This window comes from Malania oleifera, chromosome 3, assembly GCF_029873635.1.
Source record: "Malania oleifera isolate guangnan ecotype guangnan chromosome 3, ASM2987363v1, whole genome shotgun sequence".
NCBI lineage: Eukaryota > Viridiplantae > Streptophyta > Magnoliopsida > Santalales > Ximeniaceae > Malania > Malania oleifera.
The window spans coordinates 37435820-37497008 of NC_080419.1; the positions used below are offsets into that span (position 1 = coordinate 37435820).

At 33.4% G+C, this 61189-nt stretch overlaps 1 protein-coding gene across 10 annotated transcripts; it reads left to right on the top strand.

Moving 5' to 3' along the window:
• The first annotated feature begins 34387 nt into the window (after positions 1–34387).
• LOC131152022 (uncharacterized) lies at positions 34388–59677 on the top strand. 10 transcript variants are annotated; one of them, XR_009135815.1, is made up of 4 exons: positions 34388–34766; positions 44212–45363; positions 48234–50082; positions 54177–54527. XR_009135815.1 is itself a non-coding variant. In XM_058103586.1 (4 exons), exons 2-3 carry the CDS (start codon positions 44330–44332, stop codon positions 48275–48277), a joined length of 1047 nt encoding a protein of 348 aa, XP_057959569.1. In that variant the 5' UTR covers positions 34409–34766; positions 44212–44329; the 3' UTR covers positions 48278–48306; positions 54177–54527. The 10 variants fall into 10 exon arrangements, 7 of the variants coding, with proteins under 7 accessions (XP_057959570.1, XP_057959569.1, XP_057959573.1 ...); XR_009135814.1 differs by lacking the exon at positions 54177–54527 and adding an exon at positions 59458–59677 and having other exon boundaries at positions 34409–34766; positions 44212–45332; positions 49990–50082; XR_009135813.1 differs by having other exon boundaries at positions 34409–34766; positions 44212–45332.
• The last annotated feature ends 1512 nt before the right edge of the window (positions 59678–61189 follow it).

A 61189-nucleotide genomic window follows, 5' to 3' on the forward strand; every position in this document is an offset into this window, starting at 1 on the left:
TACCATTTTGATTCAAAGAACTCACTGACTCACAAATATACATATAGATGCACATATTATTGTGAGCTAATATATAACTTGACCAATCTCACTTTGAGCATAAATACTTATCATCTGTGAGTGCATTGGTTGTGTTGTGCATATTGGTACATATTTGCTTATTGGAGAAGCACATATATTGTACACAAAATTTGTATTGATTATTATATTCCAAGCATGGCCTAAAGAGGGTGTACTCTGCCCTGTGAAGGAGTGGATTGTAAAGGTTAGGGTCAGCCTTGCTAATTTGACTTGGGGTTTCTCTCGCCCAGTAAGGAGAGGGGGGTTATAATCACTGTCACTCCACCCAAAAGTGAGCTTTAGTGGAATCCTCGGGCGTTCGAGCTAGAGGCGGGGACATAGGCAGTATTGACCAAACCCCGATAACATATCATGTGTCGCTTTTTATTTCCCTTATCTCTTTACTTTCGGTATATGTATGTTTGCATTTAAATTCTTGCGAATATTTTATTTGGTTTGAATTTATGAATACATATCTTCTTGGGAAATACTGAGTTTGCTATAATTGTTATAACTTCTGCTTAGTGTTAAATTGTTGGGTGATTGGTATTTGTGTAGACAGTCCCTAGGTTGTGAAATACTGTTTGTGATTAGGATTTAACCTAAGACGAATTTTAAATTTCGAATTCACCATATAGAGAGCCGAAAAATTTAAATAATAAGAAAAACAAAGAAAAGATGGAAGATGGTTTGGTGTAGACCAAACCATCGATGATTCGGTGGGAAGCAAAAACCGTCGACGATTTTGAGTTACCGCAACCAAGTAAGGGTAAAACGGTGAAAATAGGTTTGGTTAAAGACCAAACCGTCGATGGTTTCAGGCAAACCATCGACCCTGAAACCATCGACGGTTTTGCTGTGGGTCAAAGGGCTATATAAGGCATCTAAGTTATTTTTTTTGGAAGAAAAATCAGAACCTCATTTTGTCTCTCTAGGGCTACGACCCTCCCTCCTTTTCTCTTCGATTTCTCTCCCGAATCAAGATTGAATCAGTTGAAAAACGTAATTTCGGGATCTCGGCATAGTTTCTCTACGGTTTAATTGGAGCGAATTCGTGTTTTGGGATTCATGGGCACCACTCCAAAGTTGAGGTAAAGGAAATAAATTTTGTTAATTGTTTAGAATTTTACTAATTAATTGGAGTGTGTGGGCCTAGGGATGTTTAAATAGATATAATTTTGTAATTGAGCTAATTAAGCTGGGATATATGATTACAGGGTTTTGAGCTCCAATCGCCGCAGACATTGTTTTAGAATCCTTGTGGGTTTTTTCTCAGTAAGCAGGAAAGGAGAATAGATTATGTCAGGCACTTTTATAAAGTCAACTAAATAAATTATAGCATGTGATTTCAGAAATAATGTATGAGTTTGCCTGTGTATACAGACATATGAAATGGAAACTTAAATTAATATATATATATATATATATATATATATATATATATATATTGAGAAAGTTGGAATATTGGGTTAAGCAAAACCCTAGAGATAGTTATACTATTTTTTCAGCAGAATATTATAGTTTAAAGTATCACTCAATCTGCGTGGCATGAGTTTAAAAGTAAAGTATAATTAGTTTTATCGGTTTTATGGAATAGAATGTCATATCTTTATATATATAAAGATATGATTTCATATAGTATTATAGTAAGATAGTGCTTTACTTAAAACTATAGTATGACGAATTTATACAGATATTTTATTGTATTACAGCGTTCCCTAAGTGGAACTACAGTTTAGAGATTATACAGTATTACAGCGTTTCCTAAGTGGAACTACAGTACAGTGATTATACAGTATTACAACGTTCCTTGAGTGGAACTATAGTACAAATTTTATAGAATTATAGTGTTTCCTAAGTGGAACTACAATATAGTATTTTTATATAGAGTTACAATGATTTTATACATACATATATATAGTATGACAGTTTTTAACAAAAATGTGCTTATGATATCATGTTATATATTGTTTTGGAAATCACATTATATAATTTAAGAACCCTGATGAACCATAGTTAGGCACGATATCGTAGCCCCATAGTTGCTAGTGTAGCCGCACTTCTTTGATAGGGCATTGGTGGCATAGTCGATTCTGCCTTTGAAGTGTAGAGTTACCTCACTCGAAAAATGAGCAGCTCGAAAGCTATCCCAAGTATAGGAGTTACGTCGTGTAATATTAAGCCCAAGTGCTAGATTGTCTTCTCAGGGAATGCGTTTAATCTCAGATTTTACGTTCTCCCAATCGAAATTAAAAAGGTACTGAACTCAGTTCAGATTCGGGTTTTTCAAGAGTTGTTCAATTTTACGTTTGCCGAATTAAATGACACGTAATTTAAAAACCCTAAAACTAACATGCACTAAATAAAAGAAAACAAGAATAGAAACCCTACGTCTACTTAAGGAAACATTGGGACACACACTAATTAAAAATATAAACTACAAATAAGGAATTAAAACACGTTAGAATATAAACTCTAATCTACCTAAGGAAACATTAAAGCACGTGTCAATTAAAGAAGGGAACTTTGAATATGAAATTAAAAACACACAATAGAAACTAAACCAAACACACACACACGCAATAAAAACCGAACCTTTAATCACGAATTAAAAACTCGAACTAAAATAAACTATTAATGATTTAACCGATAATAGAATACAATAAATAAAAACATAAACTCTAATAAAAACTGAACCTAAATTAAACCGAACTTCAATCAAAAATCAAATTTTACGAAAGAAAGGCACTAAATTACTTTCTAAAATAAAGACAAATTTTTTTCTTTTTGTATTTTATTCAAGAAATCAAACTTAACATACTCAAACAAAAAAAAACAAAACCAACAAAAAATAACTTTAATGGAAACATAATACTCAATAAAACAAAGAATTTAAATTCCCTAAACAATAACAATTTAACTTAAACTTTACTTGGAATAAAAAAAAACAACTAGACATTGTTGGAGAATGGAAGAAATAGGAACAACTAAACAAATAATAAACTAAATAATTTAACTAAATAATTTAAAAACAAAGCATTTTCAATTGCAATAAAAGGAGAAAGAGAGAGAGAGTAAAACAGAGCAGCTTGAAGGAACTCCTCCTCGGGTCTGTCGAGCAAGATGGCTGGTTGCAGTGGTGGAACTCCTCCTCGGGTCTGCTGTGGAGTTGCTGGCCGAAAGTACTGCTCACAGGTTGCTGGAGTGGCCGTGGAGAAGGAACTCTGCTGGTGTTGGCCGAGAGAGGAGGAGCCTCTGCTGGTGTGCTGGCAGCAGCAAGGATTGCAGCAGCTGGTGTGCTCGGGTGGACTAGCAGGGGACAGCAGGGAGGGCTCTCGGGTTTGGCTAGAGCAGAGGGAGTTTTAGGAGGAAAACAGAGGAGGAAGAAGATGGGAAAGGAGAAGAAGAAAAAGGAAAAAGAAGAAGAGAAATAATGGAAGATAGAAAGGCTAAAAGAAATACCAAAAGAGAAGACAGGACCAACAAAGAAAAGTAAGGAGAAGAGAAGAAGAAGAAGAAGAAGGAGAAGAAGAAGAAGAAGAAGAAGAAGAAGAAGAAGAAGAAGAACAGAGGCAGCGTGAAGGGCCCCCACGGGCTGCCTTCCCAAAAGAAGAAGGAGGAAGAGAAGATTTAAAGGGGATGGGGAAAAGCCCTATGACCCGGATTACCCAACCCGACCCGTTTGCAACGGGTTGACCCGGCAACTTGATTTTTTCATTTTTTTTAATTCTCTGTTCGTTACAAATTCTGCTCTTCTGGAGCCTGTTTCTCACAAAACTCAAAACACGAAAGTTGTAGATGATCCTTTCCTATTTCTCCAAAAATTTGAATCTTCTCAATCGGAGCTCGGACGAAAAAGTTATGCATGAAATACGAACAGGTGTCGGTTTTGATTCCCGGGAATTTTCCTACGACAAAAAATTACCAAAACTTCATAAATAGTACAATAAAGTTCAAGAATGATGATTTTGGCACTTTATTAAAATATTGGACAATTTTGGACATTTAATTAAAAATATAAACGGTAAAGCCCGGGTTAAACGTCCAATTACACAGTTTTGACCCGTAATCATTACCCCTGGAGTCCGGACTAGTTGGGTAGGTGAATCGTACTCATAGTTACAGATACAGACATAGTTGATCTAGTTTGGTTAGGCCAACAATGGCTAGGTCTAGCCTTCGGGTCGCACAACCCGGATCATGCGGGGTCAATTCATGACGTTACATTATTATCCATCCAGGGCAGTTCTTCTATACATATATGCGCATTTACTTATGCAGAGATTCTTATTCTATACAAAGTATGAATTGAGATTCTTATTGTATACAGAGTATGAATTGAGATACTAGTTTATATAGAGTATGATTTGAGATACTTATTTTACTCATAGCAAGATTTGAACAAAGGGTATGTAATATGAAAAGTATTTTTATGGGCATATGTACCGTTCTTTATGAGTTCACAGAGTAAGAAAAAGATAGACTATGAAAGTGTATTTGAAACATTAAAACTCATGTTGCCATACACTGATAACAATCTATTATGTCTTACTAAGAGGTGTCTCACTTTTATAATTTCATCATTTCAAGAAACCCAAGTAGACATGCTTAGAGTTCTACAAAGCAGAGATTAAGAATACCATTCAGGGTAAGTAACGGTAAGACACCGTGTTGTATAGGACAATAGTGTGTATTTCTGAAATGGTTATGGATGGACAGACTTTAAGAAGTTATGTATAGTTATGGTGATGAATAGAACTCTGGTATTGCTGCTGGATGTGCATGTATATAGATGCTTCAGCTGAGTTTTATGACTATTTAAGGACTGTTATACCTGGTGCCACTTTAGACAACCCTGGTTATTATAGTGCATTTTCTATAGGAACTATGTATAGTGTTTTGCACAGGTTTTACAGTATGGCATCAAAGTTGTCATGATGACAACATTATTATTATTATTATTATTATTATTATTATTATTATTATTATTATTATTATTATTATTATTATTATTATTATTATTATTATTATTATTATATCAGAGTAGGTTTATTTTTTATAGAAAAAAATGGTAGAAAATGCAGACGTGACACACCCCCCCTCTTTGGTCTACACCAATTCCAAAATTGTAGATTAAGTCACCATATTCACTTACGGTGAAGTTGAACACTTTGTTTTTGAATACTTATTTAAGTTTGTTCATTCTACTCCTTATTATGGCCAAACTAATGGTCAAGTAGAGTCAACAACAAAATTGACATTAGCTTAGAAGAAGATCATTTGTGAGAAGACAAGGCTCGAACTATTATCCAAAGTCTTATGGGCATACCCAACCAAATGAAGAACAATCATTGGACTAACACCATTTAACCTAACATTCAAGAACAATTACATAATACCATTAGAACTCACGATACAATGCCTAAGGTGAATGAAGCGATTATATATAGATAGAGACTTATATAATCTAGCTATATTGGCTGAATTAGAATATCTTGATGAGGACAAACTCAGAGCTCTTAACCGAGTTATTGCCCAAAAGAAGGCAACAAAGCAAGTTCATAATAGAAAAGTCGAAAACATATGAACTTTTAAGGAACAAGATATGGTTTGGAAGGTTATATTGCCAATTGGCCATCAATAGCCTTGCTTAGTAAAGTGATCACCTAACTAAGAGGGCCCCTTCTTCATCAACAAAGTCCTAAAGAAGGTGCATACAAACTAAGTTGCCTAAATGGGGAACCACATGCTAGGGTGATAAAAAGGAGGTTCTTATAAAATATATTTTCCTGCATGTGGGACTAGGGCGCAAGGTTGGCCAAGCCTAGGCTATAAGAAACATTTAGGAGTAGTAGAACCTCTATCCTATGAAATTGCCCAGGCAATTGATGACATTTGCGATACTAAAGTAGGGTTTTGGAGTACAATCATATAAGGGGGAGGTATAGCGCCCTTCCAACATTCGTTCCACAAATAGTTACAGACTAGCCAATGATTACTCATTTTCAACTTAATTAATCAATACTAATGACTCCCCCATGTTCATTCAATTACGAACCCTTAAATATTGAATAGACTCATCATTATGGGGACTACTCTCATATTGAGAGTCTTGAAAGGATGCCATTGCCCCATGTATTAGATTAATTAACAATTACTAATTTAAAATATGAAAACATGAATAATCATGCAAAACACAAAGAAAATAACATTGTAGATGTAAGTAGAAAAGAAATTGTATGAATCATGCAAATGAGCCACAATTTGTCTAATGCAATCATTGAGATGACTCAAAGTGATTAAACTAGACAATGTGCCCTCAAAGTTAATAGGTGGGCCCTAAAAAAAATCATTTTATTTTTATTTTCTCTATAATAATGACAACAACAACATTAAAAGTGATAAGAACCGTGAAATTAAATACACCCATATATATTAACATTCACACGTGTATACTAACACATCCATACTCAATTGGATTGTAACCAAAGTTGATGTGGTCTTGGAGGAAAGAATACTTCTATTTGAAGAATGTCCAAATTAATTTAGATCCCATCAATCCAATTAGTGAAGTTATGTGTTTACATGTGTGCAATTTTATATAATCCTTATGTTTAATATTTGTTCCCTTTTTTACACTTTGATTAAATTATGTGCATAAATGCTTTCCTTTGATAATAAAGCAATTAGAAAAAAAAATCGACTAGAATGAATTTGCATTAACCTTGATATGTGTCGATCCCACTAATTCTATCATCTACTCCATAATTGTCCTTCTCATTTCTAATTAATTTCCAATTCATTGATTTATAATAAATTTGCATTGGTTTTTATGTGTGCCAACCCTATGAATTCTATCATTTACACATAATTTCGAATGTGTTAACTTCCATCCTCATTAACAATTCTTTCAACCTTTTAACATTTTTTTTTTTTTTTTACTTTCATCCTCTTGTACATATACTTCCATACTTCTCTTTTTATTTCATTTTTTCACCTTTTAAGGTGTCATATGTTATTTCATTTTATTTACCTATACTTCATCCACCATATTTTTTTTAATAAAAAAAAGCTTACACATGCAAGATTTTTTTTTTTTTTTTTTAAAAGGTCAAAATATTGTCTATACATGGGACCACCACTACTCCCCCACAATCCTTATAATATCCAAAAAGTTCTAAATACCTATCCCTCGACCTTTCTTTGCAACTCATTAAAATTTCATGCATAAGAGCCGGTGATAAACATAAATGAATGAAGGAACTCTAATCAAAATGAATTATAGCACCAACTCTTCAACAATGATATTGAAGATGAAGGTGATACTCTCTGATCTTGGTATATAATGAATTTGAGCTGTTCGACCCCTAAGTGGAAGTTGCTGAAGAGACTAATCAAGAATAGCATGACCAACGAGTGCATCCAATGTTACCCAATGTTGATAATGATTTGTCAATTATGGTGTTCGTAAGGGATGGTTTTGACAATTTTACACCATCAGTGTCAAAGTCAAAGCCATTGAAAAGACAAATCAAGAAGAGTATGGTTCATTAACCACGACGATCATGAGGGATGGGTTGGACAATCTCTCATTGATAGTGCCACAGTCTTGGTTTTCTATATATGTTAAATTTCCAAGTATTTAGAGGAATAATCAAATATCTTATAAGATTAAGCCAACAAAAAAGAGAAAAGAAGAAGAAAGAAGGGTACCTCTTTTGTTTAGCTAAAAAATGGCTTGATTAAATGATCGATTGATTCTCCTCATTCACATCGCCCTTTGTCCAATCGTATCTAGACATTATAGATACATGATAAGAAGACCCTTTATACAGGAGATTGAAAACTTAGGTAGAAGTCTTAAACCTTAGGTAAATATAAGGCTTTTGTCTAGAAGACCTAAAAGGAAATAAGGTTCTCTTCTAATTATCTCGTGCTCATTAAGTTATTCACAAGCAAAAAAAAAAATACTTGCATGAAAATTCATTAATGGTTCACCAAATATCTCTTAATTGTCAATATGGGCATTAAAGAAATTCTTGAAGCCTTTGCCTTTACTACACAATAAGCTTGCACATAGAATTTTTTTTTAATTGCAAATTTTCTTTAAAATAGTCTAATTAGTTAAATTAAAATACATAAACATTTGACAAATTATATTTTATAGTGGCCGTTATGAATGGTAGGGGCCATAAGCTTGACCAATTAACATATGGTCTACTAGCCCATTTCCCCAAGCTCCATACTTAGGAAATATGGCAAGACATAGGAGCTTTTTGGTTTAAACCAACCCTACTATTGGCCTATAAAAACCTTAGTTGCCTTTTCAAAAAATGATCCCTAAGACAAAAAAAAAAAAAAAAAGAGGAGGGGACCGAGCTTGGAGAAATTAAGAGGCAAACACAAAATCAAGGATCAAACTTTCATTCTTCAACAACCTCAATAACCGAAGAATACTTAAATTTCAAGCAATATTACCCATTGATTCTTCCTCCAAGCATCAACTGCTCATGATCAAGCCTACACTCACAGAAATTGATTACAGGTTCATCTTTTGATGAATCAACAATTTCATCATCTGAGAGATCCATCTTTGCCTTGATCGAGAATACAGTCTTTGAGTCCTCAAATGACAAATCTCATCAAATAAATCAAAGATTAAACAAATCCACCTTTCATTGGTTATCAAATTGATCCTTTAGTATATCCACCGACATGCCCTTGATAAACAAATTTGTTAAAGATCAGAAATCAAATAAATTCACCTTCCATTGGTCGTCAAATTGATTGTTCAAAAGATATACCATCAACCTGTTTGGGAATAATCTTGAGTTCTTAAATCTGCAAGTCTTATATAATATATCAAGATCATAAAAATCCACTCTATTTTCCAAATATTATAAAATTAATTGTTTGGAGGATCTTTCATCACTTCATTTGAGAACACACTCCTCGAACCCTCGAATCAACAGATTTACTTTCAAAGAGATTGAATTAGAAGACATTTTTATTGTAAAAATATATAGAAATTGTACACATTCTTATATAAAATTAGTATTTGTTTCTTTTTTTGTCTTATTTTTCTAGGCATTAATTTTGTCATTACACTCACCACTTTGCTTTAAGGAATCCTCCACAGTTCAATACCTTTACAGTTTACTTAAAAGCAACTCTCACTTAAAGTCTCTGGTTCTGGTGGTTTATAAATGTGTCGATTTCTTTAGACGGCTAGAACTGGTGGTGGCAATTGTAACCTATACCCATTAACCCACCCATACCCAACATAATAAAAAGGATTAGGGTATACTCATGTAATTATATGGATCATAAATGGGTGACCGCTTAGATCCATTTATTAAATGGGTTAGGTGGGTCTACCCCGCTTAACTTATCAACCTCTTTAAATTTTCAACCTTATTAATTATAGTAGTAACTAATTTATCTACTTTGTCGCACTTAAAATATACTACAAGTTACTAATATTATAATTTGAATCTCTATGTGCATAATATAATTATTTGTTGCTCGGTTTGAATATCTATATAATTACATAAATTTGATTTAGTTTTCAAACTAATTAATAGGCATGTATGTTCTTGATTGCATAATTGGTTTGATTTATATATGTCCGTAATCATGTAGGTATGTGATTATAGTATTGCCCATGTTTGTCATTTGTAATTAGATTATATAACTATATAATTAATATTATAGTTCTAAAGTCTACAAACCATAATTTTATAACTATGGATGTGACATTTTTTTTTTCAATTAAATAGCTCTGATACCATAATAAATATAAGGTCAACCAAGTCAACCTAGACCCAGGGTGGGGTACCAGGGGTACACCTGTCCACATTCATATACTGTCTACACAGTGGAAAACATAATGCATCCAAGTTCTATGTACAATACTAGAGTACTACATTCTCCCAAAAATATACAGGCCAACTCCTGAAAGTCATCAGACCCCCAAAGTCTATACAAACATATATCCAGTCCCAAAATAAAAACATACCCTCACTAATGGAAATCTACTCCTCCTCTATCATGGAGCTCGGTTTGCCTGACGCTTTGTATTTCCTAAAATGTTTAAGATCTATGAAGTAAGACACCTCTCCGTAAGTGGAAATAAATTATTATCAGTGTGTGGTAATGAGTTTCAAGGTATCATATCATGTTTATAAAAATATTAATTTAACTGAGGTATCATAGGAATCTGTACTCATATTCACAAACATATATGTATATTTGTAACCATATACTTTCCTCGAAAATATAATTATGCTCAATAAATATTTCTGTATACAAAGTATCATATTTGTCAAAATACAATCATATGAGTGTATCTCGTCTATAATGAGGAGACTCATTCATATCATCGTCATGTAATAACCCCACATGACTGAGTTGTGCAGTTCGAAGACGGGACTTAATCCTAGTTGGCCTACGATGTTAAGTCAAAATACCTCATTTGTAGTACGATTGGCCCACCGCAGCCTGGTCCAAACCCAGTGGCAGTCAACATCTCTCCGAAGGCCCAACCGACTTCCAATACCTACACGCTCCCCAAGCTGCGTGGTTATACTAATTCAATCTCTAGTAATGGTATCGTACTCTCATATCATTAATCAATCAGGTTCTCATTTCCATCACTCATTTGACATAAAAATCTATTTTTCTAAAAACTTTCATTTCTCATAAACATGCCCAAGCACATGAGTATCCATGTGTAACACATCTCGTCTGTAACTTATGGTGCTCAAGCTCGTGAGTATCTATGTGCATGCAACACATCTGTAACTTATGATTGTTCATCATATCTATCAGTATAAAACTATCTTGACTGTGTATATCACATATTATCATATCATGTCTGATAAAAACATGTTTGTATAAATCTTATTTCAACATATTTGTTTCAAACATATCAGTATATTACTCATATCATCATATTTGTTTATATTTCCACATAAACCCCATTCCCTCATATAAAATATTCACAGATTTATTTTCAGTAATCAAAATTATTTTTCATGCCATACAGATTTCCAATAATATTTAACCATATCATTATTATCCAGTAAAACATTGGATAATTCCAAAACTACCATTTAACATATATATATATATATATATATATATAATACACACACACACACACACTCGATAAGTTAGAAAATTCACATATATTATTTTCATATCATACTTTAGTTTAATCCTTTAATTTCTAGAAACTTCTGACATAATTTAATTCCTCTTACCTGGTTACTGAGAGACCTATTAAAATCCCTAATTCCACACCCGCGGTATTCGGTGCTCAAACCTCTGAAATTATTTTTCCTCAGTTCTATCAACTCAACCTCAGAATAATAATTATTTTAATATTTCCTAGGCTCACACACTCCTAATAGCTAATTAAACTGTACAAATAATTAAAGAATATAATTTCATTATCCTCAGCCAAGCCTTGGAGTGGTGCTTAGGAAACCCAAATTAAAAATCTGCTTCGATTAAAATGACAAGAATCGAAACTAGGACCCTGTTATGATGTCCGATCGTTGATTTGACTTAAAATTTTAGAGAAATTGAGGAGAGAGAGAGAGAGAGAGTTTACCTTATCCCAGGAGTGGTGCCTACAATGCTCCCACGACAAATCCACTCTGGTTAAAATGTTGGTGCGGAGAATGGAACTTAGGGTTATTTTCCGTTCTTTGATCGGCGCACATTTGGCCAAGGAAATTGAGGAGAGAGAGAGAGAGAGAGAGAAGAGCTACGCCTAATGGACATCTTAGTTACAATATCTACGTAATTACACAATTATGAATATGCACATTATTGGCTTTACATTGTTTTTTCAAATCAATTAATATGCATGCATATATGTTTTTACATAATGGATTCAATTTTAGATATGTCCGCAATTTTATAGAATGTAATTCTATATAGCTAATTTTCCAATTGTAGACAACTCAATTCGAAAATGTACATAATTATAAAATTATACATGTACATAATTAATTTGGGTTGGTTGTTCAAACCACCTAATACGCATAATTAAATAATTTGTTTAATTTAGGTATGTCCATAATTCTGTAAATTATTGTAATTATAATATTTAACTACATATACCGTTCGAAATTAAACTATGTGCATAATTACATGACTAATACTATTATTTGGAAATTATATACATAATTTTGTAATTATGGACAATTCAATTTGAATATGTACGTAATTAACTATGCAATTATGTATATACGTAATTGGGTTGATTTAGTTTTCCAATCTAATTAATATACATACATGTTCATAATTACATAATTGATTTGATTTAAATATGTCCATAATTATGTAAGTATATGTAATATAGTATTAGCTCCACCTACCTCTTGAAATTAAACAACAAAATTATATAGTCAATACTATAATTTGGAAATGTATAGACATAATTTTATAATCATGGACAATTTCATTCAAGTGCATATGTAATGACTAATGATACAATTATGTATGTATGTAGTTGATTTGGTTTGATTTGCAAATCAATTAATATGCATGCATATACATAATTACATAATTGGTTTGGTTTATATATGCTCGTTATTATGAACATATATAATTATAATATTAGTTTCACATAATATTTGAAATTAAAATTCGTAATTGCAAAATGAGTTGTACAATTCAAATATCCATGAACATAAAATTTTAATATATTGATAGTTTGGTTCGAATATGCAAGTAATTATGTAATTATATGCACACAATTGATTTATTTTACTTAGGAGTGTATGTAATTGGTTGGATTCATTTATGCAAATCAATTAATATGCATACATGTATGTACACAATTATGTAACTAGTTGATTAAGATAAGCCTGTAACCATACAAATACATTCGTATTTATAGTATTGCCACAACTACCTTTTGAAGTTAAATTACATAATTAATTACGAAATACATAATGTAATTAAAAAATGTATATAAATAATTTGTAATTATGTATACACACAAAATTATGCTATTATAAATGTAAACCAATTAATATACATGTTTATTTAGCTGGTTGATTAAGATATGTTTGTAATTATATAGATACATAATTATAGTATCTGTTACAACTACCATTTGAAATTAAATTATATAATTACTACTATAATTTGTGTGTGTGTGTGTGTATATATATATATAATTTTGTAAACATGGATACCTTGATTCAAATATGTACATAATTGTGCAATTATGAGTGTGTAGAATTTGTTGGGTTCAATTATACAAATCGATTAATATACATGCATGCATGCATATACGAAATTACATAATTGAATGGTTCAGATATGTTCGCAAGTATATAAATATATATATAGTATTGACTAGCCACAACTATTGTTTGAAATTCAAATTATACATTAATTTAATCATGTAATCAATACTATAATTTGGAAATTTATCCGTAGTTTTGTAATTATGGACACCTCAATTGAAATATATACGTAACTATGCAACTATGAGTGTGCACAATTGGTTCGATTCATTTATGCAAACCAATCAACATGCATGCATATACATAATTATATTATTACACACACACACACACATATATATTCAATTGAGTAATAAATCAAAAAGCTTTCAAAGATAGCATGAAGATGTGTGACTATGATAATGTTTGAAGATAGTTCTAAGTTTCACCCGTTATTTAACAATTGATTGCACACATTTTAAAATTAAATGAGTAAATAGGTTAACCCATGTCTAAATGAGTTTTGAGTCATAAATGAGACAAATAATTATATAAATGTGTCACAAATAGGTAAATAGGTCATGAATGATCCAACCCATTTTGATGCTACCCATCTTGATTCATACCCACTTATTTAACATGTCTAACTAGAATAGGTTTGTAAACTGATGTTGACCTGACCTACTCAGTTTGAATTGGGGTTGACCCGCTTTTGCTCTTTAAAAAAAATGTTAGTAAGTGTTAATAGTATGAATGAGGGCATGCAAACAAGCTGAGTTAAGCCAAGCTTTGTCATGTTTAAACTTGTTTATTAAATTTTTAATTGAATTTAGACCAAACTTTATTATACTTGTTTAAGTTTGTTTATTATGCAATTAAAAAAGTTCATGAGCTTTTATTGAGCCAAACTACCAAAATGCTCACAAACAATTTGGTTCTTTTGACCCAAATTCAATTTTATTAAACTAACCCACAAATGAGCCTAATCCAAGTCCATTGGATGAGCCCAAGCTGACATTTAATCGAGTTGCTCATGAGTGAAAATAAGTTCAGTCAATTCACGTTTAAATTTGGCTCATTTATTAAATGTGGCCGCAAATTGGGTTTAGGAATTGCTCATTTATATAATAAATGAGCCCAAACAAGCTCTTACCAAGTTGAGTTCTCAAGCCTCTCGTGAGCGACTTGCTTCTTTTGTAGCGTTTTTGGGAATTGAACCTAAGACTTGCCAGGGGGGCCCTCAAGCATTCTATCACTACACTAACTAGGCCTAGTATGCTATAGTTTTGAAGTTAGGTTGTCACCATTTATGCCTTACTTATAATGACCTACACAACTTTTATCCTTTTCTACTTGGTACAACTCATATGATTGTGAACAACCATAATACTTGAATCTATCCTTGGCATTGAACATTCTCTTATAGCATTGACATAGGATATACTAGGCTAAAGTCTCTGGAACACACTTGTACTCTCACTATTGTCCTCTAATATGATTTTTTAAAGATCTGTGGTGGAAATACCTCCAGTTGACACTTTTAGTAGGAACCATGTGGTTTGCAAGAATTTCAATAGAGCATCAAGGAGGGTCCTCCACCTATTTTTCAGATCACCCTCTGGAGTGCGAATAGAGGACAAGAAATTGTTGTAATATATCTACCCCTACCATTTTCAAGAAGTTTTGGACCCACACTAGTCCCTATCGTGCTGAATCTTGTTCCTTGTCGACACTTTGCAAACCTTACTTTAGCCTCACATATCACTCCTAACATCGTAAGGACTAAATGAGTTCCTCTTTCTTTAACATAATGAAAGATATGAGTTTCCCATTGTATTTCGTAAATTGATGTCTTAGAGCCCTATCAAACTACAAAGAAACTTTCCTCTTAATTTGAGAGAAGTGAGTTCTCCCATCCCTAATTCAAGCATCTATGAGGGCCTTGGGCAAACCAACAAATTCAAAAGGGATAAAGTAAAGAGGAATATAGGCACTATGGCTCGGGGAGCGGAGATTGAGATTGTAGGCTAACAAGAAGAAGGATTTATAAGGCTAGGGTTTTTCTCGTGACCTATTTGATGATTGGGACTGAGAATTCGATCGTCATGAGGGGTCAGGGATGTGATTTTGAATGTCATGGAGTGAGTGCAATTGTTGCAAGGGGTCGTGAAGGGAGTTTTGGTCGTGACAAATGGTTGGGAATGTGTTTTTGATCATTAAGGAATGTAAAATGATTGTGGTGAGGGCCTATGTAGTTACTTCAACTAGTTGATGATGGCAATTGGTTGTTAAAAGAAACTGGTTGTTAATGGTAACTAGACTCAAAGCTAAGGTTCATGAACAAAATGGAGGATCAACTATAAGAGAGGTTGAAAGGTCTTACAGTAAATAAGAAGAAGGTGAGAAGGTGACTAGGAGAAGAAACGAGTGAGGGGGTTCGCCATACTCGAGTGCATGGAGGGTAGGGATAGTTGCACCAAAAGGGACACATTGTCTCATGAATTATTATTATTTTAATTGTGCCATACCTACTTCATTTACTATATTTTGTGAGCTTGAACTTTTTTTGATAGTCATTTTTTGACCAAACAACTTTTAACTCAAATGAAGACATCAAAATTCATGGAAAAAAAAAATATTTACCAGGCAATGAACTTACCACTTAGGGTGGTTGACTAGCCTTCCCTCTAGTTCTAGTCATTGGCACCACTTGTAGGCGGTCAACTTGTCTCTATAGGCGGTCAATTGGTCCCACAAATATTTGAATTTTTTATTTGCTCTCCTTTGATTGGTTGAGCATTTTAGTGTTGCCATGTGCCATTTTGATGTCACTTGTCAACTTCCATCAATGGCAGTTGATAATTGGTAGTTTTTTTGTAGTTATTTTAGAATTTGAATTTTGAAAATTCATATTCAAAATGGATTTTCCCTTCAAGGAGGTCTATAAAAGGATCTCTTGTGAGAGATTTTAGGGTACGTCCAAATGGGGGCAAGGTGAGGATTTCAAAGCATATCATGGGGTCAAAAGTGGGCTTCTATTAAAGAAAAGAAACAAGAGAGAAACCACATTTCTCTTTTTTTGAAAGGGGTTTTAGGGTGTGATTTGGAGTGAAAGGGTCTTCCACTTGATCTACAGAGGTTCATTTTTCAAAGAGATTAGTGCATTTCATTCATTTTTACTCTTTTCATGAATCTTGGCATGTTGAAACATGTTGCCGTCTTTTTGAATATTATGGTTAATGTTTCATGATTTCTCCATTAATTTATGTTGAAAATGCATGTTAGGAGTAGTAGAACATGTTTCTATCGTGATTGCACTAGAAGAAACATGTTTGAATGCTAAAATTTCATGTTTATATGGAAATGCATGTTCAAACAATTGATCGCCCATGTAGACGGTTGGCCAATTCTTTTCCCATTTGAAAATGAAACCGTTGGCTATAGGTGGTCAACTGTCCCCTGCAAGTAATTGACTACCAATTCTTAAGAGTGTTATTTTTTGCACTCTCTCTTAATTTATTTTAGGATTTGAAGTATTTTGAAGTCCCTACACTTGGTAGAGCATTTTTGGTTAAGTTTAATTAAACTTTCTAAGACTTTTTCTAGGTTTCACTGTAAAAAAAAAAAATCAACTTTTTCATTAAAAACAAATGAATTTGCATGAGTTTTCATAAAAATTTCATGTTTTCACAAAATTTCCAAAACATAGTAGAATCATACATCCATGAAGTTGTGTTTGGATGTTCTCTACTTTTTTTCAACTGCGTCAAGGTGGGTTTGTAGTTCTCACTCCAAAAATCCACATTTTATTAAATAGATTTTATTATTTTTTTCAATTAAGTAAAAAAAATGTATTTTTAGAAAATTTAACGTTTTTAATGCAGTATTCAATGATGTGGCCATTGAGTGGATTAAAAATCTTTTTTCTAAAAGATAAAATATGAGATTTCAAGTTGAGTTTTGTTGTTTTCCTTTCAAATAAACCAAAATCATATAACTTCAAAAGGTTTCACAAAAATAACCCAAAAATGTGTTTAACTTTGAAATTAAAAAGGCCTTTTTGGAAACTATAGATGACTTGATTCCTCTTTTAAGGATATGTAGGCGATTTACTTTGTAGATTCAACCATACCAAACAAAAAAAATAAGTTTTTTCTTCTTTTCTTCTTCATTTTATGTATTTTTCATGTTCGTATGTTCGTTTGAATAGGCATTCAAGTAGTAGGATTTTTATGTGGTTAAAGTCCTTTGCATAAATTCTACTAGCTAGCCTTCTCAAAAGGGTTAAGAGCATAAAGTTTTATAAAATGAATGAACAAAGAAAATGAAAATTGCAAAGGTTTGCAAAGGGTGGTCGACTAGCCCCTGCAAGCAATTGATAGCATGGTTTTCAAAAATAATTTTAAATATTTTTTCAAAATTTAGATATTTCTTTAGAAACTTATTTTAAAAATAGGAATACTTATACACACAATGTAAACACAATAACCATTCATGAAATGAGTGTTTTAGGGTGTTAATTCTTTAAATTTAAAAAAAGATTTAAAATTTTATCTTCCCTATTATTTCCAAACCTAATCTCTTTGTTGGCCTTATAAGGCTTAATATCCTATTTTGATGCTAACAAACAAGTAGAACTTAATATTCTTTGTTTAAGTGATGTATTTTCAGGACTCAATGATGAATGCAAGGTTAAAAAATTCATAAAAGCTTATATTTCAAAGAAGGATGATCAATATGAAGCTTAAAGCACAAATTCAAAAATGGATTCAAAGATAAAGCGTGAAGATCATGAGAGCATGAGGATTAAAGAGAACTTGATGAAAGCTCAAAGAAAGATGAAACAAGTATAAAAGCCTAAAGGAATTCAAGAATTGAAAATTCGAATGAGTCTAGAAAATTTCATGTAAGTATTTCAAAGAATTTCAATATGGATGCATGAAGCTCTTAGGTTAATTTATTGGACCTAAATACCTTTAACATACTTGGAAAATATTTTTATAAGGTCAAAAATTATTTCAAAAAGGTTAGAATCATTTTTAGAATGAAAAACACCAAAAAGAGGATTTTTCAATTGTTGTCAATTTTTCTACATCCACATTGATGTACATTTTTATCCATCAAACAATATTTATTTTAAAATGTGTTCAACATGAAAATTTTAGGATTTTCTCTTAGATTTCATTTGACACCAAGAAAGTCAAATTTGAAGTTATACAAAAAAAGTTATAATAAAAATACTAAAGGGTACTCGAAGTTGACAACATGACAGACGACAAGTACTTGACAGACAACTGTCTGTGCATTTTGAGACGTCTATTCGTGTTCAGACAAGCGACTGCCACCTTGCTGTCCCTTTAATTTAACTAGACAGCTGACTGCCAAAAATAGACAATCAACTGTCACGCGGCTGTTTTGAAATTTTCATAACGGTTAAATTTTTTAATTGAGGTTGCTTGGAGGTCAAACTTTGTGAAAACTTGGGGAATACTCTAAGTCACTTGGGGAACAAGTTAAATACTTGTATACATCTATAAACAAGCCTCAAATTCATTGAATTAATTAACTAAGAACCAAGAATCAAATTCAACACTCAGTACTCACTCAATTGTTCTCATCATTCAAAGGCTCTCAAGCTCACATATTGTGCACAAATTCAACTGATTTTTCACTGATCTTCTTCCACTGGAATTGTACTACAAATTCTAAATCTTTCAATCATTGAAAGAATTAATCGGTGATATACTTCATTGAGCTCCAAGTAAAATATCATATTGTTATTTACTTTGAAGTATATAGTTCTAAATTGTTGTACTAATCAGCTCTTGTAGGAGCAAATTCTTTATACACAAATATTTGATTTGTATCTTGTAAATTGATGATTCCAAGGGTTGTTTGGATTGTTGGCTAAGCAAGGGGATTTTGCTTAGAGAGGCGGGCTCTAGCCTAATTAAGGAGTAACCGAACGAGGGAACGTCGTTTAGAGAGGTGGGCTCTAGCCTATTGAAGGAGTATGTAAAGATATTGTTCCGCCCGGTAAAGGAACAGGTTTAGTGAATCCTTTGGTGGTTTGCCAAAGGCAAGGACGTAGGCTGGGTATAAGCCGAACCTCGTAAAAATCTTGTCTCACTCTCTCTTTCCCTTACTCTCTTTATTTTCAGTACATATACAATTGCATGGATGTTTTAAATATTTGAATTATACACACTACATGAATTATATATTAAATAAACTTAAAGCTTAATTTGCTTTTGGGATTGCGGAAACCGAAAGGGAGTACGTTAGTTGATCAATCTTTTGCGGAAACTGTATAGTAGTACGTTGATTGATTCAACATCTCAAGACTCTTTAACTTAAAGTTTATTTAAGGTCTAAGTATTTGAAAAGAGTGATTGGATGTTGTATAGAATATCAAATTGAGAGACAAATTTCATATATATATAGGCCTTGATTTTAATTGATATACCCAGGGCTGACAACAAAAGCTATATTGTGATTGAATGGTTTAAAAGTTAGATATTGAGTGGATTGTGTTTATATTCCAAAGAGTGCTGAATCTTGCAAATCTAAATAGTGCTGAAGTTAACTTGTACTTGGAAAATTAATTAGTTGTTTGGTTTGAACATTATGCTTGATTGGTTGGTTTAATTGATTAGTTAATTACTTGTTTGGTTAAGAAATAGTGTCGTGGATTAAAAGAACTAAGTTCTTGTGTGATTGGTAAATCAAACAAACAAGTCAAGAATTGGTTAAACAAAATAAAAGAAATAAAAAGAAGTCTTCAAAGGAATTAAAAGAAAATTTTAAAATCCAATTCACCCCCCCTCTTGGGACTACACCTTACTTTTCACTCTTTTCAAAAAGTTTTTCTTTGTTTTGCCTTTTCAAAAATTAAATAAAATGACATTTCCGTTTTCTAAAATAAAAGAATAAGTTATAAGGCCAATGATTTGGTTGTCTATACTTGTTTGATTTGTGAATGGTCATTAAAATGGTGGCTACCCAAATGCGCTTTCAAAACCTGATGTCGACAACTCTGAATCTGGGATAGGCTGGTCGTGGCATTCCAACTTTTATTTTTATTATATTTGTGTAATAGCATAATTCAAAGGCTACTTGTTGGCATCTAGATGATTAATGGACCATAGGACAAAATGTTTTCTTCCTTTTTTTTTTGCTTGTCCCACTCCCTGGGTGCTAGTGTGTTTAAATTAACTAGTTGCCAAAACAAATATTCATGACATTGCTACTTTATGCAATACTAAAGTGATTGGTCTCTAACAAGCAAAACATGTCTATTTTACTTTCTCACAAGAAAGCAATTTATTTCATGGTTAAGTATTTTCTTATTACAAAGATTTGTACAAGATATTTGTGAAAGATTATGGCATATGAGAGAAGAGGCACAAGTTCTTTATAATATGGAGGAGGAAGTTAACAAAGAAGTTGTCAGAAAAGGAGATTAAGTGTGACAACATTTGTAACTCCCCGAACCCAAAAACCTGGTCCGGTGCTTTATTCCTGAAAATCCTAAAAATCCATAAATAAATAAATACATACGGAGTGGAAAACATAACTATAATTCTCAATCATACAAATATTAACTAGAGTTTACTATATCTATCTATATTCTATTTAAAACCATTCATCCATCGGCATCCACATATATACATATCCCCAAAACATAACCTACACTTCCAGTATTCACAACCATCCATTTCCCAGAAGACTTAAAACATAAAACATAAAACATAAAACATAACTTATATTCATCCCAAAATATCATCAAAATGTTTATACCATTTTCTTTATCTATAACCCAAAAATGTTATATCCAACTCGAGCTCTCTAAGCTCGATCCTGAGGAGGTCTTGAAAAAAAAAAAGTTCATGTTCGAGTGAGACACATCTCAGTAAGGGAAAAAACAATATATATTAAAACAACGTGTGGTCAATAGGAGATTATAATCAACATTTTAATTTCATTTGCAAACCATTAACATAATTCTGAAATCATTTTTTAAATCATATTCAAACACATACAAAATATTCACCCACGAGACTACCCAAGGATAGGGGTAATTATCTGCTCATACAAGTAGCACCCCTTTGCCCTGATCCATTAGGTAACTCAAAGGTCACAACTGAAGCATATCAGGGCACTCACCTTACTCAGTAAGCCCTCAAGTGATTGATTAATCTCATACTCACACAGTTCCAACAAATGTTTACCAGTGAAGGCTCCCGAGAATAGGGAAATCTACCCGCTTATACAAATAGTTTTCCTCTGCCCTAGTGTGTTATGTAGTCTACTGCTACATCTGATACTACTAATGCACTTGCCTTTCTCAGCAAACTCTCAGGCGAGGAGTTTGCCCCGCCTTAAAGCAACATGTTCTACTAACATAAATACTTGATAATACCATAATACATTATTCTGTCTGTCATTATTCAACCATCCATATATGTTCATGTTCATAATTTTAACATTTCATAGCATTTCACTTTACGTAACCTTTCACATTTTACATCATTCACATTTCACATTTCATATCCATTTCATTCACATTTCCTTTTCATTTCATTCATTCGTACTACAACTCTTTTTAGCTGTACATTAGTTAGTTCTCATAGATATGCGCTAAAATCTGCTAACACGACTCCTTTTAGTTGTCATTAATTAGTCTACAGCTCCTTTTAACTATCATTGTATACATGGTTGGATTATCAAACATAAACAACATAGTCCTTATAACATTTCATTATCAATGCATTTCTTACATAGCCTGCATCTCATACATATAACATATGTTTGCACTGCATTACAATCTACACATGCCACACAATTTTGTAGTAAAAATTCATACATTGCATGTAAAATAAGACAACCAACATTTAACGTTTATAACTGAAAATATTCCTTCATTTCTTACATAATTATCCTGAAAATATTTTCAACTTTCCTTTGTTCATTTTCACATATACGTAACTAAATTAGCAGCCCTAAGCTCAGGAAACATAATTTACATGGTTGACATTTTATACTCACGTGAAAACATATATATAACCTATTCTATTTCCATTTAATACATGAAAACATGATTTAATATATAAATTTCCTCTTACCTGAATCCTTGAATTACACCAACAGGTACCCCAAACTGATGTCTGTGATGCTCACCTGGACCCTGGTTCAAAAACCATAGTTTAATTAAATAATCCCAAGTAAGCTATTATTTCTACATTTTCTAAACTTATAAACCTTAAATAAACTTATAAAAACCCAAAATACCAATCTTAATCTTTACCTCAATTTAGGAGCGTTTCTCGAAAAGCCCAGTTTCAAAAACTGATCTACTAGATGTGTAGAGAATCTTCCCTAGAACACCGTAGCGACTTCCGATCATCGATTCGGGCTGAATACGAGCCGAATTCTTAGAGAGAAGGTAGAAGAACCATCTAGAGAGAAAAATATGAAGGAAAAATTAATTTCCTTCGCAAGAAAGAAACCTTAGATCTTTATATACTCGTCTTTGCCATGTGGACTCATCGACGAGAAGATAAGACTCGTCAGCGAACCATTGAAGAACACTCGTCGACAAGGCTATGATCTCATCGACGAGTTTCAGAACTTCTCAAACCCTCTTGGTTAATCCTCATCGACAAGACATGTATACTCGATGACGAGGCACACAAGATCTTTCGTTGACGAGAAAATCCTGCTCGTCGATGAGTACCTGCTTGTTACCCTTTTAATATTTCTTTTTCCCTTTCTTTTATTTCCTCTTTTTCTTTTTATTATCTTTCTTATTATTTTAAATAATTAAAAATTCTCTGGATCGTTACATTCTCCCCTCCTTAAAGAAATTTTGTCCTCAAAATTTTACCTACTATTCATCCTTTCACATCATTAGAATTCATTAACTCATACAGTTCAACGTATATATGTCACCATTTTTGCATCATCAATAATATAATCATCATGTAGAACTTTACATCATCTATTACTAAATAAAATTATCATTATCTTAGATATAATCTCATACTTGCTTCTTTGATGGCATCCTCCATAGCCTGAAGTGTATACACTCGAGCTGGAGTACCTGTCCCAAGTGGCACCTGCTATTTTCCTCAGTCCTAGTTTGGTATAGATATCATAGGCAATGGTTCCCGATAATTTTTCTTGATATGCCTCGGCTTACCGCACTTGAAAAAAATTAGGAGTGCCAAACCATCATTCGCCTCGATGTCTTTTATTACACTTTTGGCATACAAAGTCCACTGCATCCTTTCCTTTCTTCCCTAATCCCTGACTGACCTCGTCCTGAAAACTAGATGGTGCATGCCTCTTCTTCTGCTCTGAAGGCTTTGTGCTACTTTGGATACTCTTCTCCAGCTCCGAAGCCTTATCAACCAGATCTGATAAAGTCTAAACCTGAAACCCCACCACTAGCTCGTATAATTTGCGTCTCAGGCCTTTTTCTAATTTCCTGGCCTTCCTTGCCTCATTCAGGATAAAAAATGATGTAAAACGAGAAAGCTCCACAAATTTCGCTGCATATTGCGCAACAGTCATATCCCCTTGGGTCAGATTAGTGAACTCTTCAATCTTTTCCTCTTTGACAGACAAAGAAAAATACTTGTCAAAGAACAACTCCTTGAATCTCTCCTAGGTAAAACCTATCTTTACCATCCTCTGTTCCTCTAGTAGCTTTGCAGAAGTCCATCAGCGTTTCGCCTCTCTAGTCATCTTGAGTGCAGCATAACGGACCTTCTACTCGTCCGTGCAGTCGAGTACAACCATGATCTCTTCTATTTCCTGTACCCAATTCTCTGCAGTCATTAGATTAGGTCCTCCTACAATGGTCAGAGGGTTCATCGTTATAAACTCCTTAATGCTACAGCCCTAACCTGCAGGTGGACAGTTTTATTCTCTAGGATCCTTCTTCATCTCTACCTTAACCTGACGGGCAGCACCTTGGAGGTATCAATGTCTTTTTCACTAGAAGTATCTGAACCTTCCCTTCCTTCAGCCTCTCGTCCTCATCTCTAGGATCCATCCTAAAAATAGGATAAAAAAGAGATAAGAATTCCATATCATAATTCCAACACACAAATATATAATTTAAATCCAATATACATCTAAGTTCTCCATATAAGGACTAGTCTTACAATTCAAAAACGAAATTATCTAAGGTTTACCGTGGCTATTCTGAGGTCGTCGACTGCTTCAGAAAAATCACAGGAAATCGTTGACGTACTTCCGCCTCTAAACTACAAAACAAAATTTTATATTTCCCTACACCATACCTACTTCTCACCACCTAACCTAACCTATCCATCTAATATCCTTATCCTAACTATTTCCTATACTCTGGTATAAATCATCTATAAGTTTGCAGAACCCAAAATCTATTGCTCTGATACTGAATTGTAATGCCCCGAACCCAAAAACCTAGTCCGGTGTGTTATTCCTGAAAATCATGATTATCTATAAATAAATAAATACATACGCAGCGTAAAACATAACTATAATCCTCAATCATACAAATATATACCAGAGTTTACTATATTTATCTATATTTCATTTAAAACCATTCATCCATCGGCATCCACATATAAACATATCCCCAAAACATAACCTACACTTCCAGTATTCACAACCATCCATTTCCCAGAAGACTTAAAACATAAAACATAAAACATAACTTATATACATCCCAAAATATCATCAAAATGTTTATACCATTTTCTCTATCTATGACCCAAAAATGCTATATCCAACTCGAGCTCTCTAAGTTCGATCTCAAAAAGGTCCTGAAAAAAAATAAGTTCATATTCGGGTGAGACACATCTCAGTAAGGGAAGAAACAATATATATTAAAACAGCGTGTGGTTAATAGGAGATTATAATCAACATTTTAATATCATTTGCAAACCATAACATAATTCTGAAATCATTTTCTAAATTCTATTCAAACACATGCAAAATATTCACCCACGAGACTACCCAAGGATAGGGATGATTACACGCTCATACAACTAGCACCCCTCTTACAAAAAAACAAAGATATTTAATTGTTTGCAGTTAGAGGGAAAATTTTCTTTATGATACTCAATGGCGGAGAGGATTGGGGATTGACCCCTCTTAAAGGTGACAATTAGAGAGTGATAAATTACTAATTTTTGGACTATGGTTATTGTTGGTAAGTCTAGTTGACGTGTTTTACTGATAATATGTCTTTTAGATGTTGAACTTAGATTAATTTATGGATTAATGGTTTTGTATAACACCCTTGATGTTGACATGTAACTTTTTTAGGTTAGTTTGTTGTAAACATTATATTTTTTTGTTTTTTAAAATTATAAAATGTGAGATTTTTTTAAATCTTTAATATTTATAGTATGAAAGTAGAGAATAAAATATTTGTTTATTTATTTATTTTTTAAAAGTACATTGCACTTTGTTTTCTATTTTTTAAGAATTATCTAAGAAAATAAAAATTTAGAAAATAATAAATATATCTTATTTATTTTTTTATGCAAAATTTAAACTAAGGTGAAATTTTGTGACTTCAAAAAATAAAAAAAATAAAAATATTCTTTATGATTGAATAATGACAAGTTTTTATTTTTTAGTTTTCTTAATACATACATGGAAAAAAAATTAGAAACATGTTAAATTTTTTGTAATTCATGAAAACCTAAAACTAAAAATAAAAATGATATTTTGCATTTAAATAGACCTTTAGCTTTTATTTTTTTGACTCAATCATTTGTAATGTGTGTGTATGTTTTTTTTATTGGAAGTCTAGTTAAATAATTTGGTTAAACAAACTTATCAAGACACATTTAAATTAACACAAGAAAAGACAACTAAAAGCTTACCAAGTCAAGATTCAAATAAAATTTGGAAAATGACAAAACACGAAAGTCAGATTATCAAACATAAAGGATCAATTGAAAAAGATGAAGAATATTTTATAAAAATTATTAACAAATCAATTTCATTAACAACTTGTGATGCAAGACAACAAAAAAGACTTTTTAGTCTTGAAGATTTAGAATCACTTAGATCAAAATATGATAGACTTCACATAGGAATGGTTCAAGTAGGATTATTCCCCTTAACAAGAGCAAGACTTAACAAACCAGTTTGTGTTGTTCTTCGTGATGCTAGGCATCATGAATTTAATGACTCTCTTTTAGGAATGTTGGAATCCAATATTGCTGAAGGTCTAATTTATTTTGAATGTTATCCAAATATTAGAGCAAACCTTAATGATGAATCATTATACAAACTATTAACATTAGACATTCAAACTAAAGGTTACGATATGGATTCAAGAAGTTCAAATCTTGAACTTATTTACCAAATTTATTATAAGGCAACAACTTCGACAATATTACAAAATTCAATTCAAACAAGTGAGAAAGGAGAAACTCTTATGTTACAAGCCAATTATAATAGAAAATCCTTTGCCTCTCATCCCAAGAAACTTCTATGGAATGAGATTCAGGCTGGGGGAGAATGGGAATTCACAAATTTAAACGAAACAGATCATCAAATTATTCCAGAAAGACAAAAAATAACTGCCACAAGAATTATTCAAGATCAAGAAGGAAATGTTAAAATTAACTTTCAACCTTTACTTACAAGAAGCCAGAGTCTAGGGCAAACTTCTAGACAACCAATTGATTTAGGAAGAAAGAGTATTTCAAGTCTTTATACATATGTTGAACCAAATCTTAAGTTAAAAGGTGTTGACTTTGGTCCAGAAATACCTCAAGGATATTATCAAGAAATCCCTGAAACAAGTTCTCCAACAGAATCACAAATCTTAACAGAAGAATAAAGAGAAAACCTTTACGAAGAAAATCAGAGAAAAAATATTATGGTTATCAACACAGAATTTAAACCAGATATGGAAATGATTGAAAAAGATTATTATCATAAACTAAATGAGAAAAATAGAAAATTATTTATTAAGAAATTCAATCAAAAGGAAAGAAAACAAATTAGGACAGAATGATTTAAAAAGATGGAACAGTTAAAAGAAAATATTCTTTTCTTCAAATTTGTTAAAGAAAGACAAGAAATAAATGTTATACAAGATCCAACAAAAAATTGGAAAACAACTGACAATTACTTTATCAAAGCAATCCATCCTCCAGAAAACTCAATTAAGTTTAATTATAAAGGAACCGAAATCTTAGCCTCACCTTTTAAAGAAGCAAAAGGAAAAGGCGAAGTTGATCAATTAATTAGTCAAAATAATTATACAAATCAAATGCTTAGATCAATAGCCACTCAATCAACAAGGATTGAAGAGCAACTTGAAAACCTTACTGAAATTAAGAACCTTAGTACTTACGAAAAAGGCGAATCAAGCAAATCAAAAGAAAAATTAGAAGAACCAATTAGTTTTGACATAATTGATCATAATCTTAAGAATTTCAACTTTGACAAACAAAATGAATTATTAATTAAAAGAATTGATGAATTAGTTAGTCAAACTTCAAATCTTAAAATTAATACAATATCTAGGGAAGCAGCAATTAATGCTCTTGAATCAAACTTTACGGAAGAATTTGATCTTAATAAAATAAAAGATTGGAAAAGTCAAAGTCAAAGAACTTATTACAAAAAACCAACTCCACCCAGTCTCTTATCAGAAGAATCAAATGACCTTCTTCCTCAAAGAAACTTTCAAGGAAATGAAATCCATGAATGGAGAATTGATGGTCTTACTGAACATCAACTTCACTCCTTTTTACATCAAATGGCTATGGCAGCAACTGCCTACAGGCTTCATTCAAACAAAGCAAGTGAAGTTCAAATTGTCTCATTACTTTCTCAGGGTTTTACTGGAACACTTAGAGAATGGTGGGATCACTATCTCACTCCTTTTGAAAAAAGACAGATTTACGAATCAAAGAAAATTAAGAAAGAGAATGGAACTACTACTCAAGAAAGTGATGCTGTTGCCGCACTTATTTGGTCAATCTTTAGACAATTTATTGGTGAACAAAGTAGCCAACATGAGAAGAATAGTGTCATTCTTCTTAACCTCACTTGTCCAAAATTATCAGACTTTCAATGGTATAAAGATATCTTTATTGCTAAAGTTATGAGTAGACCAGATGGAAGATCTGGATTTTGGAAAGAAAAGTTCATAAGTGGATTACCAAAACTCTTCGTTCAAAGAGTGAGAGATCGAGTCAAATAAACTTTAGGGACAAATTATGAATCAATCACTTACGGTCAAATTGTTTGCACAATTAATCATGAAGGTCTTAAATTATGCAATGAACTTAAAATGCAATCTCAGATGAAATCTGAATTCAAGAGAAACAAAGGTGAACTTGGAGATTTCTGTGCTCAATACGGGTATGAGAAAATTCAAGCACCTTCAAGAAAACATTCTAAGAAAATTCACAAAAAATACAAACCATCAAAGAAATATTACAAAAATTACGATAAAAAATATTATAAAAAGAAAAAGAAATCTGAAGGATTTTCTAAGCATCAAAAGGAAAAGCCTCAAAATTTTAAGAATCAAAAAACGTGTTTCAAATGCGGGAAAAAGGGACATTATGCAAGAGACTGTAGGGTTAAGCAAGAAATTAAAGAACTTAATATTGGAAGGAAATTAAAAAGACAGATGCTCAACCTAATTATCAATAGTACTTCAGAAGAATCAGAAACCACTTATTCCAGTTCAGATTTAGATAAAGAATTTATTAATGAAATTATTTCAAGTTCCGAATCTCTTAGTCAAAACACTTCTTCAGAAGAATCTTGTCAAGAAGATTTAGGATTTTGTTCTTGTAATAAATGCCCAAAATCTGTCAATGTTATTTCAAAAACAAATGAGATCATTCTTGAAATGATTGAACATATTCAAGAACCAGAAATTAAGAATAAGTATTTACAAAAATTAAAAAAGAACTTAGAAAAGGATAAACTTCCCAAAATTGAAGAAGGATATAACATTGAAGAAATATTCAATAGATTTAAAGATAAAGAAGCCTTGCCAAAAGAAAATGTTACTATTCAAGATTTACAAAGAGAAGTTAACCAAACTAAAGAAGAAATTAAGAAATTAAAAGAACAAAGTGAAGAATTTAAACAAGAAATTATTCAAGTAAATGCAAAATTAGAAAAAATTAACAAAGGTAAGGAGAAAATCAATTCAGATGATGAAGATGATTTTCAAATTAATCAAGGATTTCTTCATTATTTATCAAAGGTTAATATTCATAAATGGTATTCAGAAGTTAAGATTGTTATTAATAAAGATTTTGTCCTTAAAGGATGCGCCCTCCTGGATACAGGTGCAGATCTTAACTGTATTCAAGAAGGATTTATTCCTACACATTATTACGAAAAAACAAAAGTACAATTATTCAGTGCAACAAATTCTACACTCAAAATACAATACAAAATTTCTAATGCTCACATTTGTAAAGATAACATTTGTCTCAAAACCACTTTTATACTTGTCAAAAATATGCAACAAGAAATCATACTTGGAACACCTTTCTTTACAATGATATACCCTTTTACAGTAAATGAAAAAGGAGTGTTTACTTCAATCGGTAACCAAGACATTACGTTCGAATTTGTTGACAAAATGCAAGAAAAAGAAATTAACACACCTAAAGATTTAGGAATTAGTAAAATAAATCTTATCCAAAATAAACAAAGACATATTAAATCCTTATCAAGAGAAATTTATCGTAAAAAGGTTGAAGAACAAATCAAAAATCCAGAAATTAAAAGACAAATTGATTTATTAAAAAAAAAACTTGAAAAGGAAGTCTATTCTGATCTCCCAAATGCCTTTTGGGAAAGAAGGAAGCATTCAATCAAATTACCTTACGTTAAAAATTTTAATGAAGAAAATATACCTACAAAAGCAAGACCCATTCAAATGAATAAAACATTACTCAAGTATTGTAAAAAAGAAATACAAGAATTACTTAACAAAAAATTAATAAGAAAAAGTAAATCACCTTGGAGCTGTGCAGCCTTCTATGTTCAGAATCAAGCTGAAATAGAAAGAGGAGCCCCAAGACTTGTTATTAATTATAAACCATTAAACAAAGCCCTACAATGGATTAGGTATCCAATACCTAACAAAAGAGACTTACTCAATAGACTTAACACTGCTGTTATTTATTCAAAATTTGACATGAAGTCAGGATTTTGGCAAATACAAATTGTTGAAGAAGATAAGTACAAAATTGCATTTACAGTACCATTCGCACACTACGAATGGAATGTGATGCCTTTTGGACTCAAAAATGCTCCTTTAGAATTTCAAAACATTATGAATGAAATCTTTAATAATTATACAAATTTCACCATTGTCTACATTGACGATGTCCTTGTTTACTCAAAATCAATTAGTCAACATTTTAAACATCTTAACATCTTCTATAATATTGTCAAGAGAAATGGTTTAGTTGTCTCTAAACCAAAAATTAAACTACTTTTTCAAACCAATGTCAGATTTCTTGGACATCAAATTTATCAAAACAAGATTACCCCAATCCAGAGGTCTTTAGAATTTGCTGACAAATTCCCAAATGAAATTACCAATAAAAATCAACTGCAAAGATTCTTAGGATGTCTTAATTACGTAGCATATTTTATTCCAAAAATCAGAATTTTAATAAAACCATTATTTAAAAGACTTAAGAAAAACCCCCCAATTTGGGATGAAGAATGTACCCAAATTGTTATAAAAGTCAAAACTTTGGTCAAAACCTTACCATGTCTTAGTCTCCCCGATCCAGAAGCCTTTATGATTGTAGAAACTGATGCCTCTAATGAAGGATTTGGAGGAATACTTAAACAAAAGATTAATTCACAAGAAACCTTAGTTAGATTTCATTCAGGAGCTTGGTCAGGACCCCAAGTTAATTACTCCACTATTAAAAAAGAAATGCTTTCAATCGTTTTGTGGATTCAAAAGTTTCAAGACGATTTAATTAACAAAGAGTTTTTACTCCGTATTGATTGCGCTAGTGCAAAAAACATTATTGAAAAAGATGTTAAAAATCTCGTTTCAAAACAGATTTTCGCAAGATGGCAAGCAATTCTCTCGGTTTTTGACTTTAAAATTGAATTTATTAAAGGAACTTCAAATTCGATCCTGGATTTTTTAACAAGAGAATTCTTACAGGGAAATCATGGCCAGAAGACAAACCGCGAGTGACCTTTATTCCAAAGCCTCTTCCTCAAAAGCTCTAGAAAGAATCCCTTTAACCAATAGATTTTCCCCACTTGAGAGACCTTCAAAGCCTCAAACTCCAAGCTTCAAAGACATTGTGGAAGGGAAAGTGTCTTCTCCTAGACCTTCTCCATCAAAAGACTCCCCAAGGGGATATTTTACCAAAAATATTTATGAAGATCTTTTCCCAATTGAAGCTGAATGGGAAGCTTCTCAACCATTTGAAGTTATCAAAAAATGTTTTTTCAGAGGATGTCATTTTGACACTCCAGATATTATTAAGGATCGAAGATTTTATGAATTAATTCTCATTGAAACAAATTCGGTCATTATTGATCATACTTATGATCTTCAAGATTCTCAAAAGATCAACTTTTCAAAATTAAAAATTATTAAAGTCATTACTCCCTCAGTTTGGGGACAACATCCTCGAACATCAAAAGAATTTAAAGGAATTTTTATTCCGCAGACCTATGATTACCAAGATTATCAAAAGGCCTGGTATTATGTTTTTTATGTAAGAAATTTTACTCACTCCTGGTTCGTGCATTTTGATCAGAAAATTATAAAGAATTTTCCAAAATGGTTTCTCACCTGGTTTTCTTACTTCGGTGCTGAAGCTGGAATTTTCCCAAAAAATATTAGAGATGATTTTGATTTATTTAGAAAAAATTTTAAGCTTCCACTCGATTATTCAAAAGGACGCCTTGAAGAGACTGTAAGCCTTCTCTTCTTTTGTTCATATTTTATGATCACTTGGATCTTCTGCTGGGACTATGTCTTGGTTTCCCCAGAAGACAGTTCATTTGGCCACTCAAGAACTTTACGAAGAATCTTTAAAATTCGTTGGTGGGACAAATTCATTATGCCTGAAGGAAAAGTGCGTGCCTGGCTTTCAAAGTCTTCTTACCCAGAAATTCCAGTTACACAAAAGAAGAAATTTATTCCTGAAGAAGAAGACGACACAATGTCAACAGTGTCACTTTCCTCAAGAAAGTCAAAATCCTCTACAAAGTCAAAATTACTAAAGATGATCGCCCAGCTCGCTTCTGATGAGTCCGGATCCGAACCCGACTCGCCACCAGCACCGAACTTCAACCTGCTAGGATCCGATATTGAATCCTGGTACAAATTTATGAATGATCCAGATGAAGCTTGTTCAAAATAATTTTATCAAGACAATGACAGCTGCGACAGGCCATCCTGTCAAGATTTATCAAGATTTTTACAGCTGTCAGCTTTTGCCCAGCTTATGTAAATTATTTATCTTTGAGTCTAAAGCTTTTACACCTGTCCACCACTTGGGGCCAGGGTTGTATTTCTTTGTCAGAGTCAAATATTTTATTTAAAGGTGGTGGGACCCCCACACAAATGCAGCCGTCCATGTGCTGTCACCTTTATTTAAAGTATTTTTTTAAAGTACATTGCACTTTGTTTTCTATTTTTTAAGAATTATCTAAGAAAATAAAAATTTAGAAAATAATAAATATATCTTATTTATTTTTTTATGCAAAATTTAAACTAAGGTGAAATTTTGTGACTTCAAAAAATAAAAAAATAAAAAAATTCTTTATGATTGAATAATGACAAGTTTTTATTTTTTAGTTTTCTTAATACATACATGGAAAAAAAAATTAGAAACATGTTAAATTTTTTGTAATTCATGAAAACCTAAAACTAAAAATAAAAATGATATTTTGCATTTAAATAGACCTTTAGCTTTTATTTTTTTGACTCAATCATTTGTAATGTGTGTGTATGTTTTTTTTATTGGGAGTCTAGTTAAATAATTTGGTTAAACAAACTTATCAAGACACATTTAAATTAACACAAGAAAAGACAACTATAAAGTATGATAATTTTGAACATGCATGTGATGATGTTATTATTATTATGATAATTTGAGACTTAATAACGAAGGAAAAAAAAAACCAGTGAATTCACAAGCTCATACACATACACACACAGTACAATGTGCATGCTTTGCTGTTTTTGTTTGGCAGCAACAATTAATGATTTTCTCTCTCTCTCTCTCTCTTATAAATAGGGATTTGATGTTATGTTAATTAAGGAAAATATAGTGTAGTTTTTAAAGAAACTAGTAGAAAATTCTTTTTGTTTGGAGAAATTATTAGGTTAAACAATTTAATCATGTTACGTTTTAAGTAATCAATCACATAATTAGATTTTGAATTAACAAATAGCCGTTTAATTTAAATCTTTCTAAAATCACGCAAAATTATTAAAAATTTAGGGATGTAATTGGTTTGACTAAAATATGACGTGGTTATGCTATGCAAAGGAGTGGAATTTAAAATGTGTAATAAGATTAACTAAATAAATTTTTGTAGATTTTGTTTGAATATTTGACAAGAAGCATAATTAATGATAGTAGTTGAATAAAGAAATTACTATAATAATTGATGATAATGAATAAAGAAATATAAATGCATAAAATAGCAACTTAAAAGCAATAACAAGGGAGATGTTTTCTTCCTCGTCATGAAATTATGACCATCACAATTATAACCAAAACTGAATTGTAAATTAATAAGAGAATTATTCTGAAAAAAAATGATGATTAGATGAGGCTATGTGTGAGCATAATTCAACTTAACCAAATTAAATGAATTAATCGATCGAGTTTGGTCGGTGCGATTCGAGTAATTTATAGTTCGGTTCAATTCTGTTTTAGAATATGGTTATTTCGGATGTTCGGTTTTTAGTTCAATTATGGGTAATTTGTATTTCGTCTAATCAAATAACCTGAATTTTTAATTAATTAATAATTAAATATAAATTATTAAATTATATTATTTATGATTTTAATTTTTAGGCTAGGTTGGCCGCGAGGGTTCCATTCGGGATTCAGCCATTCCTAAATCCCAATTTCCCATTTGCCTCTTCCAGTCTTCCCTCTTCTATTCCTTCTTCCCTCTTCGGCTCTTCCCTTCCCAAGTTCGCAGTTCGCGAGTCGCAACTTAGCCGGCAGCCGGCACTCCATGACTCTCAGTCCCAATTCCCTTTAGCTTCGCCTTCCCTTCCCAGTTCCGTTCCCACTTCGCAGTTCACACGCAGTCGGCGACGACGAGTTCGAACTTCCTGTTCCAGATCGACAGATCCAGTCTTCCCCTTCGGACTTCGGCTTCCACCTTCCCAACTTCGTAGCTCGCACTCTCGCAGACTCGCAGTAGTCCTTCGGACCTTCCGTTCTTCAGGTTTTTCATTTTTCCGTTGTGTTCAAAACTCAAAAGTCTTTGCAGTTTGATGTTTATTGAAATTTTACAATACCCTAAGATGAGCACAATGTGTTTTATTAAATGTATGAGAGAATATTTCCACCAAATTATTATATTCATGTTGATCAGTCTCCTCTTTAAAATGGGTTTCTTTGTTTATTTGTTTATATTTGTTTGAATTGAATGTTCATTGAATTTGAGTTTTGTCCCTTTTAAATTTTTTTTTTATCTCTGTGTTTTCTTATTCTTGTTGTACCCAAAGTCCAGTGCCCTGTTCTCTTCTTCTTCGGTTCTTCCCTGCTCTTACCAATAACCCTTGTTTGCGTATCATGGAAAAGTTTTTTGGTGTTGAGAAGTTGTCTGATGAGTTGTCTTCTTTAGTGGATGCAAAATTCTCTTTGAGTACAAAAGCATAAAATAAAGGATAGAAAGAAGATAAAAGGATGGAGGATGAAAGTTTTTTGAGAATTACTTAGTTGTTTTAAGGGAGAATTACTCATAATTATTATTTTTTATTCGCTTAAATTCAGTTAACCGAATTACCTGACAATTCGGTTCGATTGGGTACCGATTCGGTTAAATAGACCAATTTGGTCGGTTTGGTTATGTGGTGGAGTTTACTGAAATAATTCGATTATTGGCTGAATTGGCCGAACCGACCGATTGCACACCCCTAGATGAGGCATATAAGAATAAATAGTAATTATAACTTGTACCCATAGTCCGAAAGAGCAAATTAAAAATGCACAAAATTATTTAAGCCGTAAAAAATTAGAAAATAAAATCGTTAAAGGTTCAATCAACATTAATAAAATTACCTGACTTAGTTTGAATGTAGAATATCAAATAGCTTTGTATTTTATATACCTTTCAAAATATTGAGCACAACACAATAGGCATAACTTGTATCCACAATAAAAAATAATTAAAAACTTTTGAGTGATAACTCATACTCAGTCGGTATTTGAGAACATAGAAAGGCTGGAGTTCACAGGGTGTTCTTTCCTTCACTTCCTTTTCCCCTGCTCTTCTCACTCTCCCTCGGTCTCTCTGTCTCCCTCGATTGAAATCGCAGTAGAGAACCCTACCCTAGGTTCTCTGCGCTGACTTGCTCACGGACGACAAAGAATCCTCCACTCCCCTGCTGTAGGGGTCGCTCCGGCCAGCCTTTCTGCAGTGAGAGCCTCCGGCGGCGGTGATCTAAACCCTAACTAGGACAGGCGACCCCCTCTCGGGTATGATCCCTCTGATCTCTCATTTTTTCTGTCTTCTCTATTATTTCTTAGTTTTCCTTCTTTTCTTTTCTCGCCTACCAGACAGAAGTCTGAACTTCTCTTTTACACTCTGTTCCTTCTTTTCTGCTCTTATTTTTTCATTGTTTCCTCACGAATTGAACAAAACCGAGCCCTCAGTCCACACATTCTCTGTTTTCTCTTCTTTTCTTTTCCTTCATTTTCTTTACAAACCAAACAAGTGGGATTACGGGTCTGGGGGTTGGTCCAACCAGGGTTTGGTTAGACTCAGATTAGGTTTGGGTTAGGGTTTGGCTGGGTCCTCGAGTTTGAATTTTGATTCTCCATTTTTATACTATATTGCATCTTATTCCAAGGATTAACTGAGTCATAAATGATTAATGCATGCATATGGTTATACTTGACTAAAAGAGAAATTAATATGCTCAATTTTATCCTAAAATTTTGAACAAATTTAGGTAATATGAAATCCAACAAATACATGTAAGAACCAGTCGGCAATTGTGAGTCCCGTGATAGGGGAGAAGCCGAGAAGACTTAGTGCTGATAGGTAACTAATAACTTTACTTGGTTGCCTTCCTTCCATTTTTTGTACATTTTTTGTTCATTTTTTATACTTTTAATTTACTTTTTCTACTTATTTTAGTTGTTAAAATTTTAGAGAAAGCCTATACATTAAAAAAATAATATTTTTTTCATATAAAACACAATAAAGTTCAAATCTTTGTTGTCTTTTATGACACATTCTCTTAAAATACAGTCTTAAAAACCACAAAATTCAATTTTTTATTAATATTTTCTTGTCTTGAATCATTCTCTTATTTTTTTTTTGAAGAATGCATATAGCGTATGCGTTCTTAAATGTTAAATATATTGCATTCCCATCAACCATTGAATAATGAATAGTTTATTATAATGGACGATTCACTATTGAACTTTGTGATATTTTATAATATTCAATTATTCATTAATCATTATAGTATTATACTTATATTTTATTATATATTAATGTACAAAATATAGAGTTATAAAAATTAGTAACTAAGTATTAAGTAATATAGTTGTAGTATTATATATTTATAATAATATTATACTTCTTAAGTTGTTTCTTACTTTTTTTGAATATGTTATTCATTGCTTATTTGTAGGTTGAGAATTGAAATTTGACTTGGAAAGTTTGTGCTTATTTGAGTGTTAGTGTGGGAAGATGGCTTCTAGTTCAAGTGCCAAGTCTAGAAAAAAGACTTCCAACACAAAGAGCGAAGTACATGGGATCATTGTTCCCAAATGAATGATAATAGGGTGCACTTGAAGTACAACTATTATGGGCTTGGAAGATGGGGTGGGATAATTAGAATGAAGCATAATTTTGCGGGGGATCATGATCATGTTGCTCCTTGTAAGAAGTGTCCGGAGGAGGTGAGGGAAAAATTTGTGAATCTTTTGGAAGGAGTAAAACAAAGAATGTTGACAATGAAAAAGGAATTTTTCAAGAAGAGTTTGGAGAACAAGAACAAGAAGTTCAAATTATAGGAGGACAAAGATGAGGCACCATGGATGCTTTTTTAAGTAAGGGCAAAGGAGTAAAAGGGAAAGGGTTTAAGCAACAAACATTGAATGCATTGGTGAAAATTAGGGAGCCAGTGGTTCAAAGCATTCGTCATTTTTTATATGGACATGCTTCACCATTCAACTTGGTAAAGAGTCCATATTTGCATCAATGATGAAGATGGTTGGGGAATATGGAAAGGGATTGAAGCTCCCAAGTTATCACAAGGCTAGAATCACATTTTTGAAGAAAGAAGTTGATAGTGTCAAACAAATGATGGACAAATACAAGAAAAATGGGTAAAGACCAGATGTACTTTTATATCGGATGGATGGACCAACACAAAACAAATGCATCTCTCAAAATTTCTTGTTAATAGTCTTAGTGGCTTGGTTTTTCTCAAACCAATAGACACTTCAAGTGTGGTGAAGGATGCTTATAAATTGTATGAATTGCTGGACTCATTAGTGGAAGAAGAGATTGGACAGGAAAATGTGGTTCAAGTGGTGATGAATAGTGCCTTGGCTTATGTTGGAGAAGAGGAAACATATATTTTGGTCTCCATGTGCAGCTTATTGCATCAACTTAATTTTGCATGATAATGGAGATTTTCCTATCTTTCATAATACAATTCAAAAAGCTAAGGAGGTGTGTGTCTTCATTTATGGACATATATGGGTGCTTAACATGTTTAGAGAGTTTTCTAGAAAAAAAAAATTGAAGAGAGTTGGGTTTACAAGGTTTGCTACATCTTTTCTTACATTGAAGAGTTTTGATGAAAACAAACTTGCTCTTCAAGTCATGTTTGCATCACAGGAGTGGGCCATGTGTCAATATGCTTCGAGGTTGGAAGCTAAGAAAATGGAGACCAAATTATTGTGTGATGATAAGTTTTGGCAAACAATAAAATATTGCTTGAAGTGTGTGAGCCTACTTGTGAAAGTTTTGAGGCTTATTGATGGTGATGCAAAATTGGCAATAGGGTATATATATGAAGCCATGGGTAGAGCAAAAAACAAATTGCCTAAAACAATCATCAAAAGAACAAGTATGATCGTATTTGGAGCATTATTGATATGAGATGGGACTTGCAACTCCATAGGCGCCTTCATGCAGCAAGATATTTCCTTAATCCATGGTAAGTTGCATTGTCCAAAAACTAAATCAATTTGATAACATGTTGTGTGAGTGGTAAGCCTATTACCTACGCATTTATCTTTATCACTTCTTTTATTTGTAGGTTCTAATATGGTGATGGCTTTAATGTTGACATGGAAGTCAAAATTGGTCTATATAAACTAGTGAAAAAAAGTATCTGGATGTTGATTTAAGGATCAAGATTGATCAACAATTGGAAAAGTTTTAAAAAGTTGAAGTGATGTTTAGCTTATTGATGGTGATGCAAAATTGGGAATAGGATATATATATGAAGCCATGGATAGAGCAAAAAACAAATTGCCTAAAACTTTAATCATCAAAAGACCAAGTATGATTGTATTTGGAACATCATTGATATGAGATGGGATTTGCAACTCCATAGGCACCTTCATGTAGCAAGATATTTCCTTAATCCGAGGTAAGTTGCATTGTCCAAAAACTAAATCAATTTGATAACATGTTGTGTGAGTGGTAAGCCTATTACCTATGCATTTATCTTTATCACTTTTATTTGTAGGTTCCAATATAGTGATGGCTTTAATGCAGACATGGAAGTCAAAATTGGTCTATATAACACTAGTGAAAAAAAGCATCTGGATGTTGCTTCAAGGATCAAGGTTGATCGACAATTGAAAAAGTTCAAAAACGTTGAAGGGCCGTTTGGCTTAAGCATGGCTGCTCTAAAAAGAGACAAGAAACAATCCGGTATTATATCAATTCAATAGTTGCCTACTTGCCTTTATGATAATTTTTTCATTGTTTAGTTTTTTGTTTTTGGTTCATAACCGACATAGTAGTCAAAAGCACGCCTGAGGCTAGGGGTGAGCATAATTTGGTTAAATCGAATTAACCGAGTAAATTCGGTCTGTTCAGTTTAGTTAAAAATTTATTCGGTTAAGTTTGGTTTTCATTTTCATTGAATTTCAGTTTTTGATTTTCGGTTCGGTTAATTCAATTAATCAAATTAACTGAATAGTATAAATTAATAATAAATAATTATATATATTATATATTAAAATATTTTATATATTATATATTATATATATACTAAAATTTTATTTATTTTTTATATATTGTATATATTAAAATTATATATATTATATATATTTTATATATATTAAAAATTTATATTTTATATATATTATAATATTAAATCGATTAAAATCAGTTAACCGAAATTCAGTTCAGTCAGTTTTGAGTTCGGTTAAAAATGAAATTTTGGTCGGTTCGGTTAATGAGATTATTATCGAAATTTTTCGGTTAATTCGATTAATTAAATGAATTGACCCGAATGCTCACCCCTACGTGAGGCGTGCCTAGGTGCGAGGTGCAATGGGGCGACAAAGCTAACGCCTCATCAAGGTTGAGGCGAGGCAACCTTCAAGTGGTGCAGTGAGGCGCATCTATGTGCGGTGGGTAGGCTGAGGGTGATTCTCAGCCTCCAATCGTGGTTTTGTGCGGTTGTTTGTTCAATTTCTCTTTTCCTGCTCACTCAGGAGGTTTGAAATTTGAATTTTCTGCGCAGCAATGGGTCAGCGTAATGCACCTAGGGCTGCGAGGAAAATGGATTTGGAATATGAGATGAAGCAGGAGATTGAAGATGCGTTGAAGTATATTGAAATTAAAGGAGGTAATCGAATAGATTGGGCTAAGAAAAAGCATGGTGAGATCATGGCAGAATTCGAAAGGCTGTCAAAAATGGCTTTTTAAAAGGTCAATGAAGGTTCGAGTTCACTGAAAACTTTGGAGGAACTGTTAAGGTCTCTCCCAGCACAAAAGGGGTATGTATGTAGAGCAGGAGACTGAAACTTCGAAGGAGGATGTTGAAAAAGATCAGTTGTATGACCATCACAGTTGAGTTCTGAGTGAGATGAAAATATGTTGTAATCAACAAGGGGAGAAGGAAAATGGTTGTCCGTCGGGTCGAATGATATGCCGATGGCGGACATGGGTCCCTCTAAGGCAAGTTGCCCAGAAAATGAAGAGGAGGAAAGTGGTGGAAATGCTGAAGACACAAAGAAGAGGTGGGGAGACGAAGAACCATCAGATTCTGATGAGATGGACACAAATAACTCCAGTAATGTTGTGGCTTTGGTTCGTGACAGTGCTCAAAGCCCTGATGTTAGCAAATGCCCTGAAGACAACCCTACTGAGCCAGAGGTGAATGAACAGGAGCAATCTGGCAACCTGGGAAGGAAAACGATCTGGAGAAACAATAAAGAGATTCCATGGACTGAGCTGTTTGCGAATAACTGGGCCCCTGCTAACTGTGGTCCTTTGCCAGTGTTCAAACCAAGTGGAGATAAAGCTCGTATTGCAGTGGATGAAATGTACAACTCAGAGAGGATTACTAACGTACATTTGGTGGGGTATTTCACTGGTAAATTCCCGGGAAAGGTAGCCTTCAATAACTTGTTAAGAGCATGGAAAGTGAAAGTGGTTTCTATTCAGCATGAAAAAGGCTGGATAGTGTTTTTCATGATGAAGATGACCTCAATGAGGTTCTGATGAATGGCCCTTACTCTGTCTATGGGAGAACTTTAATACTGAAGAAAATGCCTAAATATTTTCAGTTTGGAATAGAACACAGAACTGTTGTACCTGTTTGGGTTCAACTGAAGTATCTTCCCTTTGAGTTATGGCACCCTTGTGCAATAGGGAGAATATGCTCTGAGATAGGAAGGCCATTATGCATGGACAAGTTGACCACTAGCAAGGCTAGGATCTCCTATGCCCGAGCTATGGTAGAGTTAGATGTAGCTAAGGAAATTAAATACAGAATGAGGATCCAGTTACCTGATGATATAGAAATTGACCAGGAGATTGTTTATGAGGTACTACCGAGGTTCTGCTCTAAATGCAAGGCAATTGGACACTCAGTAGCTTTCTGTAACCTCAGGGTAGTGCCCAAAAGGTCTGTAGGTGTTCAATATAGACCTAAAGTGACTGTGCAGAGGTCAAATGAAGAGAAGGAAATGCAAGGTATCAAAAATGAAGTTGCAAATATTCTAGATAACAGCAAAGTGATGCTAAGGGAAGGTGGTAAACTAGAAAGTGGCAGAGTTATTGCAGAAGCTGGCAATTCAGAACTCGACTTTGATGACCCATCAGAAAACAGGGAAATAAACAGATATGATATCCCTCTAGTAGATGATGATGGAGGTAATGCCAATGCATTAAAGAATGATAAGAAGGAGTCAGGTGAAAGTAAGGTGATTTGTGATACCTCTACTATCCTATTGTGTACTGGCCCAGATAAAGTAGATACTTCCAAAGCAGGTGTAGCTGTAGGGAATGATCAGAACAATGGGTACAGGGTAAGCAATCTGACAGATTGATCATAAACGAAGGAAAAACTGAGAATAATGGAGAAGCACATGGTAATACAGATGTTAATAGGAATGAAAATGCTCAAAAGAGCAGGGAGGATTTAAATAAATTAAAAGATAAAGGAAAGGAGAAAGAAGAAGAGTTACAATCTGTTAGTAGGAAGAAAAAAGGAAAGGGTCCTCACTTCAACGCACTTGTTTTTGGAAAGTGAATAGTGTATAAAACCAAATTTCTATTCATTAATTTAATATATTTTTTTAATTTTTTTTTCTAATTTTCTTAATAACCAAATGTGATAAATTGGATTTTGTATATTTTTATTTCTTCTCCTTCATATTTTTCAAGTTCCAAAATGGCCCAAGAAAATTGAGAAATAATACAAAGCTTCCTTCCTCTAACGTTTTAACAATCCAATTTGACCCTCTTAATTTTAGGGGACCCAATAGGATAATAAAATCAAACGAGCTATTTCCGAAATAGACCCTTTTAATGCTCCAAGCTAAACGGACTTTATGGGCACATTTTGTTTTGGTAGAAAGGAGCTACTTCCTGTTTTTGGAAAGGCTAGGATCTCCTCACCCGTTTTCTACTATTCACGTAATATGATTTAACTATTGAAGTGCCCAGCAGAAAATTCATGTTTGGGACCTTTTGACGGTTTGGTGGTTAAATACAAAATTGATATTAATGTTTCAGTGTTTCAAAAATCAAAATTTAAAAGGGGGCCTGCTAGTTTTATTAGGAGGGTAGATGCAGGACAGGGATAGTAGGAACCATATCACATGGCTCTAGTAGATATGGAGACCGTGTTTTTCAGAGACGGTGATAGTGAAAATGATGATGCATAGTTGATGGGTGTCTTATGACTTATTGTGTTGATTAGATTTGTAGTTGGACAAATATTTTTGTATTTTGCTTAAAAGCCTTCAAACATTTTTTGATTGTTGATGAATGATGGACGTCATTGAGTTCTTTATTATGAGGGTTGTCAATGATTATGCAACTCATAATTGAGCATGAATAATGCTTATTACTTCAATATGTTTCACTTAAAAGGGAAAATATGCCTAAATATATATTTTTATATTAATTAACTAACATTGTTTCTTATCCTTGTTTTTACAAAATTGTTGTATTGCCATGTCAGTATCATGTTGTATCCATATCCCTCATTGGTATTGGTGCCTTCTATATCTACTGTCTATGGAATTGTATTTGTTTTGGGAATGTTTTTTTTTGGGTGCAGACTAGGTTGTTTTTTCATTTTGTATTAGCAAACACACCTTCATTTCATCCTTTTATTCATCATTTTCACCATAATGGAATTAATTATGCTAATTGGGAAAAAATTGTTAGCTTCTGAAAAATGCTTCAAGGCCCTAGTGCCCATCAATTATCGGGACTTTTGCATCATTGGCTAGAGCTTGCATTTTTTTTTTTATAAATAAAGCATGAAAAGATGTCGTAAGCCACTGGGATGAATGGATGATCCTGCCATATATGCATGTAATGTGGTATTCAAGCAACAGGATTAGTTGTCTATCAAAATTGGTGTAAAGCAAATGTTTCTATCTCCAGGGTTAGTTGTCTCCTCCAAGTCATTTCCAACACAAACATATTTTTTTGAGACACATCTTTCTTGGCTTGTATTCTATTCAATTCCTGAATGCTATTGGTCCATGTTTCAATGGAAAACAGTTTCCCCAACCATTTTATTTTGGAAAATTTCATTCTCTGAGGCATCTCCTGAGATTTGAATTTCTGTTTGAATGGAGAAAACCTTTTTCTGGAATATTCCCTGCTGAAAAAAATGGAGTTGTTTTATAATTGTAGAGTTGGCTGGCTGAGCAGGAAGTTTGATCAAGTCTTTTGCAAGCCATCTGAAAATTGCAGTATGTTGGTTTGAGGGATTTAGCTTTTTGCGTTTAAAATTCATACTTAGAAAGCATGTTTTGGAATCCTCACTGATGAAGTTCTAGTTGGTAGTGTGGTAAGATGTTACATGCGGGCACTTGAATTATTGCCATTATTTTTAGTTAGTATGGCATTGGTTCAACCAGTGCCATAATGCTGATTATATTTTTTGAATGTTGTACTGTCGTAAGAATGAATGACCTCAATTGTTTTATTACAGAGAAGCATCATTTTGTGAGAGACTTCAATTTTTGCATCATTGAGAAGCATCATTTTGCAAGGGACTTCAATTTCATCCCAAAAAAGCATCAATTTGATCTGTTCTTGTTATTGCTAAAATGAAGGAAGAAGAAGTGAACCTATGCCAGATTCAAGAATGGTATCCCAAATTTAAATCTGTTTCCATTAAAACCCAAATTCATGAACTTCCAGAGTCTTTTGTCAAATACCTTCTAGATGATTCGGGGCCCTTCCTTCTTCCGCTTTCCATTTCAAATGATGATGCCCTGCCTAATAGAATCCACAACCCTTTGGACGAGGAAGATTGCCAAGTATCTGAAGGATCTGAAGATGAATCAGAGAAATCATTATCACCTCCTTCTTTTCCAGATCTTGAATTGAAGGTTAAAAACTCAATCGACTCACTTGGTGGTGCAATTTTCCCTAAACTGAATTGGAGTGCACCAAAGGACTCGGCTTGGATTAGCACTACTGGAACTCTCCGATGCTCCTCTTTCAGTGAGATTGTGCTCTTGTTGCGGTCATCTGATTCATTGGTACATGATCTATGCCATGCATATGATGCTTGCATTGATAAAACATCATCAAGGCCTGCAATTTTCTATCTTGCCCTTCGCAAGTGGTATCCCTTGCTTCGCCCAGAAATGGAGTTTCGCTGCTTTGTATGGGGAAAGAAATTGGTTGGAATTTCCCAACGTGAGGTCACTGGGTTTTATCCAGCACTTGTTGAAAAGAAAAATGATATTGAAGCTTTGATTTGGGAATTTTTTGTTGATAATGTGAGGTTTAGATTTGAATTGGAAAATTATGTATTTGATGTCTATATCACAAATGATGAGCGGGTAAAGCTTGTTGATTTTAATCCTTGGGGTGCCTTTACACTGTCGTTGCTATTTGATTGGGAAGAATTGGAGCAAAAGTTTAGGGAAGAGAGGGATGATGTGGAGTTTAGAATTGTTGAGAGCCAGTGTGCTGTTCGACCAGGTTTGAAGACTGCAGTTCCCTATGATTACTTGGATACCAACCCCGATAGTGGCTGGGACCAGTTCTTTAGAAAGGCCGATGAGGAATTGCAGCAGCAAATCAGGTCTCCTGAAGCAGGTGCATGAGGATTTAGTCTCTCATTTTTTAGGCAAGTAATTGCTGTTTTTTTCACCACATTTTGGTTTAGATATTTCCTTCTTAATGGCAGGTCAGAAGTCTGATAAGACATGATTCTATGTATGGGCAGTGCTTTTTATTTTGTTTGAAATTTTATGTCATGGATGACCTTCGTTTCTCATTGTTGATGGGTTTCTTGGACATCTCTTTAGAAAGTTGCATTTTCTCAATCAATACTAAGCATTTTCCTTTCTATTAGCTAATAGGAATCTGAGTCTTGTTGTTTCTGTGATAACTTTTATTACTTTGAGTTAGCCTGATTATTATGATGAGTTATGTCTTTAGTTATCACATGGAATATACTACTGCTGCAATGATCTTGTCGACTGTAGCCTAACCAGCTTGAGATGGTAATAGCTGGCTGACATTCTGCTTGAAGAATGCAAATTGCTGCAATAAGAACTCTATTTATTGATTGAAATTTTAAAATTGGCTTGTTAATGGGTTTATGTAAATCATTTTTTGTTCCTTTTTTCATTTTTAAAGCAAAGATAGAATTCGTTAAAGAGCATGAAGGTGGTGCCTCTCACGTACAAAACAGTTTTTCAAAAGAGATTAACCTTAATACACGGTGTCAAAGAATTCAAGAAAAGTATTGGCTTGTAAATGTAACTTGGAGCCTTCCAATAATGAAGAAACATGACACAAGTTTTAATGCTGTGTTTCCTTGATATTATTTGTTTAGTAGCCTTTCTTTTTTTTTTGGGATGACATTTGTGCCTCTTTTCTCTTCATTTTTTAATATAGTCCTTTGTTTATCCAAAAAAATGTCATGGAGCACTATGATCTCTTTAGCCTCTTTACAGTGTTTTGCTTGTGCAGCCTTTCGAGAAGCATCATTGTTTGATAAGTAGTGGGATTTATAATCTTTACTATTTTAGTTTTCCTTATTGTTTAGGAGTATTTCCTTTTTTCTGCATTGTACTTCTCTTTTTCTTCAATATAGTTATTGTGGGGCTAGCAATGGTGTTTGTATATGGAAGTTGTTTTCCAAGCAGAATATTTGTGAGGGTGAGTCTGATTATGGTTTCCCAAATCCTATTCTTTTGAGATTGGGTCTTTGATAGGGTCTTTGATTTTTTTGTTGGACACTTGGACTTGAAGGCGTGGAAATTATAGTAATGTAGTTGATTAAGTGGAAGAAGGAAGATTGTCATGTCATGAACAACAGGCTTAAAAATGATTGATGATCTATTCTATATATGATTTTTGAACTCCTGTCGTCTTATCTTGATGTGTGTTCTGGGAATACATGAGCCTCGCATGGGGTTTGGGGCAGAACATGTGGTCTTCTCTTGGGTTTGGTATGCCCTTCTGCCTGAGGAAATTCCCTTTGTAGCTTTTGGCCCGGTTGCATCTGCCAGACTTTCCTCTTTGTACAATTGTCTATTTTGGATGGTATGGTTGCTCTCACTGCGATTTATCAGCTCCCAGATCTGGCTCTGCCTTTTTCTTCGATGGTTCTCAAATTTGGGTTGAGTAGTGAGCAGTGAAACGTACTGTTTCACTGTTTGAGGGTATGGCTCTCTTTGTACTGTTTACTTGCTCGTAGAGCCAGCTCTCTATCTCTCTTTGGAGGTTGTGAAATTTGAGTTGAGGACGTGCTTTGACTGCGAGTGGTTCGTGGTTTCTCATCTTTCGATGTACTCATTCTGAAGGAGGAGGTTATTATTCTCATCTTATCATTGTCTGATACTTAATATGCCATTCTTTCTATTAATTATTTTGGAGTTAGATTTGAGATTGTGTTTTGGGCTTCCAATCATCCAGTTTGCATCTGTTCTGGCATTCAGTAGCTGTGTGGAGTCCAGGTCTTGCTTCCTTCTTGTTCAGGTATTCTTTGTGGTTAGTTGATGCTGTGTGTTCTATGCTATGTGTTCTTTCCCAATTTTGATTTGAGAGAGAGAGAGTGAGAGAAGGGGGGGGGGGGGGGGAGTAGAGAGAGGGCAACATCAAAAGATTTTGTTCTCAGGAGATTTGGTGCATCAAAAGATTTTGTTTGTTCCCTTGTAGCTCTATTATTTTATGCTGCCCTGGATGCCTTCCATTTGTGCTTGGTGCTCCCTCTAAAGAATATGAGCTGGATGTGTGAGGATTTTGTGAGTCCTTTGTTCTTCTTAGTGTATTTACTTATTTTCTTATGGTTTTGGTTAAAGCCCTCTATAGAGATTCATACGTCTCCAACTATCCACTGTGTTGTTCCTCGAAAATTAAACTTCCAAAAAAATATGATGTTCTTTTAGGGTTCAGGAAGTGTTTCTTATCACTTGCCTTTTGCCTTTTGCTTTCAAATTTTTTAAAAACTAGTGACAGTAGATGCTCCCGGTTTTATGCTTGAGTTTAGCATGGTTCTTTAAATACTGTTATGATGAATATAGTTTTATCGAGGTCTTCTACTTAGTGTGTTCCATAAACTACAACCATGCTTAGTGTGTTCCATAAACTACAATCATGCTTTGAACCTTCATATTTTAAATTGTTTACGGATTAAGATTTCTTAACTAATGTATCTTTTTTTTACAAAGCATTTATGTATATTATTACATTTTGTTTGTGTTTTAAGCATGTTGTTATCGTATTAATGAGTCCCAAATTATTTGAATCATGCCTTTAAAAGTAGTGCATTTTATCTATTTCTTTGGTTGGTTCAAATTTGAACTACTGTTTAATTTTAGATTGTAAGCCTCCATCTATATGTTTGGAAAGTGCATGATGCTATTTTGGGTTTAGAATATTAATTTCATGGAAGCATTTTTGCTAGCTATACAAATAAGCCTTGGAATGTGGTCTTTGGGGGAAAAAAATTCTTTTTCCTTGATGACTGAGCTTCATTGGATGTAGGTTATTCTCAGGGAAAAAGTAGATTGAAGACTTTGATGGAATAGGATATGGAGATATAGCTGCGAGAAATTTGGTTAGTTACAAATTACAATTATTGTTTATCAAATAAATTTCTTCAAAAATAAGGTATTTGTGGTTCATTTGTTTTGGTTGTGGCCTTGGAAAAATAAAGTACGAATATTTGAAATATTACATTCCACTAGTGCATGCATTGTTAGTTTGAAGGATGTTAATATTTTTCTGTTGTGTTAATTTTGTCTGTCGGTCCTTGGGCTTTGGTGGAATTTCCAGAAATTGTTTTTTTGAATATATTTTAAGTTTTTTTCTTTTAATTTACATTGATTATCAGGAGTCCATAGTATTATCTTTTCTATGAAATCTGTGGCTATTCATTTGCAATATTTGTATTTCATTGCTAACTTAGGGTCATGATGAGTTGGTGCATGGATGGAATTATTGTCCAGGCCCAGGGTTGAGTAAAGGGAAGTTCAGTGGAATTTATATCTAAGTGTCATGAACATGCCTTAGGCTTGCTACAGTTCTATTTTCCAAGAAACACCACATTTAAATGTTGTTTTGTTTTAGTTTCTTATGCTTACATTCTGTATTAGATTTCATGTTAAAGTTGGGTCGGCATGGCTTAAAATGTGAAAACATTGGGCTTGGATCTATGCTGACTTTAGTTAGTTTAGTTTGTTCGATTTTATTTATTTTTAAATATCATTTTGGTTTGTGATTTTTTTTGTATATAATGTGTAAATATGGTTCAATTTGAAAAAAATGTTAGCTTTGCTTCTCATCTACCTTTTTAGATCTGAAGTCTATTAATTTTGCTATGGCTTAGCATTCAAGAAACATTTGATCTGGCCAGTCTTCTTTGGACTGTAATTTCACTTTACAATATTTTAGATAACCATTCGATTAGGATGCCTGGATACGAACCAATCCCATTGTAAAGAGCGGAAAAAAAATCATGGTAACTTTGATAGCATTTGAACGAAGAGTTGTGGGAATAATTTGTTTTCCATTTGTGATATCTTTAATTTGTTTGTTCAGTCGTAAAAGGATCTGCCTTTCCTTGTGCTGCTTGAATTTGATTTGTTATGCTGCCAGCCCGTGCTTGCAGTCAAAAAAAAAATCAGTCGTCTAAAATTAGTTTGCAGGTTCAGATGTTAGCAGAACTGCTATGATATGTCTGAACTAATACTAACTGAATCGAAAAGGAACTAATGCGTATTAAACTGAAACGAAAAGGAATTAATGTGTATTCTTCCCTTAATGTAGATATGATATGTTGATTAAATCTTGCTTTTTTTTTTTTCCAATATCCTTTTGTAAATTTATATCATTTTGCATGTAATATATATAAATATAAAGTAAGAGTGAGTCATTCTTTCACCCAATCTGCATATTTTTGATTTATAGTTGTGACTGTATTTTGTGATTTGTAATTGATAGTAGTATGATCTTCTCTGATATAATGGATGCAAGTACATGTAATAATGGTAATGTTGTTCTTAACTTAATTTTTTGCTGGCCTTTTTTACTCATTTGAAATGATTTGATGAATGGACATTTAATCATCTAGGAATAAACTTGTTAGAATCTTTCCATTTAACCAAGTACATTCTTTTTCTTAGTTACATTCATTTTCTTGCCACCCTGCTGCATAGTACATTCTTTTTCTTAGTTACATTCATTAACATGTGTATTTGGTTTCTTGTGACTTGGGTGCGGTGCTGGGTGTTTTTTCCAGTCAGGTTTTGGGTTGGGTAGGTATTGAGGAGATTTGTTTTTGTATTGGAGGGGAGAAGGGGGCAAGTGAACATGACTGTTTGAATGCTGGAGGGTAACTTCCACTCTAAATTTGCTGCTTATTTGCTTTCTCCATATTTTTCTATCTTCTCTAAATTTTTTTGTTCACCCTTGATATGTTATTGGTACTTTTCCCCTCTTATCTGCATATCGTTGGGCATGTGATTTTTCTATATTCAATGCACTGTATAAAAATTTAATTCTCAATACCCAAATCAGTCCATGTTTGTTAGTCTTATTTGTGAAGGGTAGAGGATGTGGCTATTTTCAGTTTGTGAAAGGAAGATGTTAGCTTCCACTCTAATTTCCTATTTATTTGCCTTCTCTGTATTGTCTTGCCTTTCCGAATTATATTTTTTCACTCTTCATCATGTATATATGTTGTTTGTTTTTTTTTCCCTGCTTTCTGCATATTCCTGAAGATCAGACTCCATGGACTATATATAATAATTTAATCATGAATACCCATATTAGTCTGTGTTGTGCTTTAGTTAAAAAACATTATCTTTCTACTTCTCAACAACAAATATACAATTTATACTATAATTTTTTACGTCTGTTTTTCAATTTCTTCTTAGGGTCAATGAAGAGGGAGTAGTTTTTTAAATAGGGTAACTACGTGATATTTATCAACATTTCCAGTGAAGCCAAAATCAAGATTCAGAATCATTTTTTGGGGGGTTGGAGATGCACCACAAAACAACCTAACAGTCTCCACAAAAACAAACAATGCGTCAGTCACCACTGTGTGTACTGCAATATATCTATACTAAAAGTGGACTTTCAAAAGCCGATCTGGTTTAAAAAAAAAAGAAAGGGCAGCCGGGTGCACAAAGCTCCTGCCTATGTGGGGTCTAGGAAAGGGGCAGACCACAATGGGTCTATAATACGCAACCTTACCTTGCATTTTTCCGAGAGGCTGTTTTCACGCCTCAAACCCGTGATGTCTAAGTCACACGGCAACAACCTTACCGTGACCTCCAAAAGCCGATCTGGTATTCTATCAAAAGCTGGATGCCATATTTGCACTTAAAACACACGTTTCTTCCTTAATTTAGTAGTACTTGAGTTCACCTCTTTGTGAATTTATTTAACCCATGCATGTTGACTCATGGACAAAAATTTTTAAACAATAGAAGTAAAAAATTTATGCATTTTGTGCTTGCATCATATGTGGTGGCTCATGACATGGCACAGAGGAGGGAGCATGATAAGTTCTCTTTGTATTTTATTTTCTTTTGTTTTTTCTTAAGTCATTTTTTTTAGTACAAAATCTAAGTTGCGATGACCAGCAATGTTAAACATTTTGGGTTTCTTACTATTTTCATTTGAACATCACTGGAACAAGATGAAAAATAGTTATTAAGTATTGTTTTGTAGACTTGGTTGTGAATTATATCTCCCCAAGTGCAATTGTTCTTTCATACTCATATCTTATTTCAAACATACTGTACATCTATTTGTTCACCTAATGATTCACATGGTGGTAGTCAAGTGTGTGCATCAATTATATGATTTAATTTTGTGAAATAGATTAAACTTACAATCAATGGTGACTTTGCAGTACTTATTGCCAATTGTAAGTCACTTTTATTAATTAGCTTTTCTTTATTTATATGTAGCCCTCAAGCAATTACTATGGTTCAAACTAATATTCTTAAACTATTCCTAAATCTTATTCTAAATACTTGATTGGTACACTAATGATCAAATTGTGTTTTGCACTGGTTAAGCAACTTAAATATATACAAATACCCTTGAATATCAATCTATTTCAATTTTTGTATGCCTAATGAGCACTTCACTCCTATTTTGTCGTACTTGACTAGAAGCACTAAGAACAGACCCTACCAAATTACAAAGGTATGATCCAAATGCACATATCTGAAAATTATAGAGTCGCAGTTCAACTCGAACGTGCTGCAGAAACAAAAGGCATCTGAGGGGAAAAAAAATGAAGATCACAACTACTTGAAAAATCATCCTGGACCCATGACTAAACAAAACATTCCTTCTCAACAACAGTAATGATTTGTTTTCATACGCAGGAATGGACTGGAATACAATTAAATTGGTCATTATGATTTCATATATTCGCCTTTTAATTTTTCACCCCATTCCACTTGCATGACATTCCAATGTACCAAAAATTATGTTAGATGAAAATATTATTTATGTTAAAAGAAAGCTATAATTGACCATATGTTTTTAATTATCTTTTGCAGGTCAAAAATTGGAATGATATTATGGTTGTAAACTAATTAGAAGGGATTTGTTTGGCAATCCTCTTTAATCAAGTCATAGAATATATAATGTCACATTTAAGTTGCAATATATATTTATCTACAAATTAATAAGATATGATATTTGTTCCTAAAACTCCCAATAAACTACATTTAATTATTTTCTTTAGCATTTTACAAATCCTGCTGTGTAGTGCGAGTTATTTGGCTAGTTAATAATTATGACGAGATAAACCTTCATCCTTTGATTCCATTGTTTATCGATGGAAATGTATTATGATCCATTCATGCAAAGTGAGACTTGAGTGAGAATTTGTTTCACAACCATCCCAAGATTTAGTGGGAAGTAGCAATGTCAAGTATAGAACATGAATGGGATTGCTCATGAAATTGAAGAGAAAGCTTGGAGGAATCTATCTCCCTGAGGTGATTTGGTCAATGCAATGGTAAACTTTTCAACTCACACTTGTGGGGCTGGAATCCCTTGAGGTAACCATGCTAATTTCATAGATTTGTATCTTCTATTATCTAGGCAATGACATTGTTGCACTTGTCGTTTCTTCCTTAATAAGCATTGAACATGATATCACGTTGTCATTGACTGGATTTGGTCACTTCAAACAAATCATGTATGAGAATGAGATGGACAAACTCTACTTTTGGAGCTATTTAAGGAGTATCTTTGATAAGCAGATTGCTGAGGGATTAAAAATATTTATTGTTATTTTTATTTTTTTCTAGGATTATTGTTTCCTTAATTGTACGACTGGATCTGATTAAAAAAGGTTCATGGATTTTAATGGGTGTTCAACCTTTCTTTTTTAATTCCCTTTGTTAAATTTTTTTTTCCTCTCTGTAATCCAAACTGGAGTTGGACTTTTTGTTGGTGTCCTTGTAAATATGCATGATTTTTCTGGCTAATATATTTCAGTGCATGATCTTGATTGTGAAGTACTTTCTTGACTCTTGATTTGAGTGAAAGAAAAGGTGAATGGTGCTTATGATAATGATCCTTCGTCAATCTGATTGCAAATTTAGCAAGTAAAGGTTTCAACAGGAGCTTTAATCTCTACTATTTATAGTCTTTAGACTTGAGAGTGGCCAACCAATTGCAGTATAGAAGTGATAACTTGTTTTTGCATGTCACAAATTTTTGGGTTGAATTCATACTTGCATTTTCATTTTAAACGAAGATTTTATTGATGACCCCCTTTTTTTTTTTTGGATGTATTCTGTTTCAATCTTTGCTGCTGGAAATGGCCAACCAAATGTAATACAAAAGTAACTGTTTTACAGATGTGTTACGACTCCTTGGGACTGTATTCATGTTCTTGATTGCCTAGAAAAACTCAAAAAATAAATAAATTAAAAAGAAAAAGAAGAGAGAAAAGACAAGGAAAAGGATTCTCACTTTTGATCAATCGTTTGGATTTTCTTGTTTTCGCATCTCATTCTCTTTATGAATTTTTATCTCATATATATATTTTATTGGTGACAACCATGGTTTTCAAAATTACATCTCACAATATGTTGTTCGTTTAAACCCTTTCAACTTATTACTTGCAACTTGCTTGGTTGGAAGGAGCCGACTTTGGAATGGAATCTGAATTCCAATCCCAATTCCTTTATGTTTGGTTGCATGATATGAGATGGGAATCAAAATTCCTTTGGAATGAACATTCCTTTCGCCATTGGTATGAATATTCCACCTCTTTTCCATGGGAATGAGCATCTCGTTCCTTCCTCTTTTACCCCACCCCTCCCCTCCCCCCCAAAAGACACAGATCTCTACGCAAATTGCTTTATTCTGGGCTGTATCAAGGTTTGTTCAATCAGTCAATTTGGTGATAAAAATAGGAAAATCAATTTTTTTTTTCTTTTTCAGTTTAATGAAGAATTGAAGTACTAGTACAATGGGAGGCCAGAGGTGGTGGCATGGAATCTTGAATTGTTGATTCTTGAAGAGTTGAGGGGGAAGGGGGAGATGGTTGATTGGGGTGATGGCGATGAAGGTCGAGGGTGATTTGTGAAGGACAGAAGGCTTGATTCTCTAGGCGATTCTCTAGGCGGGTGAATGGGGATGGGGAATCCTAGTAATCTATTTGCCAGGGCTGGTGTTGGGTGTGGGAAACAAGGATTTTGTTTTGGCCCTTATAAGTCATTTTAATAATATATTTATTTATTGTAATGGAAATTTCAATTTTCAGTTCAATACTGAACATATATCTATGTAATCGACCATCGAACTGATTAATATTTGGTTCTAAAATGCTCCACCAAATCAAACCAAACTTTATTCGGAACTGAACTGATTGGACCCAAGTAAGGTAGTTTGTCGGTTATTTTAGTTTGGACTGAAATTTGCACACCTCTAACCATATCCCTTGTAGTCACCAATTCTTGACAAATTCATAACTCTCTCTCTCTCTCCCAAACTATATAGCTTAGGTCGTCGATCTTCATTCTGCAGATTCTAGCCAATTTTTGATCCACGCAAGTTCATTCCCGGTGTCTATTCACTCTAGGGATTGATTGCTCTCTCTTTGGGGCTCAATTTTCATCTCTAAGGCTCATTTTCTTTCTCCTTTTCAGCTTTACATGTTTTGTTTTTGGGTTTTCATGAAGAAGGTTTTGCATAGTTACTGATCTCACTAAGACAGAAGAAACTTCAAATCAACCAGTGCATGTTTTTGCTTGCTTGGTTACCTAATTTATCTGTGATGAGTTTCAAACTATGTTCTTAGTTTAGTCATTGTCTTCATAGAATGTTAAGTGTATTAAATCTTTGGAAAGGTACTTATCTAAAAGTAGAATATATTTTTTAAAAAACACTTAAATTCTCTAAAAAGAAAAATAGTTTGGAAAAGCATTTTTTGAATTAAGTACTTGTTCCAAGTGTAAACCAAACATTATTTATTACAGTTGTAGGACATATCAAGGCACATGGAGGAGTTTAATTATAGAAATATTCTTGTTTCAGGTTAATAAATTAATTGCTTGGTGTGATGAAATATGACTAATGACTAGACAATTTGGACAGGCTTGCGCTAGAATATTATTATGCCATGTTTCAGTGTTTATTTGGTTTTTGTAATTGGACCTTCTCATTTCACCAAAATATATTCCTACCCCCACCCCACTTGTTCACCTAAATTTATGCATTTTGATTAGGAAAATAGTATTGCTAACCTTGGTCTTCATGAAAAGTTAAAATAGTGGAATTAGATATTTTGCTACACAATCAATATATATTTTCCCCACTTGTTCACTTGAGCTAATGCTTTCTAATTAGGAAAATTAGTGGCATGAATGGAATGGTCCCTAATATTTTAATCCTTGATCTCGTTCAAGATTTAAAGCAATGGCATCCATTAAAGTTATTTTCCCCGATTATCCATTCATTAGGAAAAATCATAGTTACCACAAAAAGCTAATGCCCTAGTGAACCATGAATTGGTATGAACATTCCAAGACATGGTACATTTTTGTTTCAAAATGCTTGTAGTTTTAGTTCAATATTTTTACCATAGCATATTCTTTTATTAGTTAAAATGGGGAATTATCACATTGTAATTCTATTTTTGGTTATTATTATTCTATTCCCCCAACATTCTACGCTTAGAGCATGCCCCTATGCAATCCTGCCCACTCCCATCCCACAACACGTAAATGTTTCTGAGCTAAATTTAGCCTAAAAAATAAAATAAAATTAAATTAAAACTCCTTTGTAAAGTAAGGTCATAATAAAAGACAAAAAAGATCTACTACTCATCCTTTAGGCCTTTACAAGTTTGAAGTTGTTCTCTAATTTTTAATGCATTATCCTTGATACACACAATTGATAGATTTACAAGGTTGGGATTATCACATATGTCGAACTTCTGTCATTGTGGATTTAGTCCGTCTGATTTTGGTTTACAAGTCCTCCTGTTGCCTTAATTTTGATCAGTTTTATTTGTTGCTGCACATTTTTAATCAGATGAAATCTTTCACCAAAACTCATCATGGGCAATTTGGTATAATAATATCTGAAACTTGAGAAAAGAGGGACTAGAAAAAGTTTTAAAAACTTGCTCTTGGTTGAGTTTGAGTTAATTTTTGTAATTCCTATATTCACCTAGATCATTCTTGTATTTAATTTGTTCAAATCCTTGTTAATTTCTATAAAACTAGTAAAAGACATTAATCTAAGACTTGTCTAGATTGTCGAAAGACATTGAGTGGAGCAAAGTTATGTGAAAAAAAAAATAGAGAGACTTCATTCCTTTATCTTCTTTGAGAATTTGCATTTTGAAAGTAGGAGTTGTTGCACTGGTAAATGTGCCTCTCATACTTTGACTTTTTAACGAACTTGATAATATGAAAACTCTGATTATTATTGCATTGAATCAATTATTCCTTAAAGCATGCATTTTTGCATTCAATCCAATTCTCAAGTAAACAAGATTGAATATTGAACTTATTGTGTTAAAAAGGAGAATTTTTTTTATCACCCAATTCACTCCCCTCTTGGGTGCCTACCTGGACCAGTAATTGGTATCAAAGTAGGGCTTTAGCGCTTAACCCTAGAATAAAGACCTTTAGGCATTTGTGGCAAACCAAAGACTTGCTGAAGGATGTTGGGGATGTGGCTTACGTTCAGAGCGGATTACATATACTAGAGAAAGTTACATGACGTGAGGGACAAAGGGAGAGAAGCAAGGTGCAGCCATGGAGGGCAAATCGTCGACAATTTGGTGTGTAACCATCGATGGTTTCAGGTAGTAGCTGCAAGGTGTTTTATTCTGCTCTAGATCATTGGTGGTTTGGTCAAACTGTCGATAGTTTCCGTTGGCGCATATCACGTAAATTCAAATCAGGGACTTGTAGATTGGGCTAATCGGAGGGATTTCCTTTGGGGGATTGCTATAGAAGTTGTTTAGGTTTATTATAACTCTTCTGTACATATTAGATTGTTATATAAACATCATTATGTAACCCTAGATAGGATTAAGCTTCAAGTAAGCTTCAAAGCTTATGAGCTTTGACATTGATTATAGTGAAAACCCAAGTGCTGCTCCTGTGGACATAGGCTATTGCCGAACCACGTAAATTTTGCATGTTCTAGCCACGTTTTTTCTCCTCTTTATTATTGTTTGCTTGCTTCTTAAGTGTATTTCATCGTCGAGTGATTGCACTAGTGATTGTTGATGTTCGTGTTTGATTGTGTGCTTCCGCTGCGCGTGTTCGAGTTGAGCGAAATCACCAACAAGTGGTATCAGAGCTATTGGTTCTTAATGGTTGGGGTCTCTTCGATTAAGTTTGATGTGAACAAGTTTGATGGAACTAGGAATTTTGGGTTTTGGAAACGAAAGGTGAAGGACTTGCTAATGCAGCAAGGGATGGTAAAGGCTTTGTACGGAAAGAAGCTGGACGACATGAATGATGCAAGTTGGAAGGAGCTTGAAGCAAAGGTGATTTCCACGATTAGATTATGTGTAACGAATTGAAAAATAATGGTATTTAAATAATAAAAGAAAGGGAAATGGAAACAGGAACAGAAGGAGGCAGCCGACTTTGTCAACGAACGCAAAGCGTTCGTTGATGACGTTGCATTTTGGATGGAATAATCCCAAGAAATTTTTCAGGCCTCGTCGACGAAACTTCATGATCTCGTCGACGAAATTCCATCTCGTCGATGAGAAGATACCGAGAGAGGATTTTTGGAAGTCTAAAATCCGTCAACAAACTTTTTGAAGGACTCGTCGACGATGTGATGTGACTCGTCGACGAATCCCTTAGTATAAATAGCCTAAAACTTTATCTAAACATACAAAACTTAGAAATTCTCACACTCTCTCTCTCCTCTACGCCATTCCTACCTTCTCTCTACGATCTCGGGTCGGATTCTCGCTGGTTCGATGATCTGAATCTACCACGATGCTCTTGGCGAATTTCTCTCCAAGTTTACCAGGGCGGATCGTAGGTGAGGCTGAGTTGGAAACCATCCCAAATCCAGGGTAAGACTTTCTACCCAGTATTTGGTTTCTTGATAGTTGTAGAAAGTGTAGTATGTGTAGAAATACTAAACTTTAATTCTGAAAAATGTCGTTTTTAGGGTGTTGAGCGAAGAACCCTGCAGGTGCATGAGTATTTCTCTTAAGGGCTTCTCAGGACTCAGGTAAGGGGATAAACTAAGCTTGTATTTTATGAATAATATGTATATTATTGCTACATTTGACTTTAAGAAAATAAATATATTTATATATGTTTTATACTTGGGAAATGCTACTGAAAATGATGGTATGTTAAATATATGAAAAACCTGTTTTGTGTGGCATGAGTTAAAATTAATATAAAATACTGTTTTCTGAGAACATGATCAAGATATGAGTTTTTATAATGGAAAATCGTCGTACGGGCCAAAATTTTTATATGTTTGCCGACGTACAAGCCGAGCTATGGAAATGATTTGCCAGCATACGGGTTGTGCTATAGATATGATTTGCCGGCGTATAGACTGAACTATGGTAAAATGTGAAATATCGGCGTACGGGCCGATGATTTTCATGATAGACGTATATATGTAAAATGATATGATTTATTTGATAATTAATAATATGACATATTCATGTATCATAGTTTCAATATATGTTATATGATATTAGAACTTGGTTGACTTGGTGTAGACTAGCACTTGCACGGTATCGCTGCTATGTGTCCATAGTCATTATGATAATGATATTTGCGTTAACGCCGCTGTACGGAGTGGTGTGAGATTAGATGGTTGTGTGTGAGCACCCCTGGTGTACGGACCAGGTCTGGCAGATCCATCGGACTTACAGACTATACTTTTGACTTGACAGTGGTCATCCAATCATTATCAGGTCCCACCTTCGGGCCATATTATCCAGTCATGTGGGGGTAATACATGACAATAGTCAGTTAACCTTCTAGGGATATTTGTTTTGTATTATTATTTTTATGAGATGAATTATGTTATGGAAACCATTATGTTCTGCTATGTTTTGATTATACTTGTTTTCCTAGAAATATACATACAATTTTACTGGTTATGTTCATGGTTATGTATATGTATCACAGAAATACTCATGTTGTTATACACTAGTGTTAGTTTATTTCCCTTATTGAGAGGTGTCTCACCCCGAATTTCATAAACATTTCAGGAGCCCCTGATAGGAGACCGGGTAAAGCACCACTGATCTAGTACTGTTGATCTGCCCTTCTAGAAGGGTAAATGTTTTGATAGGGTCAGATGCATTTTGTGGGATGACCCTAAGATATCATTTAGGTTGTGTACTGTGTGTATATAAATACAATGGTTGTAGTAACTTTGATATTGTAATGTATGGTATAATGAGATGTATATGATTGTATGTTTCCTGCTGTTTAAGCTTTCGTTATATGTTCTGATGTATCTCTGGTACCCACGAGTTCAGGTGGATTATGATCTGCTGAGTTCTGTGATTTTGGTTTTTATAAAAAAAAAATGTGGAAATTAAGGAGGTCGTCACATTATGTTTGGCTGATGACGTGTTGTATCACGTCATAGATGAGGACTCACCGGTAGCGGTTTGGTTGAAACTGGAGCGTCGGTATATGTTCAAGTCAATTTCAAACAAGCTTGTTGACTTTTTGAGTTCGATCCTTGTTTTGATTATGACAAATCACAACATCTCATGTGTGCGTGTAGGCTTTGAACAAATTTATAATGCAGAAGACACAAATGAGAGACGCAATATGGAAGCCTTGAATGCACACCAACGATCATATTCTAAGGCGTATTTTATGGACAATTAGAGGAGCAAAAGATTGGAAGACTTTATTTATTATTTTGTAAGTTGTAATAGTAATTTAGGGTTGTATGTGCATGCATATCATATGAATTAAATTGAAACTCAAAATGACCATAGATTGAGCTTAGGGACCTCCAAAAAACATAAAAAATCTTTTATTTAAAATGTTAAATTTACCAAAGATTTTTTAAGGGGTTTTTGAACTTAAATGAAGGCAAAACTATATTTTTTCAAAGGCCCTAGTTGACCGGACAGTGGAAATGAGCGATTTTATCAACCAATCCGCTCTCATCTTAAAAAGTATTAAACATGAAAGTTGTGGGATTTTCTCTTAACTTTCTGTTGATACCAAGAACGTCCAATTTGGAGTTCTATAGAAAAAATTATGGCCAAACTACCGGAAGGTGTCCGCAATTGAACATTCTTTTCATGCTGTAGACTTTCGGAAAAAAAAACTGTTGATGGTTTTAGAGAGCCCAGAAAAACTGTCAACGGTTTTGGACTATGTTAGAACACTCAACGGGCGGAAATGACTGGTTTTTCAAAATAAAATATTTTTTTCTTCCCACAACGGCCATAAAACAGCTAGAAATGGGTTTGACCTATAAATACAAGCCCCAAACACTTGAAAAATGTTAAGAGAATCATCTTAAAAGCTTAGTTAAATATCTTTGTGATTCTCTTCATTTTTTCATACCCCATTTGAGCTTAAATTCTCTTTTCTCCTACTCATTGAAGATCTTTTTTTGGAGAAATTTTTTTGGGGTTTCTTAAAAAGGCTCAAGCTCATATATACTATTATATTTTATTGAGAGCCTTTCTATTCTTGAAGTTTTTCAAAGGTAATTTTTCTCCTTCTCATTTTTATTTGAAAATAATTTTTAGAAAAAAATATTTTGAGATTTTGTTTTAAGAGGCTTGAGTATATATATTCAAGTTTGTATATTAAAGGCTTGATAGCCTTTGTATGGTTTTCAAAGACAATATTTCTCTTATACTCTTCTTTGTAAAATTTTTTTTTGGGGAAATATTTTATTTATCCAAGTAAGACTTGAGCATATATTTAAATCTCATATATATTTTGCTCTTAAGTCTTCTTATT

Excerpts from the sequence above, each read along its gene's own strand:
- LOC131152022 (XM_058103586.1), top strand. The coding sequence starts at position 44,330 with ATGAAGGAAGAAGAAGTGAACCTATGCCAGATTCAAGAATGGTATCCC. Across the intron at positions 45,333-48,233 it reads AATCAGGTCTCCTGAAGCAG|GTTATTCTCAGGGAAAAAGT; the intron begins GTGCATGAGGAT and ends CATTGGATGTAG.